General features: G+C 36.3%; 2 protein-coding genes and 1 pseudogene across 2 annotated transcripts; all 3 read right to left on the minus strand.

Moving 5' to 3' along the window:
* Nucleotides 1–8,439: 8,439 nt before the first annotated feature.
* On the minus strand, nt 8,440–24,787 carry LOC118546405 (UDP-glucuronosyltransferase 2B10-like). Its single transcript, XM_036109114.2, is given in 5 exon segments — nt 8,440–8,719; nt 10,997–11,216; nt 12,295–12,394; nt 14,277–14,396; nt 24,656–24,787. Coding segments are annotated over 5 exon segments (852 nt in total).
* A 963-nt stretch (nt 24,788–25,750) lies between these two features.
* LOC118546397 (ubiquitin-conjugating enzyme E2 D3 pseudogene) lies at nt 25,751–26,241 on the minus strand (annotated as a pseudogene).
* Nucleotides 26,242–30,718: 4,477 nt separating this feature from the next.
* LOC118546385 (UDP-glucuronosyltransferase 2B31-like) lies at nt 30,719–51,150 on the minus strand. The gene is made up of 6 exons (XM_036109097.2): nt 50,408–51,150; nt 45,548–45,696; nt 43,946–44,077; nt 41,896–41,983; nt 34,058–34,277; nt 30,719–31,229 (listed from the first exon to the last, which is right to left on the minus strand). The coding sequence occupies exons 1-6, from the start codon at nt 51,129–51,131 to the stop codon at nt 30,950–30,952; spliced, it is 1,593 nt and encodes a 530-aa protein (XP_035964990.1). The 5' UTR covers nt 51,132–51,150; the 3' UTR covers nt 30,719–30,949.
* Between the last annotated feature and the right edge of the window lie 20,939 nt (nt 51,151–72,089).

Here is a 72,089-nt window from a genome sequence, read left to right on the forward strand (position 1 = left end):
TAAACTGAGCTGTCATTTTCTTTTTACAAGCCTTCTAAAACTGTTAACAAAGCTTTTTTCACTCTATATACTTTGTAATTAACGGTTGTGCCCATATAGTCTGTAAGTCAGTACTTTACTTCCCCATTCTTTACTCCCCTGTATGAATCAAAAATTGTGATTTTACTGAATTCTAGGAGTTGTCACCCTTGCACATGTCATCAGCAATGAGATGATTCTTGCCAGTTACGAGTGAATTGTCCCATTCCCAAGTTTCATCTTGTGGGTCTGCTTTTAAAGCCAGTTCTGGTATATATGATATCAGTCTGTGTTCTCCTCAGAGCCTGAGATAAGGATCAGAATGCAGTAGTTTATTTTGAGAAATCCAAGGGTTCCAGGAGTAAAGGACAGGGAAAGGTGAAACAGGAAAGTCCAGGAAAGGGAAAAAGTCAGTACCCGTGTATTACAAAGCTGATCATCACTGTGGACAAAGTTGATCATCACTGGGACTTAATCCCACTGAGACCCAGTAAGCAGCTATGGAATATACCCACAAATGACTACCTGAAGGATAGGCGAGAGCTCCTGTTGAACATACTGCTAGATTATACACATAAGTGCTAGGTGAGTTCGTTTAGCAGTTGTATGCAGTGGTGCATGGTGCAGAAAGTGAGAGATCTGTGCTATTAGGTTATAACTGTACAGTAACTCCTTGTCACAGCAAAAACTGGAGGAAAAAAAAATGGGCTGAAAAGATAGGAGATGGGGCATCAGAGGTGTGAAATATACAAAAGCTCTCCCTTTTTTCTGTTTTATTTTACAGTATATTGTATGGATTAAGTATTTTTGGTATCTGAAGTTACTAATACAGTTAATCTTTCATTTTTAAAAATTCTCTCTTCATTAAGTCCATTGTGAGGGTGTGTGTGTGTGTGTATTTTAGTCTTACTCTGCCATTTTATTAGCTTTCCCCAATGTTTGCTAATCTTTGGTTGTCTGTTTATATTTAAGAATGAGGCAATAGAATGACTCACTGGGATCTCTTTGTACCAGTAAAGGACTTGATAACGATGGATATTTGTTTGTTTTTTTTAAGTTCATCTAAGACTTTTATTTTTGGCCAACTTTGACATTCATGCTGTTTGTATATACTAGGCATTACCTAAGGGGACCTGTAAATGTCAGAATAAGAAAGGCTTTACTTAGATGTGTTACATTGATTCTAGTTAATTTATTTCACCCTGGACAATTTATTTCATTTCCTTTAGAAAAGGACCCAGATTTTTTGGTGGTGGGGAGAATAAGGAGGGTAGAGGTAGATAGGGTGTAGGGACCATAGTATAAGTGTCTAGCTTTTAGACTTTCTTTTCCTGCACCAGGATCTAATCCAGGATCATATGTTACATTTAGTTGTCAACCTCTTTAGTCTTTTTTAATCGGAGATAATCTTTTAGTCTTCTTTTTTTCTTCTTAATTTTAACACTTTTGATGAATTCTTGGCCAGTTATTTGATAGAATGACCTTCAGTTTAGGTTTGCTTGATGTTTCTTTGTGATTAAATTCAGATTGTGCATTTTTGGCAAGAATACTGCAGAAGTGATGTGCTCTTTTCACTATCATTTTCATGAGGCATATGCTGTTAATGTATCTCATTAATGATACTAACTCTGATCACTTGATTAAGATGATGTCTGCAGCTTTCTGCACTATAAAGTTACGATTTTTCCTTTTAAAATTAAGTATTTTATAAGGAGATACTTGGAGATTGTGTAAATATCCTGTTTGTCATCATGCCTTTGCCTTCCAATTTTAGTATCCATTGATAGATAATTCTTGCCTAAAACAAATATTACTGTGGTGTCTGCCTACTAGTGATTTCTGTATCCATAATTTCTTCTGTAAATATTAACTGGAATTCTACCATGAGGAAGAACACCTCCTTTCCTCCACTTACTTATTTTTGTTTCTTTCAATATAGATTTATGGATATTTCATTTATCCTATGAGTCATGATCTATAACTATCATTTTTTTATTTTATTGTTCAAATTATTCCAGATCTGATTCAATGGAGCCCTCTCCAGTTGCTTCGTATTTCCTTTTGACATGTTCCCATCATTTAATATACTTCAAGATGATTCGTGCTCATCTTGTACTTTTCATGTTCCAGAACTAAAATCAATCATTTGTCTAGGAAGCTATGGTTCCTATTATTGAGGAATAATACCTAGAAATTAAGATCTGGGTTGTAGGTATGCTCATTGTTGCTAGGATGTTACTGCTTCTAGGCCCTTCCTGGCAGAGAGAGTTGAGAAATATATGTATGTACAGTGTAACTTTTATTGGCAGTTGAGAAAAAACATTTTGATCATTCTAACAAAAAGGCAGGAAAAGGAGAATGCAGTGAGAAAAAACATGGTAATTAAATGTTAAATTGTTACAGGTAAGCGCAAACTTTTAATGTAATACATTCATTTCATTTAATGTAATACATTTACATTAAATATGAATTAAGTAAACTCACCTATGAAGAACGAGTATCAGACTTTTTAATCCACCTTTTATTGTTTAAAAGAAAAATAACTAATACAAAATGACCTAGAATTATTTTATATATGTGTTTATTTAGCCAGTACTAAGTGAAAATTAATGTAATACTATTAATATCAAAGTAGAATAAAAGATGCAAAGTACAACATGTGATAAAGAGAAACATTTCTATGGGTAGAAGTAATTCACTACGAATTAACAAATAAGAAAAATTGTAAGATTTTAGTATACCTCAGAAACTGATAAATCAAGCAAACGAAAAATTCATATGAAAATTCTTTTGGTAACAAAAGTTGGAAGTTGCTTATTTTAGCAATGGAAGTGACAAGATTCATCAATTGAATTCGGCAGCACACAGAATGTATATACATTCTTTTCAAATGCAGATGAAAAACTTATAAAATTGAACTTAGGGTCACAAATTCTAAAGTAGCTCAATAAAACAACTCTGGACTATAGTGCAGTAACATTTTTAAAAATCATTAAAAGGGAATACCCTTTCCCCAAACATAGACATTTAAGAGTACCATTCAGTGTAGTAGACTGAGCTGATTTTAACTGACTCAACCCTTTTCCACTTCTGCTTCAATTGCATATACATCCTGAAGAATAGTCAACATAGAACAACATACACAGCCAAATATGAAACCAAGAAAGGATATCTGCCAATTGTTAGCATAAAAGGAAATACCATAAATAGATGCTTATAGGAGCTATAAAAAAAGTGGCTTTGGGAAAGAATCAAAAAAAAAAGAAGATAAGGGCCTCAACAGTAGGCATCGAAATTTACTCTTATCTGTAGAGTGCAGTGACTTCAGGCTAAAAAAGTAAATTGTAATGAAACTGGTGATCCTGCTAGGCTGCAGCAGAGGCAATCAAAAAACATTCTGAAGGGATGCTTTCACAATACAGGATGTGTGGAATGTTTGCAGAAATCAATACCTGTTTAAGATTAATTCATGAAAACCACATGAGGGGATAACCGACTATACAAAATAGGATGATTTGCACTTAAAGATTGTAGATAGAGAAAAAAAGTTGTTTAGACATGAAAGAGTGGTTAACATAAGAATGGACTGGGTTGAGAAGGATGTATAAAACCACCATTCTAAAATTCTAGAAATCAGAAAGTCATTTATTACACGAAATATAATTGATTATTTGAAATAAAATAGAACTGAATGGTTGAATAGAAGAATGAACAAGACCAGTTGTAGAGAGAACTAGTGAATTTTCTGTTTTCCTGACTGAACCTTAGACAAAGGCCCTAGGAATTTCCAGTAAACTGATTAAAATATAGGTGTTACTTGCCAGCCCCTTACATCAGAGCCCTCCTAATTACCTGTTGTTCTTCTAAAGCTCTCTTGTTTCTAATTGTTTTCCTGACCTTAACCACCCATCCTGTGCTTTATTGCAGCATTTGTGATTGAGTCACTGTATTTGCCTCAATTTTTGTCATTCCATTCCGACACTTGTAACTTAATCATAGCTCCAAAAGTCGTCATCTTTGGGTTAGGATATCTGATTAATTTTTACCAGTTTGTATCATTTTCATTGATCTTATTGCTTTGTCAATCACTCTGAGCCACTGTCATCCCCAGAATTCTTTAGATTTTTTACAGATAACAAATTTACCCTTTGTAGCTTCTTGTCACCAAAGAAGAGTCAGTAGAAAAACACCACAGTAGAGAATGAGTGCAGTACATGCAAACAACAAACCTGAATAGACAAAAACATACAAAAAGATGGCCAGTGAGATAAAGAATTAGGGATTTGCCAATTAAATCAATGAAATACATTTCCATATCTTTTGAATTGGTAAAATACATATCCACGGTAGGAGAGGCACCAAATAACGGATCACTCTAGTGCTGGTTCAATGGCCGGCTGAACAGATTGGTGATGAGTGCAGAGTGGTTACATGTGGGCCTAACAGAATGACTCCCTCTAACCACTACTGCCCTAGCTACTACCGATACAAAGACTCTAGCCTGCTAGTGTGTCTATTCTGATTATACATTTGGAGATCAATGAGGCTACAGACTCCGTGGGCCTCCTTCGGCCTCATCTTTGAGGCTGGACTTCCCTATAACCCCCCATTTCGCAAACTTCATTTTAAAATTATTCATCTGAGTTTTACCATGATGCAGTGCCCAAAGGTACAAAATCTTTGGGATTCGAACAAATGAGAAATGTGGAATACCATCTGCTGTGCCAGTTTTCAGTGTATTGTGTCTCAGCTTCAGATTCAGCTTTGTGATATTGAACCTGAACACTGTCAACATTTCTTCTTTGCTAACTGGCTAAATGTCAAGCTTCATCAGTAGAGGACACTGGGGCGACTGCATAGTGTCAGGGGGACCCATCCCTTTAAAGGCCTCATCTTTCTTTATTATTCAGTAATTTTTGTGACTCTTGTTGGATTTTAAGAACATGTAAAGAATGTACTTCAAAATCCTAAAGATATACTAAACAATATAAGAAAACTAGTAGTATATTCATATTACTTATCCTTTAATAAACATTGCATTCTATATGGAATATGGAAATTAAAACTCTTGGTTACATAGTTCCTGACATAGATGGACCCAGCTTCCTACATTATTATCAATCATTTGATTTTTGTCTTCGACCTCTATGGTGCTTATGTAATTCTGGTTGTAAGCAATATATTTGAAATAAACAATACTAGCACAGAGATTATAAAGATGAAAAAAGTTACATCAGTTCTGTCATTCTGTGTAACCACTTGGAGTTTTTGTGTTTAAATTTTTTGGACTTCTTAGACATTTCAGAGCCGCTAGAATCAATCTTGAAGAAACACGTGGATAGTATTGCAATTTTTGGAATTTATAATGGGATTTTTGTGACTCTGCTGAATGTGTCTTTATGTTTACATCTTTTCCTAACTATAAGTATTACATCGCTTTATGGGAAACTTTTCAAAATTAAAAGGAATGAGAATTCTTGATCATCTATGATTGGACATAGGTTTATGTATCTGGCTGTATGGTCTAAGGATTGCAAAGATCAATTTTGACAAAGTCATCATTTGCAGAAGTTACTGCATTAAGAGAAGTAGATTGGAATTCAGCTTGGGTAGTACACGCAGAGCTTCATTATGGCTCAGGCTAATGTGTATGTGTAAGGTTTCGCTCCTTCTCTGCCCCCCCCCCCCAGCTCACTATTTTTTCAAAAAGAAATTAATGTAATTAAAGAACATTAATGCATTACTTTTTTCTTCTTTGTACTTTACTATTTATTTTTTACTTTTTAGTGAGATGATTATATATTCCAAGCTTAATAAAAGAAAATATTCATTGTTTCCTTTCTGGATATTATTATTATAATTAGTTTCATCAGTGATTATTGCTAAAAGTAATTTTGTTGTATAGAGGAATGCTATAAAAATCTCCTCCATATAATCAAAAGTGCTAAGAATGCCTCATTTCCATCCAACTGTTTAAATATATCTCTTGTCACGCAGAAGAGCTGCTCTTAACTTGGTTTGCTTTTTCTTTTTGTGGTTTACTTTGTAAGTTGTGTTCTGAGTCTAAAGGCTCTATTACCAATATTTAAAGGCAAGTGCTGGAGACCTTTTTGCTATTTCAAATGCTTTCTTATGCATGTACTTTAAAAATTGTTGCACAAAATATTTGGCTCTTTATGTCATCTGCAATTTGCTTTTCTATGTGATGTGAGAAAAGAATCAATAAAAAGGTTATATAAGTTTCTGTTTTGATATCCTCAGTATCCCATGTATTAAAGGAGTTGGAAATATCTGACTTGACAAGGTAAGGCCAAAAAATGGGAGATTATTGTAGGAGGAGGGGAATCTTCTAACATTATAATCCAGAGGAATTGGACTAAATCTTGCTGGGCCCCACCTATCATTTCTATTCTTTTATTTCGTGTCTTACTATCCAGTTATAAAGGTTGTTCAATAAAGTGAGAACAGGAATTCAGACATATCCAAGGCTTTGTGTGGAAAATATCTTTTGTCCTTTCAACGAAAGATTTTACTGGTTGCATAGTTTTAGGTAGGAAGCCAGTTAGAACCATTCAGAATTCCTGTAACAAAGGAAATTTACAGGAAAGAATATTTTGTATTTCAAGAGGGTTGTGAACTATAAACTCAAAGGACTTGTCTACTGTGCTAAGGCTCTTGACCAAACTTTAACTTCTCTTCCATCTGTACTTAGGTCATGGCTTGTGTCCTTAAAGATGGCCCCACCTCCTGTGTTGAGTCCTTGCTCAAGAAAATGTGATCCTGCCAAACAACAAAACATACATTGTCTAACTCACTTAGCCAAACCATTTTCAGTAATTTTCCACTTACTCCTTTCTGTAATTTTCCATTTCCACATAGCCCCCTAGTCCCCCCCCCCTTTTTTTTAGGGTTTTTTTAAATTATGTTAATCATCATACATTACATTATTAGTTTTTGGTGTAGTGTTCCATGATTCATTGTTTGCATATAACACCCAGTGCTCCATGCAGAACGTGCCCTCTTTAATACCCATTACCAGGCTAACCCATCCTCCCACCCCCCTCCCCTCTAGAACCCTGTTTGTTTTTCAGAGTCCATAGTCTCTCATGGTTGGTCTCCCCGTCTGATTCCCCCCCTTCATTCTTCCCCTCCTGCTATCTTCTTTTTTTTTTAACATATAATGTATTATTTGTTTCAGAGGTACAGATCTGTGATTCAACAGTCTTGCACACTTCACAGCGCTCACCATAGCCCATACCCTCCCCAATGTCTGTCACCCAGCCACCCCATCCCTCCCACCCCCCACCACTAGCAGCAATGTCCACAATAGCCAAACTGTGGAAAGAGCCAAGATGTCCATCGACAGATGAATGGATAAAGTAGATGTGGTATATATCTACAATGGAATATTATGCAGCCATCAAAAAGAATGAAATCTTGCCATTTGCAACGACGTGGATGGAACTGGAGGGTATTATGCTGAGCGAAATAAGTCAATCAGAGAAAGACATGTATCATATGACCCTAGTACCTTTTTTATTCCTTTCTCTTTTTACTTGTCTATAGTTCTTTTTTGTTCCCAATTGCTCTCCCTTTAAAAACATCAGTCACCTTTGTCTTAGTTGGAGTTAAACTCAGTTTATACTGGAATCTCTCTTCCCTACTACAGTAGTATGAATAACATCTGTCTTGCCACCTTTAACAAGTATTCAGCTGTGTTTCTTTGTCAGGGGCACATGTATTCTATTTGATTTTATTTATGCAGCAGATATTTCTGACAATGCATGGTAAAAATAATCAGGCTTCTTAAGTCACAGACTAAAACGCTAGTGAGTCTTTTTTCTTTCAGTTATGAGATTATATATGTCCGTATTAAAGTAGAATTATTTGAGGATTTTTAAAATGAGAATTGCAAATGGAATATAATCCATCTTTATAGGTAGTATGTCTCTTTGGTTTGATGAACAGAATTGAATAATGACAAGAATATTGAGGGAAGTAGATGTCAAAAAATACATAGGATCATTTACCCCTTAGGGTAGAATGGATTAACTAATACAATATATTTAACCAAGAGTAAAATATTTGGGTGAGGCACAAGTCTTATAAAATGTGGAGGAGAATCTGTCACAACTTGATCCACAGTGGTTGAATTAAATGGAGTGATCTTACTTATGCTTGCTAGCTTACTTGCCTACTATGTCTCAAAAGTCTATTCCCTTTTTTTCTTTTCCTTCTTAAACTTTTTTTTTTTTTTTAAGATTTTATTTATATATTTGACGGAGAGAGAGACACAGCAAGAGAGGGAACACAAGCAGGGGGAGTGGGAGAGGGAGAAGCAGGCTTCCCGTAGAGCGGGGAACCCGATGTGGGGCTCCATCCCAGGACCCCGGGGTCATGATCTGAACCTAAGGCAGACGCTTAATGACTGAGCCACTCTGGCGCCCCATTCTTAAACTTTTGACAACAAAACAAGCAACATTTTATGACAAGGAAAGTAACAATTGCCACAGAGGCCAGTAGGAACCCAATCACATCCAAAGAGTGGTGCTGGAACTAGGTGAGGTTTTAAGAAGCTGGGCGTAGGTACTTGGCTCCTTTATGACGAATGACAAACTCAATCCAGAAGACTGCTCCATCCAGAGGCTTTATAAGCTGATCATGATGAATGGTTGATAACCACATAACATTTTCTTTATAGCTGAAAGAAAATCAAATGATTTACAGAACAAAGTAGAAAAGATAAGTGAAATTTTCATGTGGATGGTAAAAATGAGTGCCACATAACACTGGAAGAAAATTCTATTATTTTTTTTAGAGGCAATTATAGAGATCTTTATGGGCTGGAATTTGTTGACTGTCTAGGATTTCAAACTGTGAAGAAAAAAAAGTTGGGAGATGACAAGTATTTCTAGCTTAGAAAGTGGAATGAGTTAAGTCCCTAAGGCAAAAAAAAAAAAAAATTACATGATTTTGACATGCAAATTTTGAATTATCCAGTAAGGAATTGTTAATAGATCTGGTAAGCAAGTTTCAAAATACTATCATAATCCAGAGATAGGAGACAAAATCCATGGGAGGTTCGGGGACATGTCTGGGCAGAGCTGATCAAGAGCTGGTATTGACTTGATAACAGTGATTAGTGGTTGTAAGTGTGGAATGGATTGTGTTGGTTTGAGTCTTGACTCTGACACTTTGCTTTTTTATCATTTCTGTTTCTCAGTTTTTCATTTTTGAATGGATAGGAATAGTACCTTTCTTAATCTGATGATTTTGAGGAATAATGTATTGATTCTTGGAGATGTCCTTATCATTTAGAGACTCCATTTGTATTTGGTATTGTGGTTTTTCTTGTTAGTATTGTCATTTTAGAATATGGAGAGTGCTCAACATTTCTCTTGCAGGCATTGCCAGTTGCATTTGTTTCTACTGTTGAAATGATTATGGACTAACGGAAAGAAGAAGGATTAATGAAGAGGGCTTACAAACTTTAGATCACAACGTGCTATGGCACTGTAGCAACAACCATGGAGGTAACTTCTGTCTCTGTCCTGTGAAAACCACGGTGAGAGCACCACAGGGTTTTTGAGAGGAGAGAAGTAATCCTGAAACCTATCTGTAATACAGTAGGGAACAACTATAATGAAGTTACTTAATCCGTACAAAGAACTTAGTACAGTGTGTACCAATATCATAAACATTCAATACATATCCGCTAATAAATTTTCTTCATTTTGGGGGTTCAGCTTTACCTTATTAAGAATTAAAAAATGTAAAAAGACATCAATTTTAGAAAGATATGCTTTTACATAAAACTGCCAGGTCAAAGGTATCCTTAAAAAAACAAAAAAACAAAAATGTGCTTCCCATGGTGTTTATTTAGGATGAATAATAGTTGGGCTAAATTAAAATTAACATTACTTTTAAAATGCAGATGTCCCCTGTGATATTATAACCAAACATTCACAAAATTTTATTTTTAAAGTCATGAAAAAAAAAGGGGAAACATATACTTAATTATGATATTAGTAATAATAGGAAGAGTATAGCAAATTAATGTATATACTGAAATAATTTGGAAACCAAATATTTCTGGTCCAGAAAATTTGGCTTTTAAACAGGAATATTCTAGGGGCACCTGGGTGGCTCAGTCGTTAAGCATCTGCCTTCGGCTCAGGTCATGATCGCAGAGTCCTGGAATTGAGCCCTGCATCAGGCTCCCTGCTCAGTGGGAAGCCTGCTTCTCTCCCACTCCCCTGCTTGTGTTCCCTCTCTCACTGTGCTTCTCTCTGTCAAATAAATAAAATCTTAAAAAAAAATAAAAAACAGGAATATTCCAATAGATCTCTTCCAAATCAATTACTTTTTGATTTTATAGTTCTTTCAAAACAAAAACAAGCATAACCAAAATTACTAAGACTATAACTGCATTTATAAGTAGTATTCACAAAGTTTTAATTGGATAAATTTGAAAGTTGTAGTTATTTATCGTTTATCAGTGATGGGATCAAAATACTAGCATAGAAAATTTTGGAAGTGTTTAATGGGAATTTGAGATTATTAACATCATGCTGGTTTACAGAAATTAAACCATTTTAGAAGAGTTTAAAACAGTTGGTGAGTTACGCTGAAAGTCGTAATTGTGCAGATTAGTACTGTTGTAGCATTCATGGTTCCCTGCTTCAACCTCATTCTCAATGCTTCCTCTTAATCTTTCTGTTAACCATATTGGTGATTCTTTTTATTGATTATGTCAAAAATTTCTTTACTATCCTTAAACGTCTTACAGACTTTTTCCCTAAAACTACCAAAAAAAACTTACTCTGACACAATGGATTATTGATGGTGGTCTTCAAAACATTGAGCAAATCTTAGTCATAATTGTTTTCCTATTTGGACTCATTGCTTCCTGCCTGGCTTTCATATGAGCATCTCTCTAGAAATAGTATCTAGTAAAAAAAAAAAAAATTGTACTCACGAAGGATCATTAATGACAGTCCTCAATGCACTGAGCAAATCTGTACTTGACACTGTGTTCAAGTTCAAACTAACAGCTGCTCCCTTGGCCTTCATGTGAGCAATGTTATCAGGTTGATCCGCAAACAAAGGAATGCCCACCATGGGGATCCCGGGGTGGATCGCCTCATAGATGCCATTGGCTCCACCATGAGTTACAAAGGCTTTGGTTTTTGGATGACCTAGGATTGAGTGAATTTCACTAAAATTATTATATCTTTAAAATGAGAAATGAACATTGTAATGCACTGAATCTAGAGGCAGTGTTTTTCTTTTTTTAGATAACATTATTATACATGTGAAACTGCATTTAAATTACTTTCAGAACTCAGAGCAAGAAGCATGTAAGTCTTCTAGAGAGGTAGATGAAAATTACATTAAAGAAGTGGTGTGTTTGACTTCAAAAATGAATACAAGATTGGCAGGCGAACAAATTGAAAGAACATTTTGGATAAAAAGAAACAGCATGTGGGGCGCCTGGGTGGCTCAGTCCGTTAATTGTCTGCCTTCAGCTCAGGTCATGATCCCGGGGTCCTGGGATACAGCCCCACATCGGGCTCCCTGCTCAGCGGGGAGTCTGCTTCTCCCTCCCCCACTCCCCCTGCTTGTGTTCCTTCTCTCACTGTGCCTCTCTCTGTCAAATAAATAAATAAAATCTTAAAAAAAAAAAAAAAAAAGAACATGTGCAAAAAGAGGGGGGCATGTTAGAAACATTCTCTTAAAGAAATAGTGAAGTCATTGAGTCTGATACATAGGGTGTGTCAGGGTTGCAGGAAGAGTGATGGTGGTGGCACTGGAACCAGAGGAAGGAGAAGCTACATTTAATCATAAAATGTGTTATTAATGAAAAATACTGTAGATTTTTTCCTATAGAAAATGGAGAACTGCTGGCAATAGAAGAGCTATTCTTTTTCAATAGCATTTGAAGTACCTCTGCAAATAGGAGAAAGATAGGTATAAGGAGAGAATTCAAAGAGAGCAACAATTTAGGTTGTTATTGAAAAATTCACCTGTGAGAAGTAATTATACCTGAAATAAAGGTATTTTGATTCTGGCCATAAGGAATGTGACTGTATGTAATAAAATGCTAACTTTTATATTTTTTCCTAGGACTAGAAATAATACAAATAACTTAAGTTTTGTTTTATTAGTATTTCAATAGTAAATGCTCAATAAATTCGTTTTTTGTTGAGCTATCGCTCTGCTCAGCTGTTATCAGCTGTTACTCATGTTTGCAGTATTTGTTCTCCAGAGTCATACCAAGAAGGTCATTTTGGGGGATCCACTTATACAGCTGAGTGTTGGGTCCTAAGGTTTGTGGTTTCTTGCCATCAAATCTCCATAGAACCTGTTGGGGTAAAGAAAATACCTATTCTATGAGTTGAACTTCAAAGTTTTACAGCATATTAGAATTCTAGAGAGATCTAAAGACATCCAGTTAAATGCCTTCCATATGACAGCTGAGGAAGTGAGGACAGGAGGTGTTAGGTAATGAGAACCAATAAAACACTGATGTAATAGAAATGCTCATATAACATGTACCTATTTTTTTATGTTCAGATATGGAATAAAGTCATGGCATTTCACACATCGTGGCATGGACAAATCATAGTGGCATAGATTATCAATAACAAATTCATATATTTAAGAAATTGTTAGGCAATCATGATTCTAGTACAGAAAACAGTGGCAAATTAATCTATACATTTATTTTGCTATATATACTAACTCTTGTTTTCTAAACTTAAATACTAACCTGTATTTCTTTTTAATTGTCACAGAAGGGAATTTACTTATATCCACCTGTTTCTCAAGTTCTTATATTGGAGTTTTACATTTTTTGATGTACAAAAAGGCTAATCTATGCAATCAGGTGCTTGTGAGAAGTATTTGTGTTTCCTTATAATTTATTAATTCTGCTTAGGAAGTAAGTATAACTTCTTTTAGATTATAAATTGTTAAGCAATACCTCCAAGAAAAATTTCAGTTGATAATTTTTGACATGAACCTAGAGTATTACCACTATTGCTAGGTTTGGAAATTCTTTTGATTTAGAAAGAGCTTGTTGATAATTTACAAATAACAACATGGATGTTGAAAAAATTCCAAAATCGGAATGCTAAAATTTATTCAGCTGACTTTTAACACTTCAAAAAAGGCACATAGCATTGCCTATGCAGGTACCAAAATCTGGTGTCGACTTTGGAATTCCCAAGCAATCCCCATAAACTGGATTATGATTTATTAGTGTTTAATTTCTATTTGTTATGTGAATATAAAGTAACTTTAGATTCTCAGCAAAAAATTAACATAGGTGATTAGGTGAAGATTCTATCAGATAAGAAAAGTTATTTATATATTAGTAAAAACTAATATATTTTATGGAGGAGGCATCTGAGCCCTTTTCATGCCAGTCTTCTTTCTGCCTGACCCCTTTTTTCCCTTCTTCCTCAATCAGGAGCAGTAATCTGATTGATTAGAAGCAGAGTCCATTTGAGGCCAGGGTTCACCTCAAGGACAGGACCCATCTCCACCCTTTATCTTTTACCTTCCCATTTCAGACTTTGGTAGGGCCCATTTAACTGGGACAGACCGATTTTTCTTTCTCTAAATCATTGTAGCTTGCTTGGACACCCGGACACAGCGTGGTGAGCTCTGGCTATCCTTTCTCTGAATAGCACCCTGAAAAGCACACTGAATAGGCCTATCCGAAGTTTAGGGGAAATAAAAGAGGCCAGGATTACATGGAAAGTGCAAAAACTGCATGGTGCATTCAGATTTTTATCAGTATTGCTTAACATTGTGCTGGTACAGCTACTATTAAAGTTTAACTTTTTCCTGGTAACATCTATAGTGTGTACAGTGCCCTCAGGAATCCTTCATCGAAAAGGAACAAATGACAAAGCAAAATTTGGAGATTTTTGTACCTGTCCACAGTACCATTATAATACCAAAATTTCATACTGCACCTCATGTGTGTGTGTGTGTGTGTATGTATGTGTGTATGTATATATATATATAATCTCACAGTTTTAATGTCAAAGTTATCGTCAATAAAATATACCCTCTGTACTACTACAGCATCTGCCATGTATATTTTGGTTTTTAAACTGATATCTGAGATAAATTGTAGATGTAATAGTTTACCTTTCTTGCAGGAAATGTTTGTAATCAAAACTTTTAGAGAGTTTGACCATGAAGTAGCTGTTCACTAAAAGGTATTTTATCTACCTTTTGTGGAATTTGGCAAGAGCTGATGCAATCACATTGGCTCTTTCTTCTGTCATGTTACTGACCATTGACCCCAGAGTGAAAACCACAGTACCATTTTCTCCAGAGCTCTGGGCAAACTCTTCCGTTTCCTGTGAAGAAAGAATTTGCTCCATCACAAAAGAGGAACAGCAAAGCAAGCACTGTTGAAAGGATTACTATAAACAAATAGAGAAAATCAGATATAATCAGGAATTAAAGTAGCATCTGTTTTTTTTTTAAATCGTAAAATATATATAAATTTTACCATCTTAATTGTACCTAAGTGTACTCAGTAAGTGTATTGTGCAATCAATCTTCAGAACTTTATCTTCTAAAACTGGAAGTCTATACCTATTAAAAGAACTCTATTTCCCTTTTTCTCAGCCCTTGGCAATCCTCATTCTACTTTCTGTTTCTATGAATTTGACAAGTCTAGATACCTCATGTAAGTTGAATTGTATAGTATTTGTCTTTTTGTGACTGACTCATTTCACTCACAACAACTTTGTCCATGTTGTGACAGATGTTGATTTTCTTTCCTTCTAAAGGCTGAGAAATATTCCATTGTATTTACCACATTTTGTTTATTAATCTATTGATGGCCACTTGGGTTGCTTTGGCCTCTTGGCACTTAATAGTGCTGCTGTGAACATGGGTCTGCAAATATCTCATCTGGATCCTGATTTCAATTCTTTTGGATATATACTCAGAAGTGGAATGGGGGGATCATGTAATTCTGTTTTAATTTTTTGAGGAAACTCCTTATTGTTTTCAATAGTGGCTGTTTTATTAACAGACCTAATCCCTCAGGTTCTTGGGAAAGAAATGTGTGCATGAGGTCAGTTCCTTCTATTATGTATATTTGTGCAAATGAGTGTGTGTGTAGGCAAGAAATGAAATAGAGCCTGTGCACAATAGTGAGGGGGAGATACTTTTAGACAATAATAGACAGTATACCCAGACTCTATCAATAATGTTATTAATTACAATGGTAGATTCTTGGAAGTAGGCCACACAGCAGGATCTTAAGTTAACTTTAATTCTTTATTGTTATAGTTCTACTAAATCATTTGTTTTTATTCCAGACAGGTTTTCTGCAGTATTATTTTAGTCATTAGTATTTCATTTCCCTGACTATGAGCACTAAGAAAATGTTACTTATGATTAAGATAACTTTATAACATTAACTCAGGCCTATAATCCTTTATGCCTTACCTTAGACTTTGTCAAAATTTCCCAAACTCTCTCCCTAAATTACTAATTGCTGACATTGAGGAGTGTCGTATTATAGTTTGGAATTTCTATGAAACCATCCTACAAGTCTTCTTTATAACCCAGAAATATATTGTGTAGTTACCTTTTTTGAGTAACAGTATTGCGGGTTTGTTTACATATGATAGCCTTTGCCCTGAAATCATACTGTAAAATTGATGTCTCATTAGAATGTGCTTTGTGTGACTGGCAGTGAGGGGCGGGGCCCTAGTCATCACCACAGTGAGGGTCCCAGGGAGCACTTGCACCACAGCAGAGCTGTGGTCACCCTCCTGAGTAGCTCAGACTAGATAAAGCTCCTGGTGAAGATGTGTTTGCCTGGAATTGTTTCAGAGATATTTTGTCTTGTCCCTGATCCATGCCAATTAAAAAATATATATATATTACTTTCTATGCTAGAATAACTCCACATTGTTCAGTGTACTTTCCTTCCAAAGGGGGGAAAATGTAGTTTCCTGGATACCTGATCAAAACTATATGCTTATCCTTTCTCCCTCCCTTCCCTTGCCTTGCCTTGCCTGGCCTGTGCCTTTTTGCCTTTTTGCCTTTACGTTTTTGCCTTGCCTTGCCTTCCCATCCTCCATCCTCCATCATCTATTTTTTTCTCTCTGGAACATAATGATCTAGCTTTCCAATATAAAAGCTATACTTTCTCATCCTAATCATTGTCATAAAACTTTTCAAAATCATTTTTACAGAGAAAGGAAACAGTTTTCAAACTTCAGTAGTCTTGTATACTATATTTTGTAGAGCATTCTTCAAAAGTATAATTCCACCCTGATGGCATTAATTTTAATATACTGAATTTTCCTATGACTCACATAGTGCATCCTGGTATAGTGTGTGTGATTCCAGTGACTTGTAGCAACAGTTAAGATTACCTATTTTCAGTGTTTTGTTTCATTGGCCTAAAGCTTCTTCATCCATGCTGTGGAAGATAGTTCCCTATAGTATTATACTAATAGATTTTCTGCAGATTAATCACTGATATGGACTGGTTGTTCTCATTCCCTGACATCCTTATGAAAATAAGCTTATTGCAAGAAAATTTGCGAAAGTAAAAATTGCAAAAAAGGAAATAAGATTTACTCATGCTGTCTACCTGGGGATATGCCTGGTTTAGAATTTGCTTTCTTTTTTTTTAATTGAAAAATATATATAACATTGTGCAACTTAAGGTGCACAACATGTTGACCTCATACATTTATATATTGTAATATGATTTTCATCGTAATTATAGCATCTCTATCATGTCACATAATTATTTCCTTTTTGTGGTTAGGGTAATTAAGATCTAGTCTCTTAGCAAGTTTGAGGATTCTAATACATTATTTTTGTATTCACTATACTGTGCATCAGCTCCCTAAGACTTATTACTGCTAGTTGCAAGTTTGTACCCTTAAACAGTATGTCTCCTATTACCCCACTTGCCAGGATGGTTAGCTCCTGATAACCGCCATAACCATTCATGATTCCACATATAAGTGATATCATATAGTATTTATTTTTCTCTCTTTTTGAAAAGATAAAGTTGACAAACCTTTTAGATAGAAAAAAACTCAGAAATATGAGAGGAGACATTATAATTGGTAATACAGAAATGCGTAGGATCATAAAAGACTACTATGAACAATTATATGCCAACAGGTTAGATAACCTAGAAGAAATGGATAAATTACTAGAAAAACACAACCTACCAAGACTGAATAATGAAGAAGTAGACATTTGAACAAACCAATAATGAATAAAGAGATTGAATCGGTAATCAAAAACCTCCCAACACAGAAATTCCCCAGGAACAGACCACTTCACTGGTGAATTCTACCAAACATATAAAGAAAAATTAATGCTAGTCCTTCTCAAATTCTTCCAAAAACTTGAAGAGGAGGGAGCACTCCCAAAATCCTTCTCCAAGGCCAGCATCACCCTGATACTAAAGCCAAATAAGGACACAAGAAAGAAAACTATAAATCAATATCCCTGATCAATATAGATACAAAAATTCTCAACAAAATATTAGCAAACTGAATTCAAGACCATACTAAAATGATTATACACCATAACCAGGTGGGATTTATTCCTGGGATACAAGGATGGTTCAACATGGAAATCAATCACAGTAATATATCACATTAGTAGAATGAAAGACAAAAATAACATGATCCTCTCAATAGAGGCAAAAAAGGATTTGACAGAATACAGCATCTTTTCATTATAAAAACCCTCAACATATTGGGTATAGAAAGAACACACCTCAACATAATAAAGGTTATATATGGCAAACCCACAAGTAACATTATATTAAATGGTGAAAAATTGGAAGCTTTTCCTCTAAGATCAGGAAGAAGATAAATATGCCACTCCTGACACTCTTATTCAATATAGTACTAGAAGTCCTAACTAGAGCAAGTAGGCAAGATAAGAAATAAAAGGCATCCAATTGGAAAAGAGTAAGATTGTGTTTATTTGCAGATGATATGATTTTGTATATAGAAAATTCCAAAAACTCACCCAAAGAAACTGTTGGAACTAATCAACTAATTTAGTAAAGTTGCAGATATAAAATTGACATACAGAAATCAGGTGCACTTTTACACACCAATAATGAAACATCTGAAAAATAAATACTGTGCTATTCACAAGAGCATCAAAAACAAATATCTAGGTGTAAATTTAACCAAAGGAAAAAAAAATTTAACCAAAGAAGTGAAAGGTCTGTACAAAAAAACTACGAGACATTGTGGGGAAAAAATAGAAGACACAAGTGGAAAGATATCCCATGTTCATGGATGCAAAGAAAATATTGCTAAAATGTCCACATTACTTAAAGCCAGCCATAGATTCAGTGCAATCCCTATCAAAATGTCAATGACAGGAGCACCTGGGGGGCTCAGTCAGTTAAGGGTCTGACTCTTGATTTTGGCTTGGGTCATGATCTCAGGGTCTTGAGATGGAGCCCTGTTTTGGGCTCTGTGCTGAGCTTGGAGCCTGCTTAAGACTCTTTCTTTCCCTCTCCCTCTGCCTCTTCCCCCCCCCCCCCAACTCATGCTCGCTCTCTCTAAAAAAAATGAATAAAAAACAAATCAATGACATTCTTCACAGAAATAGAACAATCCTAAAACTGGCATGAAACCACAAAAGACTGCAAATAGGCAATGCAACCCTCCGAAAGAAGAACAAAACCGAAGTCTCCACACTCCCTGATTTCAAACTGTATTACAAAGCTATAGTAACTAAAACAATATGGGACCTACATAAAAACAGACACATAGACCAGTAGAACAAAATACAAGAGTCCAGGGGCACCTGGGTGGCTCAGTTGGTGGAAACGGCTGGCTCTTGATTTTGACTCAAGTCATGATCTCAGGGTCCTGGGATCAAGCCCTGTGTCAGGCTCCGTGCTCAGCGAGGAGTCTGCTGGAGGATTCTCTCTCCCTCTGCCTCTCCCCACAGAGTGTGTGTGTGTTCTCTCTCTCTCTCAAAAAAAACACAAAAAACAAAAAACAAAAACCAATAGTCCAGAATCAAACTCTGCATATATGTTCAACTAATATTCAGCAAGGGAGCCAAGACTACCCAATGGGGAAAGGATGATCTCTTCAGTGAATGGTGTTAGGAAAACCGCATATACATGCAGAAAAATGAAATTGGACCCCTATTTTACACCACTCACAAAAATTAACCTGAATATATCAGAGACTTAAACATAGGATCTAATACCATAACACTCCTAAAAGGAAACATTGGGAAGAAATTCTTTGACATTGGTCTTGACAGTGATGTTTTTGGACCTGAGACCAAAACCACAAACAACAAAAGCAAAACCAAAAAGTGGGACTACATCAAACTTAATAGCTTTCACACAGCAAAAGAGACAACAAAATGAAAAAGCAACCTGCAGAATGGGAGACAATTTTTGCAAACCATACATTGGATAAGGGGGCTAATATAAAAAATATATAAGGAACTCCTACAACCCAATTACAAAAAACAAACAATCTGATTAAAAAATGGGCAGAGGAACTATATAGACATTTTTCCAAAGAAGACATCCAAATGGCCAACAGGTACATGAAAAGATGCTCAGCATCACTAATCATTAGGGAAATTTGAATCAAAACCACAATGATATATTCACCTCATGCCTGTTAGAATGGCTATTATTAGGAAGTGGTAAGTGTTGGCAAGGATGTGGAGAAAAGGGTATCCTTGTACACTGTATATGGGAGTGTAAATTAATTCAGCCACTAATGATAAACAATATGGAGATTCCACAAAAACTAAAAATAGATCTACCCTATAACCCAGCAATTCCACTTCTGAGTATATACTCAAAGAAAAACAGGATATTGACAAGATATATGCACTCCCATGTTTGTTGATTATTTACAACAACCAGTGGAAACAACCTAAGTGCCATTTGTGACGATATTGATGGATCTTGAGGACATTATGCTAAAATTTGTATGTTTTCATTCTAATCTTTATTCATATAATTAAATCTACATTATGAGGAATTTGCAAACTGTTTTCCAAAGTGGCTGTACCATTTTTAATTCCCAGAAGCAATATATAAGGATTTTAATTTCCCCATATTCTTGCCAACACTAGTTATTATTTGTCTTTTTGTTTACAGCTATGCTACTGGGCATGAGGTTGTATCTTATTGTGGTTTTGACTTCTATTTCCCTGATGCCTAATGATGTTGAGCATCTTTTTCATGTGCTTATTGGCTATTTGTGTATCTTCCATGTAGAAATTTCTTTTAGATATTTTGCTCATTTTTGATTGGATTATTTGTCTTATTATTGAGTTGTAGGAGTTCTTTATGTGTTTTCAGTACAAGCTCATTATCAGACATGATTTGCAAATATATTCTCCAATTCTGTGTGTTGGTTTTTGTTTTGTTTTGTTTTTTACTTTCTTGGTGGTATCCGTTGAAGCACAAAGTTTTAATTTTGATGAAGTCCCACTAATATAAATTTAATTTGGTTGCTTGTGCTCTTAGTGTTTATACCTAAGAAACCATTGTTAAATCCAAGGTTACAAATATTGCCCCCATGTTTTCTATTTTGAGCTTTTAAAATGATTATTCCGTCTTACATTAGATTTTTGATCCATTTTGAGTTAATTTTTGTATATGGTTTGAGGTAGGGGGGTCCAATTTCATTCTTTTACATGTGGATAATTAATTTTCCCCAAAGAATTTATTCTGGATTGTAAAATCAATTCCAAAGATCTATGTCTATCCCTTTGCCTATAACACACTCTTGAGTGCTGTAGATTGGTAGCTGGCTTTGAAATCAGGAAGTGACTTAGATCTTTTTTAATTTCCTTTCACAATACTTTAGAGTTTTCAACAGTATGAGTTTTGAATTTCTTTTGTTAAATTTATTTGTATTTTATTCTTGTGGATGGTATTGTAAATGGAATTGTTTTCTTAATTTTATTTTGGAGTGGTCATTACAAATGTTTAGAAATGTGGTTGATTTCTGTATATTGATCTTGTATCCTGAAAACTTGCTTAGTTTGTGTTTTGATCTAATATTATTTTAGTGGCACCCTTTAGATTTTCTCTACATAAGATCATGTCATCTGCCAATAGGGATAAATTTGTTTCTTCATTTCAAATTAGGATTTATTTTATTTCACATTCTTGTCTAATGTCTTAGCTTAGTACCTACATAACACATTGAACAGAAGTGAAGAGAGTGGCTTTTCTTGTCTTTTTCCTTATCTATGAAAGAAAGCATTTAAGTCTTTCACCATTAACGCTGGCATGGGTGTTTTGTAGGTGCTTTTTTTCAGTTTGAGGAAGTTCAATTCTATTCCTAGTTTACTGAGTAGTATTATCATGAAGGTTGTTGGAGCTCATGAAATAACAATGAATTTGTTTTTATTTATTAAGATCATGCAATTTTGTCTTTTATTCTGTTGGTATGTGATATTATATTAATTGATCTTTCAGATGTTAAAGCCACTTTGCTTTGTGGGATTAGTACCACTTTTTTGTGTGTGTATAATTCTTTTTATATGGTTAAGGATTTGGTTTGTTAGCATTTTGTTGAGGATTTCTATGTATATTCATAAGGGATATTGGTCTGTAGTTTTCTTGTGATGTCCTTGTTTGGTTTTAGTATCATGTTTTATTTAGTATAGTGTGTTTTCTCTTCTTGTATTTTTTGGAAGATTTTTAAAAAGAAACGATATTAATTTTTCTTTAAATTCTTGGTAGAATCCATCTGGACCTGGGATTTCCTTTGTGATAGTTTTTTGATTACTAATTCAGTCCCTCTTTCTGTTGTTATGGGTCTATTCAGATTTTCTGTTCTACTTGAGTTATTTCATAGTTCATGTTTTTCTAGTGATTTGTCCATTTCACCTAGTTATCTCATTGTTGGCATACAGTTTGTATTAGTATTCTCTTATGATCCTTTTTATTTGCCTAAGGTTGGTAGTAATATCTCCAATCTCATTTCTTATTTTAGAAATGTGAGTCTTTTTTTTTGGGTGTCCATCCAGCTAAAGGTTTATTAATTTTGTTGATATTTGGGAAGAACCAAATTTTGGTTCTGTTCTTTTGTTTTATTGTTATTCTGTATTTTTTGGTATTCCAACTCTAATCTTTGTTATTTTCTTTCTTCTACTAGCTTTGGGTTTTGTTTGCTCTTTTTTTTTCTAGTTTCTGTGTTTTAAAAATCTGTTTTCCAGTTTTACTGAGATATATTAGCATATAACACTGTAGGGTATACCACTTAATAATTTGGTATATGTATTGTGAGTTGATTACTATAAATTCAGTTAACATCCATCACCTCATATAGGTATAATTTTTTTCTTGTGATGGGAACTTTTAAGATCTACTCTCTTAACTACTTTCAAATATACAATACAATGTCATTAACTATAGTCAACATGCTGTATATTACATCCCCAGATCTTATTTATGTTATAACTAAAAGTTTGTACTTTTTGACCACCTTCACCCATTTCCCCCAAACTCCAGCTTTGACAACCACCAGTCTGTTCTCCATTGCTAGGAGTTCAGTTTTTTTTATTTTTTTTATTTCACATATAAAAGAGATCATACAGTATTTGTCTTCTCTGATTTATTTCACTTAGCATGATGCCCTCGAAGTCCATTCATGTTGTCACAAATGGCAGGATTTCTTTCTTTTTTTATGATTGTATAATATTTCTAGGTGTATATATATATATATATATACCATATTTTTTTATCCATTCATCATTGATGGACACTTAGAATGTTCCTATGTTATGGCTATTGTAAATAATGCCAAAATAAACGGGAGTGCAGATACCTTTTTGAGATAGTGATTTCATTTCCTTGGGTAGCTGGGTCATATGATAGTTCTATTTTTAATATTTTAAGGAACCTCCATAGTGTTTTCCATGGTGGTTGCACCAAGTTACGTTCCCACCAAAAGTGTACAAGGGTTTCCTTTTCTTCACATCCTTGCCAACACTCACACATATATGGTCTCTTGTCTTCTTGATAACAGCCATTCTAATAGGTGTGAGGTGATATCTCATTATTTTGTTTTGCAATTCCCTGATAATTACTGATGTTGAGCATCTTTTCATGTACCTGTTGGCCATTTGTATGTCTTCCTTGGAAAAATGTCTATTCAGTTCCTCTACCCATTATTTTAATTGGATTGTTTGTTATTTTGCTATTAAGTTACATGAGTTCTTTATATATTTTGGATATTAACCCCTTATCAGAAATATAATTTGTAAATATTTTCTCCCGTTCTGTAAATTACCTTTTCTTTTTCTTGATGGTTTCCTTTTCTGTGCAGAAGCCTTTTATTTTGGTGTTGTCCCACTGGTTTATTTTGCTTTTGTTGCCTTTGTTTTATGTGTTATATCCAAAAAATTATTGCCATGATCAATGTCAAGGAGCTTATCCCCTATGTTTTCCTCCTTGAAGTTTTATAGTTTCAGGTCTCACATTTAAGTTTTCAATCCATTTTGGGTTAATTCTTGTTTTGTATGTGGCTGTCCAGTTTCCCCAACCACATTTATTGAAGAGAGTGTCCTTTCCTATTATTGTGTATTTTTGCCTCCTTTGTCTTAATTGACCATATATGTGTGAGTTTATTTCTGGGCTCTCTCTCCTATTCCATTGATCTATGTGTCTGTTTTTATGCCAGTATTATACTTTTTTGATCCCTATAGGTTTGTAATATGATTTCAAATCAGAAAGTGTGATGCCTCTAGCTTTGTACTTGTTTTTCAAGATTGCTTTCACTGTTTGGGATCTTTTGTGGTTTCATACAACTTTTGGGATTGTTTGTTCTATTTCTGTGAGAAATACTATTGGAATTTTGATAGAGATTGCATTGAATCTATAGATTGCTTTGGGTAGTGTGGGCATTTTAACAATATTAATTCTTCCAATAAATGAGCATGAACTATCTTTCCACTTATTTGAATTTTCTTCAATTTCTTTCATCAGTCTCTTTAGTTTTCAATGTATAGATTTCTCACCTCCCTAGTTAAATGTATTTAAGTATTTTAAGATTTTTATTTATTTATATGAGAGACAGTGAGCGCAAGCAGGGGAGGGACAGGGACAAAAAAACTTCGCACTGAGTGGGGAGCTTGATGAGGGGCTCGATCTCACGACCCTGAGATCATGACCTGAGCTGAAATCAAGAGTCAGATGCTTAACTGACTGAGCCACCCAGGTGCCCCAGTATTTTATTCTTCTTGATGCAATTACAGATGGGGTTGCTTTCTTAATTTCTCTCCCCCTTTGTTTTGGTAGTTTTATGGTTTTACTAACACAAATACAACAGGCACATAAGCTGTCTATTCACTTTCTTCACTGTGCATTCTGGCATTGGGATTGATGACTCTGATGGCCAGCTGGGCTGCTTTTTCCGCAATGACTTTGTGGTTCTTGGAGGAGACATTGTGAGCAATCTCTGCACATCAGCAGCACTTCAAGCTCCTTGACGTCGTGAAATAGGAACTTCCAGAAGCCACTGGGCAGCATATGCTTTGTTTTCTTGTGGCTCCCATAACTAATGTTGGGCATCAAAATCTGGCCCCTGAATCTTCTGTGTACCCTATTGTCAGTGCCTCTGGGTTTCTGCCGGTTGTGTTTTATTTTGCCATATCGGTCTGACTGGTGCCAGCTGAACTTCTTGGTCCTCTTTTTAATGATCTTGGGCTTTACCAGAGATCTGAGGGCAGCCATGATGCTGAGTAGGAGATGGCTGCTGCCTTCTCAGGCAGCGCTGAGAAAGAGAGCTTAATTTCTCCTTCAGATAGTTGATGTTAGTGTATAGAAATGCAACTGATTTTTGTGTATTGATTTTGTATACTACAACTTTACTGACTTCCTTTATTACTTCTAGTAGTTTTTTTTTTTTTTTGGCTTATGCAACTTTATTGAAGAAAGATCAATTACTAGCAGAGTTGATCACTCATCCATTGACAACTTGTACTATTTATTCAGTGCTATATTAAACAGTGTATTGGAAGACAGATTAACTAATAGCTCCAAACCTCCTAACAATTTAAATGAGGATTACAAAATGTTTGAGACCCTAGTTTTGAATACAAAGGGTGTTTGACTTCCAATTTCCATTCTCTGTAGAGCAAGAACAGGTCATTCCTTTATTGATATGCATAAAATACATCACATTTTATGTTCTGCTGATGCTATAAATGCAATACCAATTTTCCAGCCACATCAGTTATGAGCATAAAGTATATCATGTAACCTTGAATCAGTAACAGTGGAAGGCTTAAAAAAAGACTGGGTGCTAGAATAATGCTGCTTCCTTTGATGTGACAACTGAGCATCCATCTCCCTCCCCCTCAGAAGATTTCTTCAGCATGTTAGAGCACTGAGGAATGGTTTTGCTCTCATAACCAAGTAAGAGTGAAGACATTGGCCACATAATAAACATGCTCCATTTTTTAAAAAACTTCTGAATCTTGGGCAACTGTTCTCTTGTAACTATTTTACAGTTTCTAAAATCAATTATTATTGAAAGCTGGAAGAACTTAAGTCTTCTCAAATAAGCATGTGAATGAATGGAGGGAGGTAAACAAAAAATAAAATTAAAAAAGATGAGGTCTGATACGGGAGCAGCTGGATAAGAACATAAAAAAAGGAACAGTAATTTAAAGTTTATTCCAGCTATACTGCAGGTTATTTGACTTTAAGGTAGCATGACATGACATAGTTCTGAGTCCATTCCCAAGATATTCTGATGTACTTATCTCTGCCTGTTTTATAGATCCATGCAATCTCTGGTACTAGGGGGTCATCTGGGTTTGGATCACATAGCAATGAAAAAATGGATAAAAGAACTTTAGAAATAGTTAAAGCAGGAGACCATTGTGATCTTAGACTATCAAGACAAATGCTGCCATTACTGTTAATATTTGGATGATAAACTCTTGTTGTAAATGCAACCTTAGATGGTTTGAAGGTATAATCTATAGGAAAATGAATTGTCAAAAAGAATACACTGCCTTGATATGAGCTATCATTAAGTCCCATAATTGTTGCTTGCCAATGAAACATGCAATCCCCAACTAGACCTGCAGAACATTGTGCTGGTGAGTCATGGGCCAAATCACTAAGTTCCTTATTAATCCGTTTCACTGCCATAGTCTGTGCTTTTTGGCTGGCTCCTCACTGGCTCGGTGTGTACTCAAAGGTCCAGCCAAAACTCTTGATTATCCGGGGCAGTGGGAAAGGATTGTCTCTTCATCTCACACCGGCTCTGACAGACACAGGCGCAGAGAGGCTGGGTCCTCCCTCAAGATGTAACCTTGGCCTCCTCTCCCTGGGGAAGCTGGTACCTCCCCCATAAGGGCTCACACTCCAGACATAGCCCTCATAGTTGGTTTTCACTCTTTTTGTTTTGTTTTTGGGGTTTTTTTTGGTGGAGTCTTTATGGTTTTCTATATATAATATTATGTTACCTGAAAATAGAGACAGTCTTAATTTTTCCTTTCCAATTTGGATGATTTTATTTTATTTTATTTTTTTAAAGATTTTATTTATTTATTTGACAGAGAGAGACAAGTGAGAGAGGGAACATAAGCAGGGGGAGTGGGAGAGGGAGAAGCAGGCCTCCCGCTGAGCAGGGAGCCTGATGTGGGGCTCGATCCCAGGACCCCAGGATCATGACCTGAGCCGAAGGCAGACACTTAACGACTGAGCCACCCAGGCACCCCTATTTTATTTTTTCTTGACAATGCCCTGGGAAGGACTGCCAAGTACTGTATTAAATAAAAGTGGCAAGAATGGGTATCCTTGTCTTACTCCTGATCTTAGAGGGAAAGCTTTCAGTTTTTCGCCTTTGAGTGTCATCTTAGCTGTGGGATTGCAATATATGGCCTTTATTAGGTTGAAGTGTTTTCCCTCAATACCCACTTTGTTGAGAGTTTATATCATAAATGGATGTTGACTTTTATCAGTTGTTTTTTCTTGCATTTATTGAGATGATCATATAACTTTCATCCCTGATTTTGTTGAGGTGGTATAATTAATACATTGATTGACTTGCAGATGTTGAACCATCACTGGAATAAATCCCACTTGATGGTGTGTGATTCTTTTAATACATCCCTTTAATTTATTGTTAAATTCAGCTTGCTAATATTCTGTTGAGGGCTTTAGCATCTATGTTTATCAGGGATATCGCCTGTAATTTTCTTTTCTTGTAGTGTTCTTGTCAGGTTTTGGTTTCAGGTTAATGTGGGTCTCATAAAATAAGTTTGAAACTGTTCTCTTTTATTTTTTTTGAAGAGTTTGAGAAGAATTGGTATTAATTTTTCTTTAAATGTTTGGTAGAATTTCCCAATGAAGCTATCTGGTCCTAGACTTTTATTTGTCGAGAGATTTGATTACTGATTCAGTCTGCTTACTGATAATTGGTAAGTTCAGACTTTCTATTTCTTCATGATTCAGTCTTGGTGGGTTGTGTGTTTCCAGGAATTTTCCCATTTCTTTTAGGTTGTTCAAATTTTGGTATATATTTTTTCCTAGTAGTCTCTTATGATCTATCACATTTGTGTGGTATCATTTGTGATGTCTCTTCTTTCATTTCTTAATAAAATTTTCTTTTGGGTCCTTTCTCTTTTTTCTTCATTAGTCTAGTTATATGTTTTCTAATTTGCTTATCTTTTCAAAAAAAGGCACTTAGTTTCATTGATCTTTTCTGTTGTCTTTTTAGTCTCTATTTCTGCTCTGATCTTTGTTATTTCCCTCCCTCTACTAATTTGGGTGTAGTTTATTCTTTTTCTAATTTATTGAGGTGTAAAGTTAGTTTTTTTTTAAATATGGGATTTTTCTTTTTAGATGTTTATCCATAGGAACTTCCCTCTAGAACTGCTTTTATGGCATCTTATAAGTTTTCTTATTTTATATTTGTATTTTCATTTGTCTCCAGATATTTTTTGATTTCCTTTTAATTTTTTCTTTCACCTGTTCATTGTTTAGTACTGTATTGTTTAATCTCCACATATTTATGAATTTTCCAGTTGTCTTTTTTGAATTGATTTCTATTTTTTTTTTTTTTTTAAAGATTTTATTTATTTATTTATTAGAGAGCGAGCGAGAAAGAAACAGCATGAGAGAGGAGAGGGCCAGAGGGAGAAGCAGGCTCCCCGCTGAGCCGGGAGCCCGATGTGGGACTCGATCCCAGGACCCTGGGATCATGACCTGAGCCGAAGGCAGTCGCCCAACCAACTGAGCCACCCAGGCACCCTTGAATTGATTTCTAGTTTCATAACTATGTAAGGAAAAAATCCAGTATTCTTCCTGTGTTTCTCCTTTACTTGTACACTACTACCATGCTCACAACACTTATGACACTCTGGCCACCAAATATGCAGGGTTTTTTTTTTTTTTTTTTTTTTTCCACCACATCAAGCAATTCTTTGTGACACCACCTGGGTGTCCTTGAATTTAACTCAGTTCTGACATTAGCTACCTGGAGACAACATCAGATCTCACAGGTTAAGGGCTGTTGTCTCATGAGATGCCAATTACAAGTAGTACATCCTCTGGTTACCTATAGCTTCTGTTCAACTTGGATACAAATTGGAAGTTTTCATGGCCTCCTCCCCCTTGGTTTTGATTATTTGCTAAAACAGCTCACAAAATTCAGGGAAACACTAAATTCCATTTATCATTTTATTAAAGGATATGGACAGCCAAATGAAGAGATACATAAGACAAGGTTTGGGAAGTTTTGGAGTGTAGCAGGCTCTATATCAGTGAATTTGGGGTGTATCACCCCCAAATACATGGATATGTTCTCCAATCTGAAAGCTCTCTGAACCCTATATTTTTGGGATTTTTATAAAGCTTCCTCACATAAGCATGATCAATATTAACTCCAGTTCTAGCCCTATCCCCTCTCTAAAGAAGGGGTGAGGTTGAAAATTGCAAGATCCAATTATGCTGTGGTTTTTCTGGTTTACCCCCCTTTCCCATCCAGGAGCCCACCTAGAATTACCTCATTAGAATAAAAGATGCTCTTAGTGCTCTTATCACTTAGGAATTTATAAGGGTTTTAGGAGCCCTGTGTCAGGGACTGGGGTCAAAGACCAAATATTAGAATAAAAGATGCTCCTAGTGCATATATCACTAAGGAATTTATAAGGATTTTAGAAGCTCTCTGTCAGGAACTGGGAGCCGAGCCAATATATGTATTTCTTATTATTTCACAATATAACACTTCTGACACTTCTGGCCACCAAATCAGGGAAGTTGCTTGATATGATTTCAATTTTCTTAAATTTATTTAGACATTTTTTGTGACCTAACATATGATGTATTTGAAAAATATCCCAGAGCCAAGCAATCAAGTTTTATGTCTCCTGTGCTGCTGCCACAAAGGCCAGCATGCCAGTCATGCGTACAAGCTCATGCCAGTGAGACAGTGGGGATCTGGAATGGGTGAAAGTGTGAGCATGAAAAGGGCACCCACTGGACTCCAGGGAGGTGTGCAGTTTGTTGCTAGATGTATGCTGAATTTGAAGCCTAGTCCTTGGGCAGCAGCTTTTAAAATACACAACTAGGCCTCTTTCAGGGAAAAACTGGGAGATGGGCATTTCTGTCTCCTGCCTCTGCTGAGCCCTGAGGGGCTAGCCAGGTTAATAAGACCTTACATCCATTATCAAAGGCTGAACATGAGAATGAAAGCAACCAGGTGAATATTCTTAAAGGTCAAGAACAGGAAACAAACTGAGGGTTGCTGGAGTGGTGCGGGGTGGGAGGGAGGGAGGCTGGGTGATAGACATTGGGGAGGGTATGGGCTATGGTGAGTGCTATGAATTGTGTAAGACTGTTGAATCACAGAACCGTACCTCTGAAACAAATAATACATTATATGTTAAAGAGAAGAAGAAGAAGATAGCAGGAAGGGGAAAATGAAGGGGGGGAAATTGGAGGGGGAGATGAACCATGAGAGACTATGGACTCTGAGAAACAAACTGAGGGTTCCTGAGGGGAGGGGGGCGGGGGGATGGGTTAGCCTGGTGATGGGTATTAAAGAGGGCACGTACAGAATGGAGCACTGGGTGTTATATGCAAACAATGAATCATGGAACACTACATCAAAAACTAATGATGTAATGTATGGTGATTAACATAACATAATAAAATAAAATTTAAAAAAAGTCAAGAAAAGGAAAGAGAATTTGGTCATGAAATCAAAGACTTTCAGATAGTTCAATTTTATAATAAGATTCAGGTAGTGGTGTTACATTTCTAATTCCACAAACATTTCACTGAAAAATGAGTAAACTGGATGAAGGCCATCAACTTCCCATGTCCTTAGGTAAGGAGTGATGCTGAGGCTGGATCCACAGTAAGAGCCAAGGAGAATTAGTGGTCTTCCAAAACAAAATGGATGGGTAAATCATTTTACACAATTTCAACTATCTGTAGTTTCTCTAGCAAGGTACAAAACTACAAAATTCTGCACCAAAATTAAGTTAAAATATTCTGAGTATGTGCACAATAATAGTGATATTGTGAATAGCCTTCTTTATGTTCTTGTGTCCATGCCCAATGTTTGAAACACAGTTAAGCTCAATAATTTTTGGAAGGGGATGACTTTTGATTTAGAATAATAATTTTCAATAAATACCCATACAGTTTTATTTTTATTTTATTTATTTTTTGCCAGTTTTTCTGTTGGCATGACATATTTCTAACTCTTAAACAGGCAGTAAATCCCTTAAAAGCAGATTTTGATCTGAGAAGCTAAGTTGTGAAAAGTCATTTTGTCGCAGGAGGAAGGGAATCTTACATCACAACTTCTTTCTGGAATAAACTTGAGGAGTCCCATCTATGAGGCATGCCAGCTTGAGGCCCCAGATACAACTACTCCTTTTTTTCCTTTGTGCCTATTTTTGCAAACTTCCGGTAACAAAACAGACAACACTGTGTGGTGACAAATATAGCAGTTGCCACACAGGCCAGCAGGAACCCAATCACATCCAAAGAGTGGTACTGGAACCAGGTGAGGTTGTGGGAGGCTGGCCTGAGGTGTTTTGCTCCTTTGTGGCGCATGACAAACTCGATCCAGAAGACTGCTCTATCCAAGGGCTTTACAGGCTGATCGTGGTGAATTCTTGATAATTTCATAGCATTCTCTTTGTATCTAAAGGAGAAACATAAAGATACTGATATTGAAAGGAAGCTAATTTGCCTAATCATATAATTCCCATGAAAGGTTTTTGAAAAGTGCCATACAAATGATTCAAAATAAATGCCATAGAATTACAGAAGTAGTGTGTTTTTTATTTGGGTCCGCATAGGAGATTGGGCTTTTAAATTGGAATTTTCCCATCAACAAATATTTTAAAAAGTGAAAATGGAAGTTTAGTTAGGATAGTTTTATCTTTTCTTTTCTTTTTTTTTTTTTTTTTAAAGATTTTATTTATTTATTTGAGAGAGAGAATGAGAGAGAGAAAGAGCACAAGAGGGGGGAGCAGGAGAGGGAGAAGCAGACTCCCTGCTGAGCAGGTAGCCCGATGCGGGACTCAATCCCGGGACTCCAGGATCATGACCTGAGCCGAAGGCAGTCGCTTAACCAACTGAGCCACCCAGGCGCCCCAGTTTTATCTTTTCTAACAGAGAAAATGATATGGGCCATTGTAACAGCTAAAAATGAGATGGTGGGAATGCACTTATAGAATGATCCTCATGAAGCAGTAAAGGGAATTATGTCATGGTGAGTAAAATGCCACCTCACTGGTCCCCGTGTCTCCACTCTTCTACCTTCTACTCTTTATTTTCCATCATGTAGCCAGTCTGATTTTTGAAACAGATATCAGATCATGACACTTCCCTGCTCAAAATTTCTGTCTGGCTTCTCATTACATTTAGAATAAAATCCAAATATGAATTTTGGACTATAGGATCTTACAGATACAGATGCCTAGCAACCTCTTCTCCTGTCACTTTGTCCCATGTACACTCTGTTGTAGGCACAGAGGTCTGCTAGCAGTTCACTGAAGTTGCCGAACATGTCCTCACCTCAGCATCTTTGCACTTTCTGTCCCCTCTGTCTCTCTGCTGGACACTATTCCCAGCAAAACCCCAAGGCTGTTCCTACCTCTTGACCCAGCTTCGTGTTCCATCTCAGAGAGGCTTTTCTGGGCACACTATCAAAGCACCCTTGGACATTTGTTCTGTGTGTGTGTGTGTGTGTGTGTGTGTGTGTGTGTGTGTGTGTGTTGCTATTTGAAACCTAGAATTTGAAAACATGTCATATTTTCCAGAAAAACATTTAAATATATTATATAAGAAAAATGCACATAGTCTTAACTGAATAGCTCATAAATTCAAAATTAGCTAAAAAATTCACCTTTAGCTAAATTAGCTAAAATATTATTGTGAAGTGGATGCAATAATATACCTACTACTAAGATATTTTCTTTTTCTTTCTTGCCTATTTTAAAGTATTTTTATTATTTGATTGTTCTATCATTTTCTTCTCGATAATACATTTTTCAGCATTTCTTTAGATGATACCCTCCTAATATAATATTAATGCTATAGTAGTAATAAATACTGAATTCATGGTTGCTGTGCTAGGCACTACAAATTCCCTCACATTGTTTTCCTCTGTAATATAGAAAATTTCAATATTTATCTTATCATATTTAAAAAGTTTTATCTTCAATAGGACACAATCAAGAAAGTGAAAAATCAAGTCAGCCAGAATGGAAGAAAATATTAACAAATCATATATCTGATTATTTATTGTATTCATAACACATAACAAATTCTTTAATAAGGTGAGACAATCAAATTTAAAAATTATCAGAGAATTGGAATAGACATTTCTCTAAAGAGGATATATGAATGGCAATTAGTATATGAAAAGATGCTTAATAACTTTGGCTATGGGGGAAATGCAAATCAAGACCAGAAGGAGGGACCACTTCACACCCACTAGGATGTCCGTAATAAAACAGATGATAACAAGTGTTGGTAATGATGTGGAGAACTTGGATCTCCCATACTCAGCAGATGGAAATGTAAAATGGTGCATGCATCTCATTTGGACATCAATTTGGCAGTTCCTCACAGAGTTAACATATGATCACCAACTCTACTCCTAGATGTCTATCCAAAAGAAATGAAAAATTTTGTTCACACAATAACATATGTAGCAATATTTGTAATTCCTAAATGTGGAAATAACCAAAATATTCATGAACTGATAAATGAATAAATAGATTGTAGCATATCCATACCATAGAATATTATTCAGCAATACAAAACTACCACATGAATGAAACTCAAAAACATGCCAAGTGAAAGAAACCACATGCAAAAGACCATAAATTGTATGATTCCATTTGTATGAAATATCCAGAATACAGCAATTTGTAAAGATGGAAAGTAGATTGTTTACTTAAGGCAAGAGGAATGAGAAATGACTTTTAAGTCATATGTGATTCCTTTTTGGGCAAATGAAAATGTCCCAAACTTAGATTATAGTGATGGTTTCATAATTCCATAACATTTTTATACTTTAAGTTTTATGGTACATAAATTACATATTATAAAATATATTAAAATAAGAATAAAAATTAATTTTTGGGCAAAAAGAGATTTTTAGTTTTAGAAATTTTTGGTACTGAATTGAAAGTTATTTTACATAACTGCAAATTCTTCATTCTTTCATTTTATGGATTCTATTATATCTTTAAAAATGTTTTCTTACAATTACCTGTATGACTTTTGCATTTGTTCATGTGGAAAATTGTTGCAGCAATTGGTTACCCATTAAATCAATGGGGTTAAAATGCAACTTTGAAATAAATGTCTGGTTGAAAATAAAAGTAGATTTAAGATCAGTTAAATCATATTAAAATTTCAAAATTAGCCTCTTAAATATAGGATGAAACTCATGGTCACCATTGACAGAAGAACCTATCTATAAATACTATTAATGAAAAAAATTATAATACTCACGAAGCATCATCAATGACCATCCTCAATGCATTGAGCAAATCTGTACTAGACAGTGTGTGGAAATCCAGACTGACAGCTGCTCCCTTGGCCTTCATGTGAGCAATGTTATCAGGTTGATCCGCAAACAAAGGAATGCCCACCATGGGGATCCCGTGGTGGATCGCCTCATAGATGCCATTGGCTCCACCATGAGTTACAAAGGCTTTGGTTTTTGGATGACCTAGGATTGGATGAATCTCAGCACATTATTGATTATAAGTCTTAGAAATAAAATGAGAGTTGGGCAACATAAGGCATATAGTATTATACACATGAAACAGCATTAAAATGTCTTTCAGATCTCAGAGCAAGAAGCACATAAATCTGCTGGAGAGGTAAATGAAGATTGGTGTGGTACTTGTAACTTGAAAAATGAATACAAGATGGCTGGACAGACAAATTAAAAGGGAACATTCTGGATAAAGAATAGCATGTGCAAAAAAAAAAAAGGAGGTGGCATATTAGAACATATTCTCTTAAACAGTAAAGTCACTGAGTTTAACATGTAGGGTGTCAAGGTAGCAGGAAGTGTGATAATGGTGGTTCAAATCAGGGAAAGGAAAGACTGCACTTTATCATGAAATGTGTTGTGACTTCATGAAAATGATTATGGTGTTTTCCTAGAGAACATGTAGAGTCACTGATAATTAAAGAGGGGCTTTTATTTTTCAGTGACACTGAATACCCATGCAGAATGAGAAAGGATAGGAATAAGGTGGGAGAATTAGGAGACAGAGTGATGATCCAGGTAATTATTAAAATATTATTGGGGGGGGCAAAATGGTGGGAGTAGGGAACCTCATTTCATCTTGTCCCTGAATTTAGCTAGAAAACTATCAAATTATTCTGAACACCTATGAATTCAACCTGAGATACAAGAAAAGAATTGCTGGAATTCTACAAATAGAAAAGTGACCACTTTTTGCAAGGTAGGAGGTGCAGAAAAATGAATCTGAGGGTATATTTGGAAAATAAATGGCGGGGGGAGGGAGCCTCCATAAGCTGGCTACCAAAAATTGATATAGCCCCAGAGTGCAAACTCAGACCCTTTCGAAGTCTGCTCCAGGGAGAGACATTCCTGCCTGAAAGGTACTCAGGTGGTGAGGTGGGGCAGAATCCTAGGTGAGACAGTGTGGTCTCAGGATCCCTGGGGTCACAGAAAGAATGGGGTGCCTGAGCTGGCAGAATTCCCAAGCATTAGAGCAGAGAAGCCAGTTATGTTCAGTGAGACAGGAGGGGGCTCTCAGCTCGGTTTGCCATGAACCACATACTGCAGCATGATCGGGTGACCGCTCTCTGTGTGGGGGCCCTCCAAAGGGCAGAAACTGGTGACTCTCCACCTTCCCCCAGAAGGGGCGGTGCAGGAGGGTGCAGGACTGGGCAACTGCTCTGTGTGTGTGTGTGTGGGGGGGGGTCCTGAAAAGGGCAGAAATGTGGTGACCCACCTTCCCCTGGGAGGATCAGTGCGGGTATGCACTGCAAGAGTCTGTAGAGTTTGGCACACACAGAAGTGAAGACTGCTTATCCCTGAAGGTTTACAGAAGAGAGGGGACTGCAATCTTTCAGCTTCAGGGCTGGAGATTGGGGTGCAGCCATTTTTATTTTCATCCTCTAAAGAGGCACAGAGGGCCTTCAGGGAACAAAAGCCACATAGAGCAATCAGAATCAGCTTACACTGAGCCCAGGCCCCTAGCAAGGGATGGTGCAAGTCTGCCCAGGCAAAGACACCTGATAATCAGCACAGCTGGTCCCTCCCTCAGAAGACCAGCTGAAACAAGAAGGGAACACCCAGTTTTGTGGAGCACACAGGACTGCAAAACTCCAACACTAGGGGAAAATAGTATATAGAAATTGAGGTTTTTTTCTCAAGATTCATTTATCTTTCAGTTTAAAATTTTCCTTTTCTTTTTTTCCTTTTCAACTGGTTTCTTATTTTATTTATTTTTTAAAGATTTTATTTATTTGAGAGAGAGAGAGAGAGAACAAGCAGTGGGGAGGAGCAGAGGGAGAGAGAGAAGCAGACTCCCTGCTGAGGAGGGGGCCAAATGTGGGGCTCGATCCCAGAACCTGGAGATCATGACCTGAGTTGAAGGCAGTTCCTTAACTGACTGAGCCAGAGAGGCATCTCAGCTGGTTTCTTATGTTATCAACTCTTTGTTTTTAAGTATTTTTTTAACTTTCCTTTTTAAATTTACATTTTATAGATCTATTCTTCATTTTTGGCTTTCTTTCACTATTTCAATTTTATTTTTGTATATATATAAGTTCTACTTCACAATTTTAGGATTTAGTGTCTTCTAATAAACAGACCAAAATACACCCAGGACCAAGTGGATCACCGTGTTTTGTCCACCTGGGAGATTATAATCTCTCTTTTGCCCCCTTTTTTCTGTTTCTTTTTTCATTTCTGACCTCTTTGCATTTGTCTGGTGTGTTTCATTTGGGTCGTGGTTGATAGTTTTTATTTTGTTCTCTCATTCATCCATTCTTCTCTGGGTAAAATGACTAGAAGGAGGAAATCACAACAAAAGAAAGAACCAGAGGTAATACTCTCTGCCACAGATGTAATCAATATGGATATAGGTAAAATGTCAGAGCTGGAATTCAGGATAATGATTATAAAGTTACTAAGTGGGCTTGAAAAAAGCATAAAACACTCTAGAGAATCTCTTAGTGCAAAAATAAAATCTAATCATGCTGAAATTAAAAATGCTTTAACTGAGATGCAGTCTAAAATGGCTGCTCTTACAGCTAAGGTAAATGAGGCAGAAGAGAGAGTAAGTAACATAGAAGACAAGATGATGGAAAGGAAGGAAGCTGGAGAAAAGCAAGAAAAACAACTAATGGACCATGCGGGGAGGCTTCGAGAAATCAGTGATACCATAAAGTGAAACAATATTAGAATTATTGGGGTCCCAGAGGAAGAGAAAGAGAAGGCCATGAGGTATATTTGAGCAAATCATAGCTGAGAACTTACCTAATCTGGGGAAGGAAACAGGCATTCAAGTCCAGGAGGCACACAGAACCCCCCTCAAAATCAATAAAAATAGGTCAATTCTTCGACATATAACAATGAAACTTGCAAATCTCAGAGACAAAGAGAAAATCCTAAAAGCAGCTTGGGACAAGAGGTCCGTAATCTACAAGGGTAGAAATATTAGGCTCGCAGCAGTCCTATCCACAGAGACCTGGCAAGCCAGAAAGGACTGGCATGATATATTCAGGGTGCTAAATGAGAAAAATATGCAGCCAAGAATATTTTATCCAGCAAGGCTGTCATTGAAAATAGAAGGAGAAATAAAAAGCTTCCAGGACAAACAGAAACTAAAAGAATTTCTGATCACTACACCAGCCCTGCAAGTAATATTAAAGGGGATCCTTTAAGTGAAGAGAGAGTCCAAAAGTAACATAGATCAGAAAGGAACAGAGACAGTCCACAGAAACAGTGACTTCACAGGTAATACAATAGCACTAAACTCATAACTTTCAGTAGTTATTCTGAATGTAAATGGACTAAATGCCCCAATTGAAAGACACAGGGTATCAGATTGCATAAAAAAGCAAGAGCCATTGATATGCTGTCTGCAAGAGACATATTTTAGACCCAAAGACACTTCCAGATTGAAAGTGAGGGGGTGGAAAACCATTTATCATGCTAATGGACATCAAAAGAAAGCTAGGGTGGCAATCCTTACATTAGACAAATTAGATTTTAAACCAAGGACTGTAGGAAGGGATGAAGAGGGACACTATATCCCATACTTAAAGTGTCTATCCAACAAGATCTAACAATTATAAATATTTATGCTCCTAACTTGGGAGCAGCCATTTATATAAATAAATTAATAACCAAATTAAAGAAACACATTGATAATAATACAGTAATAGTAGGGGACTTCAATACCCCATTCACTGCAATGGACATGTAAGCAGAAGATCAACAAGGAAACAAGGGCTTTGAAAGACACACTGGACCAGATGGACTCCACAGATATATACAAAGCATTCCATCCTAAAAGAACAGAATACACATTCTTCTCAAGTGCACATGGAACATTCTCCAAAATAGATCACATACTGGGTCACAAATCAGGTTTCAACACATACCTAAAGATTAGGATTATCCCTTGCATATTTTCAGACCATGATTCTTTGAACTTGAACTCATTTACAAGAGGATATTTGGAAGGAACTCAAACACTTGGAGGTAAAAGAGCATCCTACTAAAGAATGAATGGGTCAACCAGGAAATTAAAGAAGAATTAAAACATTTCAGGGAAACAAATGAAAATGAAAACACAACTGTTCAAAACCTTTGGGATGCAGCAAAGGCCATCCTAAGAGGGAAGTATATAGCAATGCAACCCTTTTTCAAAAAAATTAGAAAAGTCTCAAATACACAAGCTAACCTTACACCTAAAGGAGCTGGAGAAAGGACACCAAATAAAGCTTAAACCAAGCAGGAGAAGAAAAATAATCAAGATCAGAGCACAAATCAATGAAATAGAAACCAAAAGAAGAGTAGAACAGATCAATGAAACTAGAAGCTTATTCTTTCAAAGAATTAATTCGATCGATAAACCCCTAGCCAGACTTATACAAAAGAAAAGAGAAAGGACCCAAATTAATAAAATCATGAATGAAAGAGGAGATATCATGACCAACAACAAGGAAATACAAATAATTTTAAGAACATATTATGAGCAACTATATGCCAAAAAATTAGGCAATCTGGAAGAAATGGATGCATTCCTGGAAACTTATAAACTACCAAAACTGAAACAGGAAGAAATAGAAAACCTGAACAGACCCATAACCAGGAAAGAAATTGAAGTAGTAATGAAAAATCTCCCAACAAACAAAGAGTCCAGGGCCGGATGGCTTCCTAGGGGAATTCTACCAAACATTTAAAGAAGAACTAATACCTATTCTTCTGAAGCTGTTTCAAAAAATAGAAATGGAAGGAAAACTTCCAAACTTGTTCCATGAGGCCAGCATTACCTTGATCCCCAAACCAGACAAAGACCCCAACCAAAAAGGAGAATTACAGACCAATATCCCTGATGAACATGGATGCCAAAATTCTCACCAAGATACTAGCCAATAGGATCCAAAAGTACATTAAAAGGATTATGCACCATGACCAAGCGGGATTTATTCCTGGGCTGCAAGGGTGGTTCATCATTCACAAATCAATCAATGTAATACATCACATTAATAAAAGAAAGAAGAAGAACCATATATGATCCTCTCAAGTGATACAGAAAAAGCATTTGACAAAATACAGTATATTTCTTGATTAAAACTCTCCACAGTGTAGGGATAGAGGGAATATACCTCAATATCATAAAAGCTACCTATGAAAAGCCTACAGAGAATATCATTCTCAATGGGGGAAAAACCAAGAGCTTTTCCTCTAAGGTCAGGAATACAACAAAGATGCCCACTCTCACCATTTTTGTTCAACATAGTACTAGAAGTCCTACCCTCAGCAATCAGACAACAAAAAGAAATAAAAACGCATTCAAATTGGCAAAGAAGTCAAACTCTCACTCTTCACAGATGACATGATACTTTATGTGGAAAACCCAAAACACTCTGCCCCAAAATTGCTAGAACTCATACAGGAATTCAGCAACATGGCAGGATATAAAATCAATGCACAGAAATCCGTTGCATTTCTATACACTAACAATGAGATAGAAGAAAGAGAAATTAAGGAGTTGATCCTATTTACAATTGCACTCAAAACCATAAGATACCTAGGAATAAACTTAACCAAAGAAATAAAGGATCTGTACTCTAAAAATTACAGAAGACTTATGAAAGAAATTGAGGAAGACACAAAGAAATGAAAAAATATTCCATGTTCATGGATTGGAAGAATAAATATTGTTAAAATGTCTATGCTACCCAGAGCAATCTACACTTTCAATGAAATCCCTATCAAAATATCATCAACATTTTTCACAGAGCTGGAACAAATAATCCTAAAATTTGTATGGATCCAGAAAAGACCCCGAATAGCCAAAGGAATGTTGAAAAAGAAAACCAAAGTTGGTGACATCACAATTCTGGACTTCAAGCTGTATTACAAAGCTGTAATGATCAAGGGAGTGTGGTATTGGCACAAAAACAGATACATAGGTCAATGGAACAGAATAGAGAGCCCAGAAATGGCCCCTCAACTCTATGGTCAACTAATCTTCGACAAAGCAGGAAAGAATACCCAATGGAAAAAGGACAGTCTCTTCAATAAATGGTGCTGGGAAAATTGGACAGCCACATGTTGAAGAATGAAGCTGGATTATTTTCTTACACCATGCACAAAGATAAACTCAAAATGGATGAAAGACCTAAATGTGAGACAGGAATCCATCAAAATTCTAGAGGAGAATACAAGCAGCAACCTCTTCAACCTTGGTCACAGCAACTTCTTGCTAGACATGTCTCCAAAGGCAAGGGAAACAAAGCAAAAATGAACTATTGGGACTTCATCAAGATAAAAAGGTTCTGCACAGCAAAGGAAACAGTCAATAAAACTAAAAGGTAACCTATGGAATAAGAGAAGAAATTTGCAAATGACATATAAGATAAAAGGCTAGTATCCAAGATCTATAAAGAACTTATCAATCCCAACACCCAAAAAACAAGAAATGGGCAGAAGACATGAACAGACATTTCTGCAAAGAAGACATACAAATGGCCAATAGACACATGAAAAAATTCTCAACATCCCTTGGCATCAGGGAAATACAAATCAAAACCACAATGAGATACCACCTCACACCAGTCAGAATGGCTAAAATTAACAAGACAGGGGACAAATGTTGGTGAGGATGTGGAGAAAGGGGAACCCTCTTAAACTGTTGGTGAGAATTCAAGCTGGTGCAGCCACTCTGGAAAATAGTATGGAGGTTCCTCAAGAAGTTAAAAATAGAGCTTCCCTATGACCCAGCAATTGCACTACTAGGTATTTACCCCAAAGATACAAATATATTGATCTGAAGGAGCACCCGCACCTCAGTGTTTATAGCAGCAATATCCACAGTAGCCAAACTGTGGAAAGAGCTGAGATATCCGTGGACAGATGAATGGATAAAGAAGATGTGGTATGTATATATACAATGGAATATTACTCAGCCATCAGAAAGGATGCATACTTGCCATTTACAATGACATGGATGGAACTGGAGGGTATTATGCTGAATGAAATAAGTCAACCAGAGAAAGACAATTATCTTATGGTTCCACTCATATGGCAAATATAAGAAACAGCACAGAGGATCATAAGGAAAGGGAGGAAAAACAGAATGGAAAAAAATCAGAGAGGGAGAAAAACCATGAAAGACTCTTAAATATAGGAAACAAACTCAGGGTTGCTGGAGGGGAGGTGTGTGGGAGGATGGGGTAACTGGGTGATGGGCATTAAGGAGGGCACTGGATGTGATGAGCACTGGGTGTTATATGCAACTGATAAATTATTGAACATTACATCCAAAACTAATGATGTACTATATATTGGCTATTTGAATTTAAATTAAAAAATAAAAAAATTACCTTTGAGAAGTAATTACACCTGAAATAAAGATACTTTGATTCTGGCCATAAGGAATGTGACTGTATATAATAACATGCTGTATCTTATCTTTTTCCCCCTAGGACTGCAAAATAAATGTAAGGAAGTTAAGTTTGGTTTTTGAGTTTTTCAATAATAAATGTTCAATCAATTTCCTTCTTGGAAACTCTTATCATTTTGTTTAGAGTTACTTTCAATTCAGTGTTTTCCAGATTCTTACCAAGAAGGTCATTCTGGGGGATCCACTTATATAGCCGAGTATTTGGCCCTAAGGTGTCTGGTTTCTTGCCATCAAATCTCCATAGAACCTGTTAAGAAAATACCTTATTTCATGAGTTGAACTTTGAAGTTATAGCATGTAGGAATTTTAAAGAAATTAAGAGATAATCTAGTTAGACCCCTTTCATTGACTGGTAAGTAATAAGGACAAAAGATATTAAAAATAAGACTACTAAAACACTGGTATAATAAAATACCCACATTTTTGTTCCTTATTTTTATATTTAACCAAGTATGATTGTAATCATGATGGTTCACACATAGAGATTAGACAAATGAGATTATCAGTGACAAATACAAGTATTTAAAACATTTTTAAGCAGTTATTATAATTCTAGTGCAAACAAGTAGGAAATTACTAAGATCTACACATTTGTTTTGTTTTATCTATCATAATTGCTTTCATCTTCCAATGTCATATTAACCTATTTATTCCTTTTTAAATGTTACAGAAGGAGTTCACTTATATCTACTTGTTCCATACATTATTTTATTAGAGTTTTATGTTTTTAGATATACAAAAAAGCTAAGTATGCAATCTGCTGCTTGTGAGACATAAATAATTCTGCTTATTAGTAATTTATTAATACAAATAATTTCTACTTAGTACATTTAATTTCTTTTACATTACTAATTATTAGGCACTACTTCCAAGAAAAAGGTAATTTTTTCCATGAATCCAGATTATTATTACTATTTCTTGGTTTGGAAGTTTTTTAAATGTTACAAAGAAGAGCCTGTTGGCACTTCAGAAATAACAGTGTAGCTGCTGAAAAAAATCCAAAACTGTGATGATGCTAAATTTTATTCAACTGATTGTTAACACTTCAGTGATGCACTACAAAGCATTGACAGCATTGATTAATATGAGATCTATACCCAAGCAATTTCCATTCCCAGTACCAAAATAGATTGGTTTTAGAATTCCCCAGCAATCCTCATAAACTGGATTATAGTTTTCATTGGTTAACACATATTTGCTATGTTTCAAGTAACTTTAGATATTAAGCGAACATTAGCATAAAGAGAAACTATATCAGTAAACTAAAAAGTAGTTCACAAATACCCAAATACTCCAGGTTTTTTTCTATATATTGGAAAGCAATTTACTACTATATTTTATGTAGAAAAAGGCATCTGAAACTTTCCCTTGCTAGGCTTGTTTCTGGTTGACTCCTTAATATATTTCCATTTCCTTCCTTAATCAGGAGGAGTTAGTATTCTGATAAGTTAAAGTCCTTTTGGAACCACATATTAGTAAGCACAGGGTCACCTTGAGGGGTAGACCCATCTCCCCCTTTTTCATTTATCTTACTCTTTTACTCTTAATAGGGCCCACTCCACCAGTCATGTCAGTTTTTCTCTTTCTCTAAATAATCTAGGCTGGATGAATGCCTAGACATAGCTTGGTGAACCCTGGCCATCCTCTCTCTGAACAGCATATTGAATAGGCTTATCTCAAAAATTTAGGGGAAGGAAAAGAAACCTGGATTATCCAGCAAGCATAAACTGCATGATGCTTTTCAGATTTTTATCAGTTCCTGCTTAACATAACTATTGAAATTTAACTCCTTTCTGAGAACATCTATGAGGTATTCAGTGCCCTTGGAAATCCTGTAAGGAAAAGGAGTGAATGACAGGACAGAATTTGGTGATTTCTGTATCTGCCCATGATACATTATAATAGCAAACTTTACGCTGTACCTCCTAAATATATACCTCCTAAATATATTTCTTTCTGATCTCAATGTTAATACCAAAGTTATTGTCAAAACAGCTTCTGTACTACTTTAGCATCTGCTGTGACAGGCGGGGATACTCACCACTATACTAATGAGGATAGCATCTGCTGTGTATATTTTGCTCATATCTGAGATAAATTGGAGCTATCATCATGGTTTCCATGTCATGAAGGAAAGGGTAATCAAACCCTTTTCACAGTTTAACAGACTTATTAAGTAGTTGTATACGATTAAGTTACTTTATCTAACCTTTTGTGGAATCTGGGCAAGGGCTGATGCAATCACATTGGCTCTTTCCTCTGGCATGTTATTGACCATTGACCCTAGACTAAACACCACAATACCGTTTTCTCCAGAGCTCTGGACAAACTCTTCCATTTCCTGTGAAGAAAGAATTTGCTCCATCACAAAAGAGGAACAGCATAGCAAACACTATTGAAAGAATTTCTATAGGGGCGCCTGGGTGGCTCAGTCAGTTAAGTATCTGACTCTTGATTTCATCTCAGGTCATGATCTCAGGGTTGTGAAATTGAGCCCTGAGTCTGGCTCTACACTCAGTGGGGAATCTGCTGGGTATTCTCTCTCTCCCTCTGCTCCACTCCCCCCAACGCCCCTACTCTATCTCAAATAAATAAATCTTTTTTAAAAAAGAGAATTTCTACAAACAGCTAAAGAGAGATACCAAATATTATCAGGAGTTATTAGAGTAATGCCTGTTTTTATCTTTAAATTGTGATAAAATACACACAAAAATTACCATTTTAACTATTCCTGGGTATGCAGTTCAATAATGGGTATATTTACACTGTTGGGTAACCAATCACTGGAACTTTTTCATCTTGCTAAACTGGAACTCTGTACCCATTATATAACAATTCCCCATACCCTCCTTCACATCTTTAGCAACCATCATTATACTTTGTATTTCTATGAATTTGACTAATCTGCATACCTCATATCAGTGGAATCATACAGTATTTGTCTTTTTGTGATTACCCCTTTCACTTTGCATAATGTCCTAAAGTTTTCCACGTTGGAGTATGTGTTAGAATTTTCTTCTATTTTATAACTAATATTCCATTGTGTGTAAATACATTTTGTTTATGGATTTATTTGTTGATGGACACTTGTATTAGACTGAATAGAACTTTTGCTAGTTTTACCTCAGGATTTAGACCTTGAGAAATTTACCATATACACCTAAACATTTTGTAATCAAAATTGATATTAGGTTAACCACCAAATAAGATCTTAGTTTCATCTTATTACCAATAAGAAGGTAGACAAACAAGATGTTGAAGAGACCATAAAATCATTCAGTAAGGGATGCTTGTTTTTCAATTATGTCTTAAAGTTACAATATCAACTTAAAATATATTACATTATTGCTTTCTTTCAAAAAAAAAGAAAGCATACAGAACTCTTTTGTAATTTTATATTGTGGATGTTTTTCAGATATAAGTGGTAGAAATTATTTGGTCCTTATTAAATATGCAGAATTTATGGTCCTTATTATATACACAGTGTAGTTTTCTCTGCGCTCATTTTGTCAGTCAGCTATAATATTGAGAACCATGTTCCCCCGATCTTTACTGAGATTTTGTCCAGCCTTGGTGTGTGGCAGAAAACACATGTTCTCATAGGCTAAGCAAACCCTTTAATGCTCTAAGTTGTCAAACCTTGGGATCTCAAATGAATTGTGTAAATGTTGGAGTGACAGCAAGTAAACATTGGATTTGCCTGCAGATAATGTTGGGACACGCAAACATTGTTGAGGAATGGTGTTTTTAAGCTAGAATACTGGTGAAATGCCTCAGAGAAAATAAAACAAAAGAAACAGGAATCAGTTACCTTAGGCAGGGGTTTGGCAGGTTTGCAGTGGAGTCCTCCAACAAATTCAAAATTTGGTAGGAGTGGGCGAGGAAATTCAAAATCCCAGTAGGTTCGAATGAGCCATATTTGAGCCTTTCCCATTAACTCAAATAATGTAGTGGGTCTTCCTGAAGGGAAAAAACCAAACATCACATCAATAAGAGAAGGGATAAAAACCATATGATCATTTCCATGTATGCAGAAAAAGCATTTGACAAAGTACACATCCATTCATGATAAAAACTCTCAACAAAGTTGGTTTAGAGTGAACATACTTCAACAAAATAAAGGCCTTATATGGAAACCCCACAGTGAACATCATACTCAATGGGGAACAACAGAGAGCTTTTCCCCTAAGGTCAGGAACAAGACAAGGATGTCCACTCTTACCACTTTTATTCAACATAGTATTAGAAGTCCTAGCTACAGCAGTCAGAGGAAAAAGAAATAAAAGTTATCCAAAAGCAAAACTTTCACGATTTGCAGATGACATGACTTACCAAAAAACTACTAGAACTGTTAAATTAATTCAGTAAAGTCACAGGATGCAAAATCAGTATACAGAAATCTGTTACATTTCTATATACTAATAATGAAGCAGAAGAAAAAGAAATTAAGAAAATAATCCCATTTGTAATTGCACCAAAAATAATAAAGTACCTAGGAATAAGGATATAAGAGGATATAAGGAAATGGAAAGGCATTCTGTGCACATGAATTAGAAGAACAAATATTGAACTGTATATACTACCCAAAGCAATCTACACATTTAATGCAATCCTTATCAAAACACCAACAGCATTTTTCACAGAACTGGAACAAACTATCCTAAAATTTGTATAGAACCACAAAAAACTCCAAATAGCTAAAGCAATCTTGAAAAAGAAAAAATGGGAGCTATCACAATTCCAGACTTCAAGTTATACTACAAAGCTGTAATCAAGACAGTATGGTACTGGCACAAAAACAGACACATAGATCAATGGAACAGCATAGAAAACCCAGTTATATGGTCAATTAATCTTTGACAAAAGAGGAAAGAATATCCAATGGGAAAAAAGATAGTCTCTTCAACAAATGGTGTTGGGAAAATTGGGCAGCTACATGCAAAGGTATGAAACTGGACCACTTTCTTATACCATACACAAAAATAAATTCAAAATGGATTAAAAAACTAAATGTGAAACCTGAAACTATAAAAATCCTAGAAGAGAGCACAGGCAATAATGTCTCTGACATCAGCCATAGGAACATTTTTCTAGATATGTCTTCTGAGGCAAGGGAAATAAAAGCAAAAATAAACTATTGGGACTACATCAAAGTTAAAAAAAAACAAACACCTCTGCATAATGAAGGAAACAATCAATAAAACTAAAAGGCAACATACTGAGTGGGAGAAGATATTTGCAAATGACATTTGAGAAAGGGTTAGTACCCAAAATATATACAGAACTTATAGGGTGCCTGGGTGGCTCAGTCGTTAAGTGTCTGCCTTCGGCTCAGGTCATGATCTCAGGGTCCTGGGATCGAGCCCCTCATCGGGCTCCCTGCTTGGCAGGAAGTCTGCTTCTCCCTCTCCCACTCCCCCTGTTTGTGTTCCCTCTCTCGCTGTGTCTCTCTCTGTCAAATAAATAAATAAAATCTTAAAAAAAAGAACTTATACAACTCAATACCCCAAAACCAAATAATCCAATTTTAAAAAGGACAGAAGACATGAACAGACATTTCTCCAAAGAAGGCATACAGATGGCCAATAGACATATGAAAAGATGCTCCACATCACTCATCATCAGGGAAATGCAAATCAAAACTACAGTGAGATACCACCTCACATCTTTCAGAATGGCTAAAATCAAAGCCACAAGAAACAAGTGTGGAGGTTTCTCAAAAAGTTAAAAATAGATGTACCCTATGATTCAACAATTACACTACTAGGTATTTACCCAAAGAATACAAAAATACTCATTCAAAGGGATACATGTACCCCAATGTTTATAGCAGCATTATCTACAATAGCCAAATTATGGAAACAGCCTAAGTGCCCACCAACTGATGAACGGCTAAAGAAGTGGTATATTTATACAATGAATATTACTCAGCCATAAAGAAGAATGAAATCTTGGGGCACTTGGCTGGCTCAGTTGGTTAAGCATCCAACTCTTGGTTTTGGCTCAGGTCATGATCTAGTGTTCGTGGGATGGAGCCTCAAGTGGGGCTATGCGCTCAGTGTGGAGTATGCTTCAGATTCTCTCTCCCTCTCTCTCCCACTCACTTTCTCTCTCTCTCTCTCAAATAAAGAAAATCTTTTTTAAAAAATGAAATCTTGCAATTTGCAATGACACAGACAGAGCTAGAGAGTATTATACTAAGTAAAATAAGTCAGTCAGAGAAAGACAAAACCATATGATTTCACTCATATGTGGAATTTAAGAAACCAAACAAACAAAACACAAAAAGAGAGACAAACCAAGAAATAGACTCTGAACTGTAGAGGACAAACTGAGGGTTACTGGAGGGTCAGTGGGTGGGGGGAATGGGTTAAATAGGTGATGGGGACTAAGGAGGACACTTGTGATGAGCACAGAGTGATGTCCAGAATTGTTGAATCACTATATTGTACACCTGAAACTAATATAACACTCTCTGTTAACTATACTGGAATTAAAATTAAAACTTAATAGAAAAATAAAAGTAAATAAATAAATAAGTAAAAAAAACCCACAACAAGCAACAGGTAGAGGAAATAAGAGTAATGTAATATGAATATACTAGGGAATTTTCTGAAAAGAGTTTGGAATAATTTAGTCAAAAATGTTCAAAAATATTTGTAGTTTGATAATAGAGCACATATATGATACAAACATGTATAATGATGCAAATATATATTTACACATTTATATATGTTGTTCATATGTATATTTGAAAGACAAAGTGTAAGACTCATTTCTAACATCACAATAGTACATTCACAATCATAAACAATTATTAAACCTAAGCTACTATCAAATTAAACATGCATTTGTTTACTTTAAAATGCTGCAGAAGTAGCAGATGCAAATGTAAACAATTATTTGAGCTCCCCAATCAATTAACCAATGGAAACACCTTTCCCTAGGGTACTCAGTCTCATTTCTATAATTTAGCAAGTTATTCCCTTGATCCTAGATTTTCCAAGAAAACTGAGGTTTTGAAGGTACGGTTTGATTCCTTGTACTTACCATTGCACTTGGTTCACATTAGGAGCTTAATAATATTTGTATATTAAATGATATTTGCAAATAACAGCTGGAATATTTTCATCAAGTATGGAAATAGGTATGTGCACTCTTAATTTTGGCTCACTTTTTCTTTAATGGAGTAACAGTTTTTAAAAAATGTGAACTATTAATGTGTATGTGCAACTTTCAGCAAGATTTTAGGCCTTTAAAACATGATTTATAAGCCCTGGTGAAAGAATTTGTAATCATTAGAAACTTCTTATTATAGGTTCCTGAGTCTGGGGTAGAGCCACCATTTAGTCCAATTATGAAGGACTCTTTCAGGTAATATGACAAAACACTTTAATTTTTAAATTAAAGAAGGGAAACAAGTGGAAATAATATCCTCAATACTCTATCGACAGTTATACTAGAAATACGTGGCTCCTCAATTAACATGTCTGCTTTCATCAAGATAGTGAAATTTCTGATGTCTTTTTTAAAAAAGATTTTATTTATCTATTTGACAGAGAGAGAGAGAGCACAAGCAGGGGAAGTGGCAGGCAGATCAAGAGGGAGAAGCAGGCTTCCTGTTGAACAGAGAGCCTGACGTGGGCCTCAATCCTAGGACTCTGGGATCATGACCTGAGCTGACGGCAGACGCTTAACCAACTGAGCCACCCAGGGACCCCTCTAATGCCTTTTTTAAAAAATGAAAAAAGTAAAGTAAAATCGATATGTAGGAAATAGGCACAGCAGAGAGGATTTTTAAGGCAGTGAAACTACTCTGATACAATAGTGATGTATACTTATCATTAAAAATTTGTTAAAACCTTTTTTTTTTCCGGATTTTATTTATTTGACAGAGAGAGACACAGTGAAAGAGGGAACACAAGCAAGGGGAGTGGGAGAGGGAGGAGCAGGCTTCCTGCGGAGCAGGGAGCCCGATGCGGGGCTCTATTCCAGGACCCTGAGATCATGACCTGAGCTGAAGGCAGACGCTTAATGGCTGAGCCACCCAGGCGCCCCCCAAAAATTTGTTAAAACCTATAGAATGTACAACACCAATAGTGAACTCTAATGTAAACTATGGACTTTGTATGATAATATGTGTCAATGTAGGTTCATCAGTTGTAACAAATGTACCACTCTGGTGGGGGATGTTTTATGCATGTGTGGGGGCAAGGGTTATATGGGAAATCTTGACTCAATATGCTGTGACTTAAAATTATTCTAAAAAGTAAAGCATATCAGAAGTAATATTTTCACCCTGTATTTAATAAATAACAAAGAAAGGTTAAAACACTTTTTCCAGAAAAAAGTAAAAAAAAAATTTTTTAAGTATTACAAACAAACACACAAAGAATAAATATCTAATTGCTTCAAGAAATCCTTAGTGTTTTAATTTGTGGTTATTGACTTCCTGGAGTGTAATGTACTAAATAATGGACCACAGGGTTCTAACTGGCCCTGTCATATAAGTCTTTCCATAACATTTGTGAGGTTGAGAGATCATTTTATATTTTCATTTCATCATTGCACTTATAAAGGACAAATTTCTCTGATTTTATATTTATACAAACTCACCTTCCCAGGCACTAAAAATTAAAACTTCATGCTACCAATTAAAAACATGACTTACCTAGTACTTCGCTGTAAAACTCATCCCAACTCTTCTCACTAAATGATCGGAAACAAAAGTCAAAATAAAGCACATATATCATATTTTTTACTCTCTCCATGAATGTCATTTTACCACTTAATTCTGACATAATCATAGGCACGTAGGACGGAGGTAAAGGAAGTCCTCCACTATACTTTTCAACTCTATAGCCAGGAGAGAAGCGGAGACTGTACACTAAAGGTATTTTAAGTAGCTCAGCCAGCAGTTCACCACAGGGTCCAATGGCATCTGCAAGAATGACATCAAACTTTGATTCTTGTAGTTTTGTCATGAGTTTCCTGTTCAAAACTATATCTTTACAGAACTTTTGAATACAGTCAGAATATTCCCACAAGATTTCTTGCAGTTGTGAAAAATATCCCCAAAATGTATCTCTTGGCAAATTATATATCCATATGTGGATCAGTTTCCCGAACATATCCTCAAAATCCTTTCTCTGTAAATATACAGGGTAAACCTCATATTTAATAGTAGATGATTTGCTCGGATCAACAAGAATGGAAGCTGAAGATGTCAGAACAGTCACTTCATGACCTCTCTGGATAAGTTCATCCAGGATTGTCTTTATATTGATCCAGTGGCTATATTCTGTGGGCCACACTAGCACATTTCCACAACTTCCAGAGCTGAAGTAACAGCTCAGCTGTAGCAGCAGAAGAACTGAAATCCATTTCATAGACATCCTAGTGGAATGCAGTGCTTCTTTTCAGACTCCTGTTTCCTTCTCCCATTGCTTGTACTTATATCCAAGGAGAAATCAATCAGTAAGTTAAAGTATAACTCCTACATTTCAAAGTAAACACATTGTATGAACAGTCAGAACATCTGAATGGCAAGTGGAAAAAGCCAAAGGTAGATGATTTCATTTGTATACAGATGTGTTTAATATTTGTTTGACGCTTGTAAGTTCTATCATCTAGCGAAGAGCCAATAACCGAGCATGTACAAGTCACCTGTCTTATGTAATTTATCTTGGAAGAATGTCAGGGACAGTGATGAGAGGTCACTGTCTGCAGTCTCCTGGACACAAGAATTAAAGTTATTATACAGGTGAATTTATTTCTTGGATATGATGGTTCAAGAAAATTTTTTTGTTTTGTTCATAAAAATTTGGTTGACATGTAATTCACATGCTATAAAATTGTCAGATTTAAAGTGTACAATTCAGTGGTTCATAGTATATTCCCAGAATTGTGCAACTACCATGATGATCAATTTTAGAGCACTTTTATCACCCCAAATGGAAACCTTTACCCTCTAATGAAACTGCGTTTTCTGCATCTCCCAGCCCTAGTCAACATTTTATCTACTTTTTGTCATATATATTATCTGTTCTCTTTGTGACTGGCTCCCTTAATTAGCATGATGTTTTATGTTAAAAATTTGTTTTCTGACTTTATTGAGATATCATTGATATAACAGTGTGCAGGTTTAAGGTGTACAGCATGATGACTTGATTCACTTATGTACTGTGAAATGGTTACACCACAAGATTAGTTACCACGTCCATCACCTCACATAATTTTTTTTTGTGGTGAGGACTTTTAAAAAATCTTTTTTTATTACTTTTTTATTAAAGCATAGTTCACACAAACATTTCATTAGTTTCAGGTTACAACATAGTGACTCAGCAAGTCTATCTGCTATGTTATGCTCACCACAAATGTAGATTCCGTTTGTCACTACACAACATTATTACAATAACTTTGACTATATTCCCTATGTTGTACCTTTTATCCTCTTGACATTCATTCCATAACTGGAAGACTGTATCTCCCACTCCCCTTCACCCATTTTGCTTTCCCTCTCTCCCTCTTTTTTTTTTTTAGCAACCATCAATTCTCTGTATTTATGAGTCTTTCTGCTTTTGTTTATTCGTTTTGTTTTTTAGATTCCACATATAAGTGAAATCATATGGTATTTGTCTTTGTCCCTCTGACTTACTTCATTTAGCATAATACTCTCTCAGTCTGTCCATGTTATCACAAATGGCAAGTTAACATTTTTTTTTTTTTAAGATTTTATTTATTTATTTGACAGAGAGATAGCGAGAGCAGGAACACAAGCAGGGGGAGTGGGAGAGGGAGAAGCAGGCTTCCTGCCGAGCAGGGAGCCTGATGTGGGACTCGATCCCAGGACCCTGGGATCATGACCTGAGCCGAAGGCAGACGCTTAACGACTGAGCCACCCAGGCGCCCCAACATTTTTTTTTTATGGTGGATTAATATAGCATTGTCTACATATACTACATCTTCTTTATCCATTCATTTATTGATGGACATTTGGGTTGCTTCCATATGCTGGCTATTGCAAATAATGCTGCAGTAAACATAGGGTGTATATATCTTTTTGAATTAGTGTTTTTGTTTTCTTTGGGTAAATGCCCAGTAGTGGAATTACTAGATCATATGGTATCTTTTTTTCTTTTTCTCTAGCTTTATTGTAATAATACAGTATATAATACATATAACATACAAAATATGTGGGGTTTTTTTTCATGTGCCCTCCTTTATTAACATATAATATATTATTTATTTCAGGGGTACAGGTCTGTGATTCATCAGTCTTACACAATACACAGCACTCACCACAACACATACCCTCCCTAGTGTCCATCACCCACCCCCCTCACCCAGTTTGTTTCTATTTTTACTTTTTTTTTTTTGAGGAACCTCCATACTGTTTTCTATAGTGGCTGCACCACCAACAGTGCACAGGGTTCCTTTTTCTCCATGTCTTTGCCAACCTTTGTTATTTCTTGTCCTTTTGATTCTAGCCATTCTAACAAGTGATATCTCAATGTGGTTTTGATTTGCATTTCCCTGATGATTAGTGATGTTGAGCATCTTTCCATGTGTCTGTAGGCCATCTATTTGTTGTCGTCGTCTTTTTCTCCTCCTCCTCCTTCTTCTTCCAGCTTTGTTCTTCTTTCTCAAGGTTGCTTTGCTTATTTGGTTCCATACAAATTTTGTGGTTCCATACAAATTTTAGTATTATTTCTTTGGGTTCTGTGAAAAATGCTATTGGTGTTTTGATAGAGATTGCATTGACTCTGTAGATTGTTTTGAGTAATATGGACATTTTAACAATATCACTTCTTCCAGTATGTGAGCATAGAATATTTTTCCATTTGGTCGTGTCATTTTTAATTTCTTTCATCGATGTTTCATAGTTTTGAGTAGGTCTTTCAGCTCCTTGGTTAAGTGTATTCCTAGTTTTTTTATTCTGGGAAACTTTTTATCTCTCTTTCCATTCTGAATGATATCCTTCCCAGGTAGAGTATTCTTGATTGTAGGTTTTTTTCCTTTCAGTACTTTGAATGTATCATGTGTTCCATGAGAAGGAGGTATTTGCAAAATGACCTCCAAAGGCCAGAGGAGCCATAAAACAGAAAAAAAGGCTGACAAACCCAGATGGACAATAAATGGTTTATTAAGGATACTTATGGACAGAAGTATGTCTTGGGTGTCTACAAATAGATCTCTGTAACCCCACTTCCTACAAGACCTACTTTTATAGCTCTAGTGGCTGGGGAGTATATGTTGATAGACCACTGGGGAGGAGATGTTAGAATTATAGTCATATCTCTAAAGCAGATCAAGGACATTATGCCCCAAGAGTGTATGTAAGGGTTGGTTAAACAAAAACTGTGACCAACTAACATAGTTGACTTATTAAAACACAGCTTTCTCACTAAGACTAAATTTCAAGATCTCACCTAGCTATGTCCAGAAATCCAAAGTTATGTCATAAACTTTGCCCAGTCCCAACAAGTTTCATGCTTTACAAAGTTTTCCTTGAGATCATCAACCCAGGAGCCAACACCTTAGAATGATCTTCCCTTGACTTCCTTCTCAAATCGTAGTAAAATCCTGTCAAAATGCTGTTCTCCCTTCTTGTTATATCAAATAAACCTAGCTTTGCTTGATCAATTTTTAATTTATTTTTTGTATTTTTTTGAGGAGTTGGCTGTTGACTTATATATTAAAAAAATCTGAACTCCTAACAGAAATCCTTGAATAAAGTGAAAGAACCTGTAACTAGGCTTCTTGAATTTGTATGTCACTCTGTGTCCAATATAGTTGTTATTGAATTGACCCTTATTTCTTCTTGGCAATTTTTCATGAATGTTCTTTTGATATGTAGGCTTTCCTGATTGTGAAAGCTACATATGATAATAAAACTTAATTATGAGATTACATTTAATTGCTTTGTTAAAAGAAGGAAAGTGCTCTTGTTAAATCATCTATATGCACATAAGAACCCTCAAATTATTAACCACAACCTTTTCTGGTGTTTCAAATTCCCAATACCAACAGGCTCCCTAAATTTAAGCTTCAGCTAAGATTTATCTATTAATCTTTTTTTCCTGGTGATATTATTTTAATTGACTGAATGAGACAGATTTATGAAAATAATTTTCCTTTTCTTAAGGTTTTATATCCTTTTCCTTTCTGCCTTATACTCTGCTAATATCTGGCATGGTATATTAATTTCATTTCATATTAAGGAAATAACTTTTCCCAACTTTCTGTACTTTGTTTCCTCCTATTTTTACTAAGAGTTCTAATGAAATTACAATGATGTGTATTAACATTATTTTTATACAAAATGATTAAATCTTGAATATAAAATTGATTCTGTTTCTGATCCTGGCCCAGATATTTTGAGGAACTAAAGCTATAATTTATAATGAATGTGACAAATTTTGCCTATAAACTATTTATTTTGGGTGGATTTTACTCCTTGAGAGTGTGATTTAATGGATAAGACATCTAATCAGTCTATATATAAACTAATTGGAGTCCATGGCATAAAGTTATTGAAAACTTTCATTTATATTTCTCATTTGTGGTTTGTTTTGTAGGTTAATATTAAACAGGATATTTCCTCCCCAATATCTTACTTACTGTATTTGTGCTCAAGTCTAGCTAGTGATACTAGGCAATTTAAATGATTGAAATAAAATTATCTAATTTATGCACTACTGAATGAGTTTTAATGCACCAGAATGAATAATTCCTGAGGGAGGCTTATTTCCATGAATTGTATTATCAGGCTACAATGATCTGTGCTGTTTTGTGCTGTGAAATTCTTTATCTCATATGTATATGTCAGAAGGGATCCTTCTAGTTTAGATGACTGGTGAGACTGCTTAAAACTTCAAATTGATTTTAACATTTTTATCTTACCCTTTGGTTTCAAAAATGAATTCTTTTTGTTCAAAGGGATGCTAATAAAAATTGAAATCATAATAGCTAATATTTATTAAGCACTATGTTCTTGACACTGGGTAAGGCTTTACATGTTTAGTTGATTCTTATTATTCACAGTAGTTATGTTCTCAGAAAGAACATGTTAGCAAATACTGACTCACTGCTCCCAGGGGAAATACAGAGTTAGGGTCCTGCAAGCTTCTCACATTTTCATCAGTTGATAAACACATAACCTTGTTTCATGTGTTTTTCTGCTTAAAGACACCTTATTTAATATATATTGTTGATTCATTACCATTAAACTCATAGCCAGTAGTGCTGTTACTAATGGAACTGAATGAAGTTTAGCTAACAAACATATTTTCTCCCTGATGCACATCTGCTTGTCTCTTCAAAGGAACACTAGAAAACACTTCAGCATTGTTTTCAGGGGCCATTCTAAACAGTGAAATCACCAAGAAAAAGCATAAAAATGCAAAAAAATGTGTCATTAAGTACACTAGGAAAGGGACACTTATTTACAGTATGAGATGCAACAACAAGGCAATACTCTGCCTCAACTGGGAACATGCCTATTGGGTGAGTCAATTTTTTGCTGTTCTATGCATATCCATGAGTGACCATGAAAGTACCACAAGTATTGATTTTGAAGTTACAAATAAATTTTAGTCAGTAGACAAGTTTAAAAATATGGCATCTGCAAATAATGAAGAATGACTGTCTTAGAGATTTTTATTCTCACACCAATCCAATGAGATAGGTAAGTAAAACCCTTTTTTCCTTCCCATTTTTCTCTTTTTCTTGTACATCCATATTTTATAGGAAAGGTATTAGTGCCAGGATTGGGCTTTTTGTATATTTGCTGGCTATCATATCATGTATTAAAACACAAGATTCTTTTTATCTCTAACATAGATTTGGAATACTGTCACATGTTTTCACTGTACTATAACATTATTAGTATGTAATACTTTTAAATAGTTTTTCACAATTTACTTGAATAAAATATGATTAGAGCTCCCATACTACCTCAGTCTTACTTATCATAGTATCATTTGTACTTTACTGAAAATAACTGCAAATACTGTTTAACATTTGTAGTTTTCATAGCTACCTAGTCTATAAGTCCCCAAGAGAAATGACTGCATCTATCTCATTCAATGTCTTTCAGTGCAGTGTGAAATCTGAATACACATTTGTTGAAAAAATTATCCCTTCTTACATGTTGGACAGTGAAAGACTGTTTTATAATGTCTGTATCCACATGATCTTCCATTTCTTTCATACTTTTCACAACTGTTATGTAGCCCAGAATCTTCAGTGATAATGAGATATGAAACACTTATATGAGGGAATGGTGTGAAGAAATTTTATACAGTGCCCCAAGTTTTTTCTGTAACATGTCTGAATTGCAGATGGAAAACTCTTTCCAAGAGACTCAAGTTTTACCTTAGACAAGGTTTTGGCAGGTTTACAGGGGAATGCTCGAACAAATTCGAAATTAGGTAAGGGGGGTGTGAGGAAATTCAAAATCCCAATGTTTGTATCAGCCACATATCAGCTTTCCCCATCAATTCACATAATTTAATGGATCTTCCTGAGAAAGGAAATAGAAAAATGAAAATACATAAGTTTGTGATTTTTTGTTTATTTTTTCTTAGAAGATGTAGTAATAAAATTTCAGGTCTCTGTAGAGCAGGATGTTCAAAGTATACCAGTGTTTTAAAGTTTAAACAAATGTTTAAATAACAAAATGAAAAGAAAACCATGTATGTGAGAGAGTTACATATCTTTTTTTAAAATTTAAATTAATTTTATTATGTTATGTTAGTCACCACACAATACATCATTAGTTTTTGATGTAGTGATCCAAGATTCATTGTTTTCTTATAATACCCAGTGCTCCGTGCAGTACATGCCCTCCCTAACCCATCCCCCCACACCCCGTCCCTCTAAAACCCTCAGTTTGTCTCTCAGAGTCCATAGTTTCTCATGGTTCATCTCTCCCTCCGATTTCCCCCCATTCGTTTTTCCCTTCCTTCTCCTTTTTTTTTTTAATTTTTTTATTGTTATGTTAATCCCCATATATTACATCATTAGTTTTAGATATAGTGTTCCATGATTCATTGTTTGTGCATAACATCCAGTGCTCCATGCAGAACGTGCCCTCCTCAATACCCATCACCAGGCTAACCCATCCTCCCAACCCTCTCCCCTCTAGAACCCTCAGTTTGTTTTTCAGAGTCCATTGTCTCTCATGGTTCTTCTCCCCCTCCGATTTCCCCCCCTTCATTTTTCCCTTCCTTCTCCTAATGTCCTCCATGCTATTCCTTATGTTCCACAAATAAGTGAAACCATATGATAATTGACTTTCTCTGCTTGACTTATTTCACTTAGAATAATCTCCTCCAGTCCCATCCATGTTGATATAAAAGTTGGGTATTCATCCTTTCTGATGGCTGAGTAATATTCCATTGTATATATGGACCACATTCTTTATCCATTCATCTGTTGAAAGGCATCTCGGCTCTTGCCACAGTTTGGCTATTGCGGACATTGCTGCTATGAACATTGGGGTGCATATGGCCCTTCTTTTCACTACATCTGTGTCTTTGGGGTAAATACCCGGTAACGCAATTGCTGGGTCATAGTGTAACTCTATTTTTAATTTTTTGAGGCACATCCACACTGTTTTCCAAAGTGGCTGTACCAACTTGTATTCCCACCAACAGTGTAAGAGGGTTCCCCTTTCTCCACAACCTCTCCAACATTTGTTGTTTTTTGCCTTGTCAATTTTTGCCATTCTAACTGGTGTAAGGAGGTATCTCAATGTGGTTTTGATTTGAATTTCCCTGATGTCTAATGATAATGAACATTTTTTCATGTGTCTGTTAGCCATTTGTATGTCTTCTTCAGAGAAGTGTCTGTTCATGTCTTCTGCCCATTTTTTGAATTGATTGTTTTTTGGGTGTTGAGTTTGAGAAGTTCTTTATACATCTTGGAAATCAGCCCTTTAACTGTAGTGTCATTTGCAAATATCTTCTCCCATTCTGTGGGTTGACTAACTGTTTTGTTGACTGTTTCCTTTGCCGTGCAGAAGCTTTTGATCTTGAAGTCCCAAAAGTTCATTTTTGCTTTGTTTCACTAGCCTTTGGAGATGTATCTTGAAAGAAGTTGCTGTGGCTGATGTCAAAGAGGTTACTGCCTATGTTCTCCTCTAGGATTTTGATGGATTCCTGTCTCTCATTGAGGTCTTTCATCCATTTTGAGTTTATCTTTGTGTATGGTGTTAGAGAATGGTCGAGTTTCATTCTTCTGCATGTGGCTGTCCAATTTTCCCAGCAACATTTATTGAAGAGACTGTCTTTTTCCTTTTTCTTTTTTTTTTTTAATTTTTTTATTGTTATGTTAATCCCCATACATTACATCATTAGTTTTAGATATAGTGTTCCATGATTCATTGTTTGTGCATAACACCCAGTGCTCCATGCAGAACGTGCCCTCCTCAATACCCATCACCAGGCTAACCCATCCTCCCACCCCCCTCCCCACTAGAATCCTCAGTTTGTTTTTCAGAGTCCATCGTCTCTCATGGTTCTTCTCCCCCTCCGAATTCCCCCCCTTCATTCTTCCCCTCCTGCTACATTCTTCTTCTTCTTTTTTTCTTTCTCAACATATATTGCATTATTTGTTTCAGAGGTACAGATCTGAGATTCAACAGTCTTGCACAATTCACAGCGCTTACCAGAGCACATACCCTCCCCAGTGTCCATCACCCAGTCACCCCATCCCTCCCACCCCACCCCCCACTCCAGCAACCCTCAGTTTGTTTCCTGAGATTAAGAATTCCTCATATCAGTGAGGTCATATGATACACGTCTTTCTCTGTTTGACTTATTTCGCTCAGCATAATACCCTCCAGTTCCATCCACGTTGTTGCAAATGGCAAGATCTCATTCCTTTTGATGGCTGCATAATATTCCATTGTATATATATACCATATCTTCTTTATCCATTCATCTGTTGATGGACATCTTGGCTCTTTCCACAGTTTGGCTATTGTGGACATTGCTGCTATAAACATCGGGGTGCACGTACCCTTTCGGGTCCCTACTTTTGTATCTTTGGGGTAAATACCCAGTAGTGCAATTGCTGGATCATATGGTAGCTCTATTTTTAACTTTTTGAGGAACCTCCATACTGTTTTCCAGAGTGGCTGCACCAGCTTGCATTCCCACCAACAGTGTAGGAGGGTTCCCCTTTCTCCGCATCCCCGCCAACATCTGTCATTTCCTGACTTGTTAATTTTAGCCATTCTGACTGGTGTGAGGTGGTATCTCATTGAGGTTTTGATTTGGATTTCCCTGATGCTGAGCGATATTGAACACTTTTTCATGTGTCTGTTGGCCATTTGGATGTTTTCTTTGGAAAAATGTCTGTTCATGTCTTCTGCACATTTCTTGATTGGATTCTTTGTTCTTTTGATGTTGAGTTTGATGAGTTCTTTATAGATTTGGATACTAGCCCTTTATCTGATATGTCATTTGCAAATATCTTCTCCCATTCTGTCAGTTGTCTTTTGGTTTTGTTGACTGTTTCCTTTGCTTTGCAAAAGCTTTTTATCTTGATGAAGTCCCAATAGTTCATTTTTGCCCTTGCTTCCCTTGCCTTTGGCGATGTTTCTAGGAAGAAGTTGCTGCGGCTGAGGTCGAAGAGGTTGCTGCCTGTATTCTCCTTTAGGATTTTGATGGACTCCTGTCTCACATTGAGGTCTTTCAACCATTTGGAGTCTATTTTTGTGTGTGGTGTAAGGAAATGGTCCAGTTTCATTCTTCTGCATGTGGCTGTCCAATTTTCCCAACACCATTTGTTGAAGAGACTGTCTTTTTTCCATTGGACATTCTTTCCTGCTTTGTCAAAGATTAGTTGACCATATAGTTGAGGGTCCATTTCTGGGCTTTCTATTCTGTTCCATTGATCTATGTGTCTGTTTTTGTGCCAGTACCATACTGTCTTGATGATGACAGCTTTGTAGTAGAGCTGGAAGTCCAGAATTGTGATGCCGCCAGCTTTGCTTTTCTTTTTCAACATTCCTCTGGCTATGCGGGGTCTTTTCTGGTTCCATACAAATTTTAGGATTATTTGTTCCATTTCTTTGAAAAGAGTGGATGGTATTTTGATGGGGATTGCATTGAATGTGTAGATTGCTCTAGGTAGGATTGACATCTTCACAATATTTGTTCTTCCAATCCATGAGCATGGAACGTTTTTCCATTTCTTTGTGTCTTCCTCAATTTCTTTCATGAGTATTTTATAGTTTTCTGAGTACAGATCCTTTGCCTCTTTGGTTAGATTTATGCCTAGGTATCTTAGGGTTGTGGGTGCAATTGTAAATGGGATCGACTGCTTAATTTCTCTTTCTTCTGACTTGTTGTTGGTGTATAGGAATGCCACTGACTTCTGTGCATTGATTTTATATCCTGCCACTTGACTGAATTCCTGTATGAGTTCTAGCAGTTTTGGGGTGGAGTCTTTGGGATTTTCCACATAAAGTATCATATCATCTGCAAAGAGTGAGAGTTTGACTTCTTCTTTGCCAATTTGGATGCCTTTTATTTCTTTCTGTTGTCTGATTGCTGTGGCTAGGACTTCCAATACTATGTTGAATAGCAGTGGTGATAGTGGACATCCCTGCCGCGTTCCTGACCTTAGGGGGAAAGCTCTCAGTTTTTCCCCATTGAGAATGATATTCGCTGTAGGTTTTTCATAGATGGCTTTTATGATATTGAGGTATGTACCCTCTATCCCTATACTCTGAAGAGTTTTGATCGAGAAAGGATGCTGTACTTTGTCAAATGCTTTTTCTGCATCTATTGAGAGGATCATATGATTCTTGTTCTTTCTTTTGTTAATGTATTGTATCACGTTGATTGATTTGCAGATGGTGAACCAACCTTGCAACCCAGGGATAAATCCCACTTGGTCGTGGTGAATAATCCTTTTAATGTACTGTTGTATCCTATTGGCTAGTATTTTGGTGAGAATTTTTGCATCCATGTTCATCAGGGATATTGGTCTGTAATTCTCCTTTTTGATGGGGTCTTTGTCTGCTTTTGGGATCAAGGTAATGGTGGCATCATAAAACGAGTTTGGAAGTTTTCCTTGCATTTCTATTTTTTGGAACAGTTTCAGAAGAATAGGTATTAATTCTTCTCTAAATGTTTGGTAGAATTCCCCTTGGAAGCCATCTGGCCCTGGGCTTTTGTGTTTTGGGAGATTTTTGATGACTGCTTCTATTTCCTTAGTGGTTATAGGTCTGTTCAGGTTTTCTATTTCTTCCTGGTTCAGTTTTGGTAGTTGATACATCTCTAGGAATGCATCCATTTCTTCCAGGTTATCTAATTTGCTGGCATAGAGTTGCTCATAATATGTTCTTATAATTGTTTGTATTTCTTTGGTGTTGGTTGTGATCTCTCCTCTTTCATTCATGATTTTGTTGATTTGGGTCATTTCTCTTTTCTTTTTGATAAGTCTGGCCAGGGGCTTATCAATCTTGTTAATTCTTTCAAAGAACCAGCTCCTAGTTTTGTTGATCTGTTCTACTGTTCTTTTGGTTTCTATTTCATTGATTTCTGCTCTGATCTTTATTATTTCTCTTCTCCTGCTGGGTTTAGGCTTTATTTGCTGTTCTTTCTCCAGCTCCTTTAGGTGTAGGGTTAGATTGTGTACTTGAGACCTTTCTTGTTTCTTGAGAAAGGCTTGTATTGCTATATACTTTCCTCTTAGGACTGCCTTTGCTGTATCCCAAAGATTTTGAATAGTTGTGTTTTCATTTTCATTGGTTTCCATGAATTTTTTTAATTCTTCTTTAATTTCCTGGTTGACCCGTTCATTCTTCAGTAGGATGCTCTTTAGCCTCCATGTATTTGAGTTCTTTCTGACTTTCCTCTTGTGATTGAGTTCTAGTTTCAAAGCATTGTGGTCTGAAAATATGCAGGGGATGATCCCAATCTTTTGGTACCGGTTGAGACCTGATTTATGACCTAGGATGTGATCTATTCTGGAGAATGTTCCATGGGCACTAGAGAAGAATGTGTATTCCGTTGCTTTGGGATGGAATGTTCTGAATATGTCTGTGAAGTCCATTTGGTCCAGTGTGTCATTTAAAGTCTTTATTTCCTTGTTGATCTTTTGCTTAGACGATCTGTCCATTTCAGTGAGGGGGGTGTTAAAGTCCCCCACTATTAATTGTATTGTTGTCAATGTGTTTCTTTGCTTTTGTTATTAATTGCCTTATATAATTGGCTGCTCCCATGTTAGGGGCATAGATATTTACAATTGTTAGATCTTCTTGTTGGATAGACCCTTTAAGTAGGAGGTAGTGTCCTTCCTCATCTCTTATTACAGTCTTTGGTTTAAAATCTAATTTGTCTGATATAAGGATTGCCACCCCAGCTTTCTTTTGGTGTCCATTAGCATGGTAAATGGGTTTTCCACCCCCTCACTTTCAATCTGGGGGTGTCATTCGGTCTAAAATGAGTCTCTTGCAGACAGCATGTCGATGGGTCTTGTTTTTTAATCCAATCTGATAGTCTGTGTCTTTTGATTGGGGCATTTAGCCCATTTACATTCAGGGTAACTATTGAAAGATAGGAATTTAGTGCCATTGTATTGCCTGTAAAGTGACTGTTACTGCATATTGTTTGTGTTCCTTTCTGGTCTATGTTGCTTTTAGGCTCTCTTTTTGCTTAGAGGACCCCTTTCAATATTTCTTGTAGGGCTGGTTTCGTGTTTGCAAATTCCTTTAGTTTTTGTTTGTCCTGGAAGCTTTTTATCTCTCCTTCAATTTTCAATGACAGCCTAGCTGGATATAGTATTCTTGGCTGCATATTTTTCTCATTTAGTGCTCTGAATATGTCCTGCCAGTCCTTTCTGGCCTGCCAGGTCTCTGTGGATAAGTCTGTTGCCAATCTAATGTTTCTACCATTGTAGGTTACATATCTCTTCTCCCGAGCTGCTTTCAGGATTTTCTCTTTGTCTCTGAGACTGGTAAGTTTTACTATTAGATGTCAGGGTGTTGACCTATTTTTATTGATTTTGAGAGGGGTTCTCTGTGCCTCCTGGATTTTGATGCCTGTTTCCTTCCCCAAATTAAGGAAGTTCTCTGCTATAATTTGCTCCATTATACCTTCTGCCCCTCTCTCTCTTTCTTCTTCTTCTGGGATCCCAATTATTCTAATGTTGTTTCGTCTTATGGTATCGTTTATCTCTCGAATTCTGCCCTCGTGATCCAGTAGTTGTTTATCTCTCTTTTTCTCAGCTTCTTTATTTTCCATCATTTGGTCTTCTATCTCACTGATTCTTTCTTCTGCCTCATTTATCCTAGCAGTTAGCGCCCCCATATTTGATTGCACCTCATTAATAGCCTTTTTTATTTCTACTTGGTTAGCTTTTAGTTCTTTTACTTCTCCAGAAAGGGTTTCTCTAATAACTTCCATGCTTTTTTCAAGCCCAGCTAGTATCTTTAAAGTGATGATTCTGAACTCTAGATCTGACATCGTACTAATGTCCGTATTGAGTAGGTCCCTGGCAGTCGGTACTACCTCTTGTTCTTTTTGTTGAGGTGATTTTTTCCGTCTTGTCATTTTGTGCAGAGGAGAATAGATTAATGAGAGAACAAAATGCTAACAGGGTAACAACGTCCCCAGAAAATATACTCTAAACAAATCAGAAAAGACCTGAAGCAGTGGGAAAAGAAAGGGAAAGAGAGAAAAAAGAAAAAGAAAGAAAAAAAGAAAAAAGAAAAAGATAAAGATAAAGATAAAAACAAACAAAAACAGAACAAAACAAAACAAAACAAAAACAGAATGTGATCAAATATGATCAGGCTGGTTTATAGATCAGTGTCACACACTAGATTTTGAGTGTATTTTGGTCTGTTAAAAGAAAGTGCCTCCCAAAATTTTAAAGAAAGAAAAACTTATATATGTACACAAATAAGGGTTGATATGATGAAGGGATGGAATATGACTGTAAAGATGGAAATTATAAAAAATTTTATAAAAGGATTTGATAAGTTGTTTGAAAAAAGAAAGAAGAGGATTTAAAAAAAAAGAAAAAAGGGAGAGAATGTGATCAGGCAGGGGAGTAGAAAAAAACCATACACTAGAGATTTAGAGTATATTTTGATCTGTTAGAAGAAACTATCTCAAAATTTTAAAGAGAGAACAACTTATATATATATATGCCAAAAATACGGGTAACTACTATGAAGGGATAGAATATGACTTTAAAAATGAAAAATAAAAATGTTTTTTTTTAAAAAAGGGATTGATAAGATGTTGGTTGAAAAACGGAAAAAGAAAAATTCAAAAAAAAAAGAAAAAAAGACAGTTAAAAAAAATAATTTACTTTGAAAGACTAAAGAATCATGGTAAAAAAGCCATGAATTCTATGTGCAGTATTCCCCTAGCGCTGGAGTTCTGCTGTTCTCACTGATCGGTAAACTTGGTCTTGGCAGGCTGTTCTCGCTGATCTTCTGGGGGAGGGGCCTGTTGCCGTGGTTCCCAAATGTCTTTGCTGGAGGCAGAATTGCCCCGCCCTTGCCGGGTCCGGGCTAAGTAATCTGCTTGGGTTTGCTCTCCAGAGCTTTTGTTCCCTGCAAGCTTTCCGTACAGCTTTGGAGGCGGAGAGTGGAAATGGCGGCCTCCCAGTCTCTGCCCCGGAGGAGCCGAGAACTCGGGGTCCCGCTCCTCAGCGAGCCCCCAGAGAAAAGCAGTCAGTCACTCCCGTCTCCCCGGTCTCCGGCCGCACTCGGTGCTCAGCCGGCCTGTGACTGCGCCTTTCTATCTGGCACCTGACCCCGTGTGGAGTCTCCAAACCCAGCAGATCCCTGCGGTGCGCTCCCGTGCCTCTCCTCCTGGGGGAAGAAGGTGAGTCTCCCCGGATCTGCCGCTTGTTGGGTCCCTGCTGGAGGAGCAGTGGCCCGACTGTGCCGCGGATCACGGTTTATGACAACCCCGAGCTGAGAGCCCGCGCCTGGGCTCCGTCTCTGCAGTCGGCTTCCCTGCTCCGATACCTGGGAGCTCTGCCCACTCAGGCACCCCCGGTCTTTCTGTGACCCCGAGGGTCCTGAGACCACACTGTCCCGCGAGGGTTCCACCCCCCACTTAGCCACCAGAGTGACGTCCCTCAGCGGAGCAGACTTCTAAAAGTTCCAATTTTGTGCTCCAGGGCTCTATCACTTGCCAGAAGCGGCGGACGGAGGCCCCTCCCCCGCCGTCTATCCTCCCGAATATCGCCTCGGATTCACTTCTCCGCACGTCCTACCTTCCAGAAAGTGGTCGCTTTTCTGTTCAGAGAGTTGTTGCTGTTCTTTTCTTCGATCTCCTGTTGAGTTTGTAGGTGTTCAGAGTGGTTTGATCCCTATCCAGCTGAATTCCTGAGAGGAGATGAAATCCAGGTCTCCTACTCCTCCGCCATCTTGCTCGAGACTGTCTTTTTTCTATTGCATATTTTTTCCTGCTTTGTCGAAGATTATTTGACCATAGAGTTGAGGGTCCATTCTGGGTTCTCTATTCTGTTCCATTGATCTATGTGTCTGTTTTTGTGCCAATACCATGCTGTCTTGATGATCACGGCTTTATAATATAGCTTGAAGTCAGGCACTGTAATGCCTTCCAGCTTTGATTTTCATTTTCAACAGTCCCTTGGAGATTCAGGGTCTTTTGTGATTTGATACAAATTTTAGGATTGTTTGTTCCAGCACTTTGAAAAATGTCATTGGAATTTTGATTGGGATGGCATTGAAGGTATAGATTGCTCTGGGTAGCATAGACATTTAACAATGTTTATTCTTCCGATCCATGAGCATGGAATGTTTTTCCATCTTTTTGTGTCTTCTTCAATTTCTTTCATGAGTGTTCTGTAGTTCTTAGAGTATAAATCCTTTACCTTTTTTGTTAGGTTTATTCTGAGGTATCTTATGGTTTTTGGTGCTATTGCAAATGAAATTGTTTCTCTAATTTCTCTTTCTACAGTTGCATTGTTAGTGTATAAGAAAGCAACTGATTTCTGTGCATTGATTTTGTATCCTGACACATTACTGAATTGCTGTATGAGTTCTAGGAATTTGGGAGTGGAGTCTTTTGGATTTTCCACATAAAGTATCATGTCATCTATGAAAAGAGATAGTTTGACTTCTTCTTTGCCAATTTGAATACCTTTTATTTTCTTTTTGTAGTCTGATTGATGTTGCTAGGACTTCTAGTACTATGTTGAACAATAGTGATGAGAGTGGGCATCCTTGTCGTGTTCCTGATCTTAAGGGAAAGGCTCTCAGCTTTTCCCTATTGAGGATGATACTCGCTGTGGGTTTTTCATAGATGGATTTTATGAACTTGAGGAATGCTCCCTCTATCCTTATGCTCTGAAGAGTTTTAATCAGGAAAGGATGCTATATTTTGTCAAAGGATTTTTCTGCATCCATTGAGAGGACCATATGGTTCTTCTCTCTCCTCTTATTAATGTGTTCTATCACATTGATTTATTTGCAAATGTTGAACCACCCTTGCATCTCAGGGATAAATCCCACTTGGTCGTGCTGGATGATCCCTTTAATGTATTGTTGGATCCTATTAACCAGAATTTTGTTGAGAATTTTGGACTCCACATTCATCAGGGATATCAGTCTGAAATTCTCCTTTTTGATGGGGTTTTTGCCTGGTTTGGGGATTAAGGTAATGCTGGCCTCATAGAATGAGTCTGGAAGCTTTCCTTCTCTTTCTATTTTTTGAAACAGCTTCAGGAGAATAGGCATTATTTCTTCTTTGAATGTTTGGTAGAATTCCCCAGGGAATCCATCAGGCCCTGGACTCTTGTTTTTTGGGAGGTTTTTGATCACTACTTCAATCTCATTACTGGTTATTGGCCTATTCAGGTTGTCAATTTCTTCCTGTTTCAGTCTTGGCAATTTATAGGTTTCCAGGAAGACATCCATTTCATCCAGGTTGCTCAGCTTCTTGGCCTATAGTTGTTGATAATAATTTCTGATAATTGTTTCTATTTCCTTGGTGTAGTCATGATCTCTCCCCTTTCATTCATAATTTTATTAATTTGGGTCCTTTCTCTTTTCTTTTGGATAAGTCTGGCCAGTGGTTTATTGATCTTATTAATTCTTTCAAAGAACCAGCTTCTAGTTTTGTTGATCTGATCTACTGTGTTTCTGGTTTCTAATTCATTGATCTCTGCTCTAATCTTAATTATTTCTCTTCTAATGCATGGCTTAGACATCATTTGTTGTTTTTCTTTAGTTCTTTAAGGTGTACAGTTAGTTGGTGAATTTGGGATTTTTCTATATATATTTTTTTGTTTTTTGAGTGAGGCTTGGATAGCTATGTATTTTCCTCTTAGGACCGCCTTTGCAGTATCCCATAGGTTTTGGACTGATGTGTTTTCATTCTCATTGGTTTCCATGAATTGTTTAGGTTCTTCTTTGATTTCCTGGTTGACCCAAACATTCTTGAGCAGAGTGGTCTTTAGCTTCCAAGTGTTTGAATTTCTTCCAAATTTTTTCTTGTGATTGAGCTCCAGTTTTAAAGCATTATGGTCTGAGAATATGCAGGGAATAATCTCAATCTTTTGGTATCAGTTGAGACCTGATTTGTGGCCCAGTATGTGGTCTATTCTGGAGAAAGTTCCGTGTGCGCTTGAGAAGAATGAGTATTGTGTTGTTTTAGGGTGGAATGTTCTGTATATATATATATATGAGGTCCATCTGGGCCAGTGTGTCATTCAAAGCTCTTGTTTCTTTGTTGATTTTCTGCTTAGATGATCTGTCTATTTCTGAGAGTGAAGTATTGAGGTCTCCTACAATTAACGTATTGTTATCAATATGACTATTTTGGTTAACAGTTGGCTTATGTAGATGGCTGCTCCCATGTTGGGGGTGTAGATATTTGCAATTGTTAGATCTTCTTGTTGGATAGACCTTTTAAGAATGATATAGTGTCCTTCTGTGTCTCTAACTACAGTCTTTAGTTTAAAATCTAATTTGTCTGATATAAGAATTGCTACCCCAGCTCTCTTTTGAGGTCCGCTGGTATGGAAGATGGATCTCCATCTCTTCACTTTCAGTCTGGATGTATCTTTAGGTTCAAAATGAGTCTCTTGTAGACAGCTTATGGATGGGTCCTGTCTTTTTATCCAATCTGCAACCCTGTACCGTTTTATGGGAGCATTTAGGCTGTTTATGTTGAGAGTGATTATTGAAAGATATGAATTTATTGTCACCATGTTGCCTATGAAGACCTTGTTTCTATAGATTATCTCTGTAAATTTCTGTTGTATATCACTCTTGGGGTCTTTCTCCTTTTATAGAGCCCCCCTTAATATTTTTTGCAGGGCCGGCTTAGTGGTCACATATTCTTTCAGTTTCTGCCCGTCTTGGAAGCCCTGCATCTCTCTATCCATTCTAAATGAGAGCCTTGCCAGATAAAGTATTCTTGGCTGCACATTCTTCTCATTTAGTACCCTGAATATGTCTTGCCAGGCCTTTCTGGCTTGCCAGGTCTCTGTGGATAGGTCTGACGTTATTCTGATGTTCCTCCCTCTGTATATAAGGAATCTCTTCCTCCTAACTGCCCTTAAGATGGTTTCTTTGGTTCTAAGATTTGTGAGTTTTACTATTACATGCCAGGGCTATCACTCACTGGTGGTGTAGGATCCCCACGGCTCCCTCCCCATTCCGTTTATCCTTCGATATCTGCCCACAGAATCACAGCTCCCCGCTTCATACCTCGAAACCAACTGCCTGTAATATTCTGTTTGTAGAGATCCAGATCTATCTTTTTACATCTCAGGCTGATTTCATGGGTCTTCAGAGTGGTCTGGTGGATACCCAACTCAATTCTGGGGATTGGTTGGAATAGGGTCCCCTACTCCCCTGTCATCTTTTCAGGGCTCCAAGTGAGTTATATATCTAATAAAATACTCTCACCTCTGCATCTGTCTAGGTTCAAATATTCAATAAAGTCACTTCTCATGTATTACAAATTCAAGATAACTGGTACATTATATTTCTAAGTCAATATTTCTCTGTGATCATTTCTATGATTAATATGGCATTCTAAATGGCCATCTTATTTTCCATTCCATAGTATTTGGTTTTTATCTGTCTTACGATATTTGTGATATTTTTACTTAATCCTATGGCATTTTAAGCATGTTTTGTTTTCTATACTAACTGATGATCCTCATCATTTGGGGAAGACCCATGTGACAGAGTTTCACATGGGCTATGGGCCCAACTCAGAAATTCAGTTTTTTGCTCACTGAAAATGAAATGCCCCAAGGTTGATGTCAGTGGTTGAATAAGAAATTGTTTTCTAAAGCTCATACTGATCTTCCACATTAAATATGGATCTGCAGCCTGAAGAATTTGCATTGATCACACTTGTCTCAATCTAGTCTCCAGTTGTACTCAGCCAACTACCACAGCATAGATAGTTTGTTAGAAGCTGAATATCCTTTAGGGGTGTAGGGAAAGGCAAGCAGAGAAACCCCAGTGGCTCAAAGGTCCTCCCTAATGATGCAGACCTCACCACGAATCAACAAGCCTTTCCTTCCATAGCTTGCAGACTCATCCTTGCTTGTGTATTTTACAGAATAAAGGTTATTGCAGGACCAAATTCCTGGACTTTCTGAAATCAATAAAGTGCATGATGAATGAGATACACTAAATGAAATGATTTCTTTCATCTTCATATCCATGTCATTTATTTTTTCTGTCCAAAAAAACTTGAAACATTCTGACATGTATTAATTATTATGATTTAATGTAAAGGGGAGGCTGCTTGTTAACTGGCTGGAAAAAATGGGAGCTCAAGAATGATGCCATGATTCAGTCCATCAAGTATCTTCTTGGATCTAAATTTTTGTCTCTAGTCTCTGGAAAAATAATAAAATGGAAAAACTGAAGATAAATATTGCTAAGTATGTGGGAATGGGTACTAAGGGAGATTCACTCACAAAATGCTGTAAATTCTCCTTTTTATATATTTGTAATTTGACCAAGGGATCTCTTTTGTCGGTTTCTATCCCTAGAATAAATCAGCAATGCTATAATGGGTGCCTGTTCAGGGAAAGGTAAACTACTTCTGGAAAGCCAGGCTGGAAAACTGACTTTGTTATAAAAATCTATTTGCATTGATTTCTTGCATCTCTGTCCCCTTATTTAACTAAAATGTTTCCTATGCTTCTTTTTTTGTCTCTTTTTTTCCCTAAATTTTTATTTCAAAATTTTTAATTTAAAATTTTTATTTAAATTTTTATGGCTAGGATTCCTTTGTGTGTATATTTGTGTGTGTGTGTGTGTGTGCGTGTGTGTATCACTTCTTCTTTATCCATTCATCAGTAGATGCACACTTGGGCTGTTTCCATAACTTGGCTATTGTAGATAATGCTGCTATAAACATCGGGGTGGATGGATCCCTTTGAACTAGTATTTTTGTATTCTCTAGGTAAATACCTAGTAGTGCAATTGCTGAATCATAGGGTACGTCTATTTTTAACTTTTTTAGGAACATCCATACTATTTTCCAGAGTGGCTGTACCAGCTTGCATTCCCACCAGCAGTGTAAGAGGGTTCCCCTTTCTCCACATCCTCACCAACATTTGTTGTTTCTTGTGCTGTTAGTTAACATATAGCGTAATATTGGTTTCAGGAGTAGAATTTAATGACTCATCACTTACATATAATACCCAGTGCTCATCACAACAAGTGCCCTCCTTAATACCCATCACCTATTTACCCATCCACTATCCACTTCCCTCCATCAACCCTCAGTTTGTTCTCTATCGAAAGAATCTCCTATGGTTAGCTTCTCTCTCTCTTTTTCCTTCCCTTATGTTCATCTCTTTTGTTTCATAATTCCATATGAGTGAAATCATATGGTATTTGCCTTTATCTGAGTGCTTATTGCACTTAACATAATACACTCTAGCTCCATCCACATCATTGAAATGGCAAAGTTTCATTCTCTTTTTTGATGGCTGAGTAATATTCCATTGTATAAATATCAGTTTCTTCTTTATCCATTTCATATGCTTCTTTGTGACTTTGGATTATTTATTTCATCTTTTATTCCCATTGACCCACCCACCCACCCATTCCACTCACTGTCTATCTTTCTACTTTGATTGTTTGTCTTTTGATGCCCAGTTTTCTTTCATATTATGTGCAAGCCCTTATATAACATTATCTAAGAGGTTATTCTCTATGACCTATGATTCTTGCTATTTTTAATAGATTTATCTTAGAAATTTTGGTCTTTGTATTATCTGTTTAGTGTTTTTGTTTGTTTGTTTTGTTTTGTTTTGTTTTGGCTTTTGGTCATGGATCTGCTCACCTTCTCATCTCACTCACA

Source organism: Halichoerus grypus, chromosome 3, assembly GCF_964656455.1.
Source record: "Halichoerus grypus chromosome 3, mHalGry1.hap1.1, whole genome shotgun sequence".
NCBI classification, from domain to species: Eukaryota; Metazoa; Chordata; class Mammalia; order Carnivora; family Phocidae; genus Halichoerus; species Halichoerus grypus.

Excerpts from the sequence above, each read along its gene's own strand:
- LOC118546385 (XM_036109097.2), bottom strand. The coding sequence starts at position 51,131 with ATGTCTATGAAATGGATTTCAGTTCTTCTGCTGCTACAGCTGAGCTGT. Across the intron at positions 45,697-50,407 it reads GTTTTACAGCGAAGTACTAG|GAAGACCCACTACATTATTT; the intron begins GTAAGTCATGTT and ends TTTTCCCTTCAG. Across the intron at positions 34,278-41,895 it reads CCCCCAGAATGACCTTCTTG|GTCATCCAAAAACCAAAGCC; the intron begins GTAAGAATCTGG and ends ATCCAATCCTAG.